General features: G+C 33.0%; 7 protein-coding genes across 10 annotated transcripts; 6 read left to right on the forward strand and 1 right to left on the reverse strand.

Annotated features, from left to right (window-relative positions):
* Positions 1 to 13,649: 13,649 nt before the first annotated feature.
* On the forward strand, positions 13,650 to 19,999 carry LOC130933221 (probable E3 ubiquitin-protein ligase RHG1A). The gene is made up of 6 exons (XM_057862770.1): positions 13,650 to 14,105; positions 14,884 to 16,711; positions 17,129 to 17,179; positions 19,110 to 19,208; positions 19,299 to 19,445; positions 19,532 to 19,999. Exons 2-6 carry the CDS (start codon positions 14,987 to 14,989, stop codon positions 19,670 to 19,672), a joined length of 2,163 nt encoding a protein of 720 aa, XP_057718753.1. The 5' UTR covers positions 13,650 to 14,105; positions 14,884 to 14,986; the 3' UTR covers positions 19,673 to 19,999.
* Positions 20,000 to 22,400: 2,401 nt separating this feature from the next.
* LOC130936223 (uncharacterized protein At5g43822) lies at positions 22,401 to 25,668 on the forward strand. Its single transcript, XM_057866260.1, has 6 exons — positions 22,401 to 22,855; positions 23,232 to 23,350; positions 23,716 to 23,895; positions 24,300 to 24,359; positions 24,684 to 24,748; positions 25,010 to 25,668. Exons 1-6 carry the CDS (start codon positions 22,724 to 22,726, stop codon positions 25,048 to 25,050), a joined length of 597 nt encoding a protein of 198 aa, XP_057722243.1. The 5' UTR covers positions 22,401 to 22,723; the 3' UTR covers positions 25,051 to 25,668.
* Positions 25,669 to 28,444: 2,776 nt separating this feature from the next.
* Positions 28,445 to 32,001, forward strand: LOC130936690 (transcription factor SPATULA-like). The gene is made up of 6 exons (XM_057866821.1): positions 28,445 to 28,866; positions 29,443 to 29,541; positions 29,626 to 29,691; positions 29,903 to 29,968; positions 30,304 to 30,591; positions 31,616 to 32,001. Exons 1-6 carry the CDS (start codon positions 28,507 to 28,509, stop codon positions 31,631 to 31,633), a joined length of 897 nt encoding a protein of 298 aa, XP_057722804.1. The 5' UTR covers positions 28,445 to 28,506; the 3' UTR covers positions 31,634 to 32,001.
* Positions 32,002 to 34,319: 2,318 nt separating this feature from the next.
* LOC130935619 (probable BOI-related E3 ubiquitin-protein ligase 3) lies at positions 34,320 to 36,602 on the forward strand. Its single transcript, XM_057865447.1, has 4 exons — positions 34,320 to 34,520; positions 34,665 to 34,765; positions 35,257 to 35,573; positions 35,975 to 36,602. Exons 1-4 carry the CDS (start codon positions 34,435 to 34,437, stop codon positions 36,500 to 36,502), a joined length of 1,032 nt encoding a protein of 343 aa, XP_057721430.1. The 5' UTR covers positions 34,320 to 34,434; the 3' UTR covers positions 36,503 to 36,602.
* A 322-nt stretch (positions 36,603 to 36,924) lies between these two features.
* On the reverse strand, positions 36,925 to 38,904 carry LOC130933346 (pentatricopeptide repeat-containing protein At1g07740, mitochondrial). Its single transcript, XM_057862935.1, has one exon. The coding sequence runs from the start codon at positions 38,768 to 38,770 to the stop codon at positions 37,409 to 37,411; it is 1,362 nt and encodes a 453-aa protein (XP_057718918.1). The 5' UTR covers positions 38,771 to 38,904; the 3' UTR covers positions 36,925 to 37,408.
* A 1,202-nt stretch (positions 38,905 to 40,106) lies between these two features.
* LOC130935282 (pentatricopeptide repeat-containing protein At1g76280) lies at positions 40,107 to 51,032 on the forward strand. 4 transcript variants are annotated; one of them, XM_057864968.1, is made up of 14 exons: positions 40,107 to 40,375; positions 41,279 to 41,491; positions 41,576 to 41,639; positions 42,166 to 42,362; positions 43,098 to 43,205; positions 44,093 to 44,275; positions 45,161 to 45,679; positions 46,046 to 46,141; positions 46,442 to 46,615; positions 46,964 to 47,191; positions 47,903 to 48,046; positions 48,131 to 48,319; positions 49,273 to 49,392; positions 50,290 to 51,032. In XM_057864968.1, exons 2-14 carry the CDS (start codon positions 41,426 to 41,428, stop codon positions 50,746 to 50,748), a joined length of 2,547 nt encoding a protein of 848 aa, XP_057720951.1. In that variant the 5' UTR covers positions 40,107 to 40,375; positions 41,279 to 41,425; the 3' UTR covers positions 50,749 to 51,032. The 4 variants fall into 4 exon arrangements, with proteins under 4 accessions (XP_057720951.1, XP_057720952.1, XP_057720954.1 ...); XM_057864969.1 differs by having other exon boundaries at positions 40,107 to 40,363; XM_057864971.1 differs by lacking the exons at positions 40,107 to 40,375; positions 41,279 to 41,491; positions 41,576 to 41,639; positions 42,166 to 42,362 and adding an exon at positions 43,341 to 43,452 and having other exon boundaries at positions 43,550 to 44,275.
* Positions 51,033 to 51,953: 921 nt separating this feature from the next.
* Positions 51,954 to 58,738, forward strand: LOC130932898 (BTB/POZ domain-containing protein At2g30600). The gene is made up of 13 exons (XM_057862351.1): positions 51,954 to 52,273; positions 52,583 to 53,210; positions 53,860 to 54,183; positions 54,855 to 55,082; positions 55,407 to 55,568; positions 55,951 to 56,163; positions 56,251 to 56,298; positions 56,401 to 56,459; positions 56,697 to 56,829; positions 56,946 to 57,026; positions 57,110 to 57,190; positions 57,420 to 57,488; positions 57,916 to 58,738. The coding sequence occupies exons 1-13, from the start codon at positions 52,113 to 52,115 to the stop codon at positions 58,132 to 58,134; spliced, it is 2,406 nt and encodes an 801-aa protein (XP_057718334.1). The 5' UTR covers positions 51,954 to 52,112; the 3' UTR covers positions 58,135 to 58,738.
* The last annotated feature ends 12,034 nt before the right edge of the window (positions 58,739 to 70,772 follow it).

Consider the following 70,772-nt stretch of genomic DNA (forward strand, 5'->3'; position numbering starts at 1 on the left):
ACTCTCAACAGACAACAATAGTAACAACTTACAGTAATATCAATAAAAAACCCTAAGCATAACAAGAACAGCAAAAATAACACTAACAATATTACTAACACCTAAAACTAAAAAAATTAATTCTACCAATAATAAAAATTACAAATTTAATAAATATAAAAAACTCACTATCATGATAACAGCAAAAAATTCTATTATAACTGTTAAAATATTAATTTAACATTTACCATTAATAATAACAACATTAAACAAAAATTAATAATAAAAAGCGGTTTAACCAACCTCTTGGTCGATAAATCCAGCCACATGCGCAACGCCATTTAACCGGTACATCCGGTCTTCTTCTTCCATTGGTTCTCCACTAAACTGGTTCAACTTCTCAAACAATCAACTTAACCAACAAAAATTTTTTTTTTCTCTCTCACCCACCAACCTTCTCCTTACTTTCAAATCTCACAAATGATCCGTCCTCACCAGCCACGGCTTTCCTATTTATACTACACACTCATAAACCGTGGCTGCCTCTAGGGTTTTATGTACAAAACCATTTCCTCATAAACCGTGGCTGCCTACCACGGTTTACACTCAACATGTTTTTCTCATAAAACCTGGCTATCAGCCACGGTTTATGTTGATTTGGAAACCGTGGTTGCCTCCCACGGTTTCTATATAAAATTAAACAAGACAAAATGGTATGCAATTTCCAAATGTTGTAATCTGGTAAAGGATTCAACCAATTGTTTTAAATTAGTAAATTGCCCTAAAAAAAATTGATGCCATTACTTACTGACTTAAAGTATAAATACGAAAGTCTAAATAAAATGACAATTTGGAATTTTGGATTAAAAGTCTTACCAATATAAGAATTTGTTCATATCATAACAGTTAAACTCTTCAACAAATTTCTGAAAAAATAAAATTAAGAAAAAAGGTGCTAGAATAAAGAATCAAATAAAATTCTTGCCACTAAAAAGAAGTGTCAGTTTTAGGAATGGATACACACTACACAGTGAAATTTTCAACCTATGCCGGTTGCTTTCTGACTTGAATTCCTTGCTTTTTTATTGTATTGTTGTGGTTTCAGTGATATTTTATAACAATATGAAAATTTGGTATATTTTTTATATCCCAAATCTAAAGGTCAAATTTTCTTAAATTTGTAATTTTTATTTTTTTAATTATATAAATATAATGGTCAGATTTGTTTATTTTTTTATTTAAAAATTTTAAATATATAAATTTGATCCTTAAATTTATGTTTTAGTAATGAAAATTTTTTTGAACATACTAATCAAAACTCTCTAATTTATTTTACAACGAAAAAAGATTATTTCTACCCATAAATTTGAGATTTCGTTTTTTTTTTTTTATCACAAATCAGATCCTAGATTTTATATCTTAAATACATGAGTTTTTTATTTGTGAATTTTAATTTTAAAAAATTTATCTCTATATATCTATAAAAAATACGCCATTTCTCTATAACTAGGTATAACACATTTTAGATTTCCAGAACTAAAAAAATTTAGCTGAATTATTTCTACACGTAAAAAGTTGTATTTAACCTTTTTTTTGGTGTCTAAAATGTATTAACGTTTATTAAAACAAAATATTTTTCTATTTCTATCTAGCGAAAAGAAAAGTGAAAAACAAAACATTGTATTCTTATTGGTTTTTTTATAATTAGTAAAGATTGTAAAATGTAAAACAATTAGATCGTTATTACATTGAAAATTTTATATGATTTAATATTCATTTTTTGTCATGGACTTATTTGAAGGATTTAAATTTGCATTAATTATTGCACAAAAAAATTATTTATTGTACTCCATCTAAAAAGTTTGAAAGTTATAAGAATTATTTGAAAGAAAAATAAGTACAATAAACCTTTAATATAAGTTTCTAAATAATTCTTTTAATTTTAATTATACATCAAAGGGTTACAGGCAAGTAAGTTTAAAAAAGAGTGTAAAACTCTTTCTGTACAAATATGTAAACCTTATTATATAAGGTGAATATTATGGTGCTTAAAAGATGTTGCCTATTTACTAAAAAAGATTAAAAAATAATATTTAATTTAAAAGATATAACAATAAATAATTTTTAAAAAATCAAAATTTATTACAAAAGATAAATTAGACAAAATTTAAGCACCAATTCATATACACCATAAAATTGGCCATTATATAAATTTGAAATCTCTGACAACTAATAGATATCATACCTAATCGCTTCAAATTTCCGAATCTATGCAAAGTCTTATCAAGTTCTAAATAGAAATATCCTTGAAGCATTACTGATTTCATAAAATATAATTACTAAAATAATAATAGGAATCATCATATCGAAAATATTGAGCTTTAATTTAATGTGATCTTATTCACTTATTTAGTTAGGATGTCACTCATTTTTCTTTGATAAGAAAACTGTTTGAAGGTATATTTAGTTTTAATTTAATTTTATAGATGTAACTCATTTTTTTTATAAGAAAATTGTTTGAAGTTATATCTAGTTTTAATTTAATTTTATAGGATAAATTCGTTAAGAGGATAAAATATGTATTCTAAGTATTTCTGATATAACATATATTTATTTAGTTCTAAGTAGATTTTGATTTATAGTTTTATCTGTAGTCAATAGATCATAGTTTTTAAATTTAACCTGTTGTATTTTTGTGGTGATACGATGGGTTGAGTTTATGAATATCTATGATATTATAAATCGAAATGATAAATATAACTCGAAATAATGATTGTAATCATAGTTCAGAATAGTGATAGTAATAGTAGTATTTCCAAATTCAACTTGTTGTATGTTAAAAAATGATACTCATGCTTGGAATTTGGTGTACGTGAATAGTAAAGTAAAAGAAATATGAGAATGATTAGAAATAATGGTTAAATAATAAGGATAAGCCCCTAAATTTAATCTGATGGCATGGAAAATAAAATATTTTTTTGAAAAAGGTTCTTAGTATGCATCGGCTTGATTTTGATTGATTTCGACTTATAGATGCAAAATTCGTTTGGAGTTATTATTTCGACGTATAAGTGTGGGTTGTTTGGATTGAATCAAACTTTAAAGATGAAAATATGATTGGATTTGTTCCGACTATAGATTTATTTTAATAAATAATTATACAAGATAGGTTGAGTGATATGTGTTGTTCTTGAAATTATAAAATTGAAAAGGCATGACTAGTAGTAATCAAAGAGGACCGTTATTGATAGGTCAAATGAATATAGTTGGTTGTTATTGAGTTGTTTGGAAAATTGGTGAACTGATATAATAGACCGGTTTAGAATTGGGCATAGCATAGACGGTGCTGATATTTGGAGTTGTACTAACTTATAAATCGGTTTGCTTGAAATTATTTTGACTCATAGGTGTCGGATTGTTTGAAATGAGTTCGACTTATAGATCAATGTTAGTTTGTTTGAATTGATAGATAACTTAGTAGCTTTGAATCGAAGTATAGGTCGGTTTTAATTATTTGATTAAGCCACTTGTTGCGGTTTGAATATTGTTGCTAATTGATCATTGGGTTAATAGTTGATTTTAGATATTTGTTTGTGGATAGTATCTTCAGACAATAGAAAACCAAATTATAATTCAGTAAGGAAAGCTGAATTTGAATAATGGATTTGGATATACTTTTAGATAAGTTTGAGCGGTTGATTCAATGTCAATGGATTTATAATTTGCTTTTGGAATTTGACCATCCAAATTGTTTTGGTATGGAAAAAATTGGTGATATATAATCAGTAACGTGCTTTACAGGGGGTATATCTCAATCGTTCGTATATGATTCTGAAGAACGGTTTATGATCGTGTGTGAGATGACTTATAGATCAATTAGGAATGATGAAAATGTTAAAAAAATTAAAAGTAAGAGAGTAAAGATATTTCATTAAAGAAGAAATAACACATGGATAGTGCTAGGGAGCCAATGGCCTAACCGTACAATGTGTACAATGGGCTAAATATTTGGTCTATGAATAAAATTAACACCACCCATACTATCCAGAATAACCATCTGAAGTGAACCCATGACCTTTCGGATCTAGAACTCTAATACCATGTCATGAACCCACTCATTTCAAAAGCGTAACCTGACAAGATAATGTAACACTAATGGTCATATCTCTAATACTTCCTAAACCTCCATTGTACATATTATACGCTTAGGCCATTGGCTCCCTATACTTTCTCATAACACATTATCGTATTATCGTCTTAAGCTATGTTGTGATACACTTGTTAGACTAGTCTTTGTATATTGATTTTGGTGTCGAGTGGTCATTAGAAAGCGTAAATTGTCGAGTTATAATCCGCATGACCTTTTTTATCATCATGATTGTATTATCCTGTATACAAGACTTCGACGCATAAATGTATAATAGAAAAAATAGTACCATATATACTTAAGAAATGTCAATCAACAATGAAATACGGATTAATAATATACAACTAAATATAGCGTATTCAAGGTTAGTATATGAAATGATAAGATACATTAAGGTAAAATGATTCAAGTATATGAATTAATGTATACTTTATAAGAGGCCATGTGGTATTGAATATTAAAATAAAAGAATTATATAAGCAGGTTAGGTTATGCTTAAAAATTGTTCGTAATATAGGACTTGTCGATTTTATATGTTGAGATTATTTGCCTCTCAATTGTCATTCAATTTAATTTTTAGGCTTTTTTTCCCTTCTTGTATTGTAAATTCAGTTTTGAATTCGTCGCTATAAAGCTAAAACTGAATTCTTTTATTAAGGAAGCAAAATAATCGAAGAAAATGAAAAACTGAGTAATGAAAGCCGTTGTTTCAAAAGAAAAATAAGAATTATAGTAATGACAATGTAAACAATAACGAGAAAAATTTGTTGTTAAGTTGGTTTAGATTCAATAATAAAATCAATTTATTTGATCAAATTAGGGTGTTCATGGGTATGGTGAAATCAGGTTTGATGTGATTTAGACCTGATTCGAAATATATACCGGGTCTATCTGTTAGACCCGAATTCGGTCATAAACCCGATAAAACCTACACACTTTCGAGCCACAATTATACCGGGTGAAAATTGGGCTGTTAACATTACTTTCTTGTAAGTTAGCATGTGAAAATATCCAAATTTTCAAGACTCCAACTATTATTTGACATGGTAAAATTCACTTAGAAAAATATAACAAGAACCAACCCTTTCCTAAAATTAAAGCATAACTACAATCAATACTAATATTGTCTAATAACACCAAATATTTAGATCAATACAAATAACACAATATTATGCATTAGTCTAAAGTTTTATGCATTTTTAACATAAAACATTAACTTATAGTCTTATAATGACTAATAGCACAAAATATTAAGGTTTACAATACTTAAATTCCACATAAGAATAACCATCATCCATTATTAATAACACAAAATATTAATTGTGTATGATAATCAGACCACCGGGCCGAATTCGGACAATCCGAACTATGGCCCGGACCCGACCCGAAACAACGACGGGTCTATTTTTGAGACCCTTATCCAGTAAAATTACACCAAATTAGTCCTTAAAAAATTCGGAACTGGACCGGGTATTCGGATCGGGTTGGGACATGAACACCCCTAAATCAAATATTTGCACAATTATACTAATTCAAAATTTCTAACTAAAACATGAAAACTGAAAATGCAGTTATATAATTAAAATTGTGTACCGTTAAATAATGTTACTAGAGCATTTAACATAATTTGTTTTTTCTATTGACGGATTTGGTGTGACTATTATCATAGTCATTATTTGGAGTGATTTTTTTTGTCTTTCTTATTATCTTGTTTATTTTGGTTCAAAAATTCGATTAATCTTTGAATTTTTATAAAAATACTCTAACGCTCATGGTAATAAAAATAAAAGATAAATATAAATTATTGTGTTGGGATTATAAGTATTTTTAAAACTACTTTATGAAATTTTTAGCTAATTAGCTGATAATTTTGTTTTAGTGATAACTTTGTTTTAGTGATCCGTTTGAATTTGTTTAGAGAGATTTGCGATTTATACACTGATATCATGCTGATTTGAGTTGGTACATGATTGCTTGATTTTATAGAATAAATTTGTTAAAAGAGCAAATTATGTACTCTAAGTACTTAATGTAGTATGTGTTTATTTAATTTTAAGTATATTCTAATTTATAATTTTATTTAAATCAGATTATAACCAACAGATCAATAATAATAATTATTATTATTATTATTATTATTATTATTATTATTATTATTATTATTATTATAAAGGTAGAACTAATATATTTTTAGGATAACCGAAAAAGAAAATTGCGAATCTAAGTCAATGCGTGGTACAACATTAAATTTGTGATTGGACCTCCAAAATTTATTTATTTGTATTTAATTTCTATCACTATTTAATTATTAATTATTACTAATTAATTACATTAGATAGTTTTAATGTTTATACTTATAATCATGTATTGGTCTTATATTTTTGTAGCTTTAGGTGCTTCAACGATTTGAGCTCATCACATAACATAAGTGTATAGTCCTACTTTGATCTCTATTTTGTTTTCTAGTTACACTTATCAATAATTTACAAATTAAAGTACATACTAATTTCTCATTACATAAAACAAAATAATATTGCACATCACATCTTTTTATTTATATAGAATACATTAATATTGTTTAGATTTAGACTATATAATTAATATTATGTATTTTGTAGGAAAATTTTATTCTAATTTAAATTCATTGGATTAAAACAAATCCAGTAATCAATATAATTATATTACGAGTACACTAAAAATTAGTTACTAAATAAAATATACATTAAAAATATATATAATAACACGTGTATTATAATAACTAAATTAATTTTTTATGTATATGCAATATTTTTATTATCCTTATCATATTTTTTTAACCAAACCTAAATTCTATTTTCCACGTTGAATAATTAGTATTTAGAGCTTAGGAATGTTGGCTTTATTTTATTGGATTTCAAAGGCTAAGATAGCACCAATAATTATTATTAGAAATAAGATATGGTTTTGCAAGCTAAGTGAATTTGGTTATTAGTGCATGATTTCCATTAAACACAATATTATTATTATTTATATATAATTAAGTACAAGTGGCATCTTTGTGCGCCTTATTCTCCCATTGATAGAGTTCAATATTTTTCCCATTTGGGCCAATTAGGGATGGCATGTTTCTTTCAAAGAAAAACTTGTTCACAATGTTGAATAAAGTTTGTGTTTCTTTCGTCTATGATGCATACTACACAATAATAATTAATGCAAACCGAACACAGTTAAAAGGGGTTTGTGGTTAGTAGATGCATGTGAAGCAATCTTTTCTCAAATGTTATTATTTTATCAATTTTTTTATGTTAATATTATAAGTTATCTATCCCATTATTATCTCTTGTATTTTGTGTTGACCATGAGAACATAATAATCACCATTTTTTTCATTTTAGTAGTTATAAATAGGAAATAATTAATTACTTCATGTAAAAAATTTACATAATCTTATATGTATGTTGATTGTAAAAATATCTAATTAATATCACCTAAAAATAATGAAATGATATAGGTTTCATCTTATCATATTAGATCTCTAATGGAGTTAATTAACTTAAATTAAATTTAACTTATATTATAGGCTATTTTTTAAGTATTTGTTTTGAGTTTGATCTGACTTAAAATCTATTAAAATGTTTAATATTTTAAAAACATTTTTTTATAAAAAATTATTTATATGTAACCTACCAAATTTAATATTTATAATTATATCTAAATTTTTTAAGTTTTTAAAAAATATAAAAATATTTATAATAAAGTATAATATTTTAGATTATAAAAAAATGATAAATTAAAAATTTTAATAATTTTTTAACGGTAAAGTATTAAATTGGTATCTTACGTTTGGGCGTACTCTTGTTTTGGTCTTTAAAGTTTAAAGTGTTCTAATTAAATCTAAACAAATTTTATTTAACTTTAATGTAGTCCCACGTGAGGTCAAAGTTAAATAATTAACGGAACATCCTACATGATAGCAGTACAATCTGGAGAACAAATACAACCTTCAAATTAAAGGTACAAAATCAAATGTGGATGTATCAAAACATTTATTTATCGTTTTTCTTACTATTGAAAAGAAAAATTTCTATAAAAATAAGAAGAATGATAAATAAATGTATTGATGTATGTTGATTTTATGCCTCTGGAGTTTGTATGTTCTCCAGATTATGGACCTTGCTTCTTCTACTACTGTCAGGACATTCTGTTAATTATTTAACTTTTCGACCTCACAGTGAGACGACATTTAAGCTAAATGAAACTTTTTTTTGACTCAAATATAATACTTTAAACTTGAAAGACCAAAACAGAATTATATCCAAACGTAAAGAACCAATTTAATACTTTAAGCGCTTTTTAATTATAAGATGTTTATATATTTATTTATATTTTAACAAGTTTAAAGATGTCCAATAATAACTTTAAGCTTTTAAAATATCTTAAATCCATACCTAGTTTATAATAGATTAAGTCACACCATACTAAATACAAACCAAATTATAAACTCTTAACAGATAATCCGGCGTATTTCACCCCTATCACTAAGGCACTAACCATGTTTAATGACATCAAATTTCATTGACATTTTGCTTTGTTTAAACATGATTCCTAAAGGCAATGGCTAATGCTTTAAACATGATTCCTAAACTTTCTTTATTTTATTATTATTTTTTAGTGTTTACAATATCCTACCCTAGATTCTTCTAGTCTTTCTATGCAATTACTCTAATTTCACATCACTTTATTTTTCTCATATATAAATACGTATTTTATCAAACATGACTACCATTTTATAAAAAATATTGTTCAATGTATCATATTTTAACCATGCTCATAATTACATAATAAAATTAACTAATTAATATTTGCAAACAAAACTAAATTGATATTAGATTTCGCACAATTCAATATTCATGAGAAACGTGAACTAAAAATTAATTAAAGATTCAAAGTATCAATGGAATAATGTCCAAAAAATGTGTGTGTGTATAAATTATTATTTGATAAGGAGAAAGTTTAATTTTGAATAAATTGTATTTATAATTTTATATATTATAGATATTTACATTTTTCATTTAAAGTGACCAGTTGATTATGATAATCACCAAATAATAAACATATATAAGGTGCATAGAGATGTCAGAATCATATAAAACTTTTAATATTCGCATAGGGAGATTCATATTCTAATTCTAATCAATTCCGAATTTTTGGTTCCATTGTTTTTCAAAGGGGGCCATCACACAAGAGAGTTGTGTTTCCAAGCAATACCAAACGGATAGATATAGGGTTTGATCGAAAGGCCAATAATAATAATAATAATAATAATAATAATAATAATAATAATAATAATTTGAAAAATTAAATAGTGGAGACAGATGGAAAGCAAAATAACCCCGTTTAGAAGGATTAGAGAAAGGAAGCACAAAGATGACCAAATTCATGAAGAATAAAATAAAATAAAAATATTATATTTATACCCCCCATTGACATGAGCAATAATAGCATACCACAAAATCGTTTATTATAAGATCGACATGGAAGAATCACATAGGCCTTTTCTTTTCTTTTTTTTTTCTCTTTTTAATTGTGGGGTAAGGAATCACACAGTTGATTGAGCTATATGCCAAATCAAGAGAATTAAATTATAAATAAAGTTTATTTACCATGGACCGAATGTTTTATGTGTCATCTAATTTTGTACTTATATCTATGACTATTTTAAAATAATTGACAATTAACTCAACATATTCTTGCTACATACATAATTAATCATTTATATAATTTATACTATACACTAATATAATTTACAATAATTTAATTTTGATACACTATTAATATAAAATAATTTTATATAAATATTTAATTATTTTAATATCACATTAGCAAAAATAATTAATTTTTACAATAATCATATAAATAATCATTTAAAAAATGGATATAATTAGATTATTGTGTAAATTATTTTATATCGTTGGTATATTAAATTGAACTCAATTTATAATGTCATTTATTGAAATGCTTGAATTTATAAGATTTTTAAATTAGTATGTAATCAAATTAAATACTTATGTTTATTTTTAAAAAATAAAAATAATTTTGCTACATTATCAACATTATTTCTGTCAACTTCTGCCAATTTTTATTTATGATTGTATTTAATGAAAATATTCTTGTAGATGTGTCTAATAAAAATATTTTTTTATAGCTGTGTCTAATAGAAGTGTTTTTATAGATGTATTTTCTAGATGTGTCTCCTTATATATATGTTTAAAATATAATAATTAATTACAGTTGACAATAAATTGACAGATAATATATTGATACTCTATACTTTTTCAAATAAAAATTACAATGCATGCATATAAACTAGACCCATAATAATAATAATAATAATAATAATAATAATAATAATAATAATAATAATAATAATAAAGTTTTAGGTTGAAGACTTCACAGCTCTTTAAAGCAAAGTAAAATTGATAGATAAATTGGTTGCATACCCAAAGACCCAAAAGCTACTAAATACTGTTACTATTACTACTCCATCGTCACAAACACCCCACGCAGACACACATTAACACTTTGGTTATTTTTCCAACTATATTTGTACCGACACAAAATTTTGGGGCCCTAGGATGTTCTCATTTTTGCTCCTTTTTGTTTTTTTTTTTTAAAATAATTAAAATTATTTTACTACTCCTAAGGCCATACAATCATATTAATTTCATTTAACAAACCCACAAAATAAGAGAAGAGATGTATCATTATCATATATGAGGGAAAGACAACTTAAAATATAAAAGAGAGGGGTCCATAAATAGTTAGTCAAAATTTCATCCAAGCAAGCACCAAGATTTTGGGTACATAAGTAATAGGAAAGAAAAATGCAACTCATCCTCCTGTGGACCCTAAATATTACTATAACCAAAGCCACGTGCACTATTATTTCTTTTTTTTTTTCAAATGAAATCTATTTATAATACATAAACTTTTTGTATTATTATCCAATTATACAATTATCTACTTTTGATTAATTTTATATAGTTTACTATTTCACATTAGTTATTTTAAAGCTATAATATAAACAAGATTACTTAGAGTGACTATTAATGTATTATTAAATAAAAAAAAAACGAACTTTTAAATCAGTTATTAATAGACACATTAAAAATGTGCAATATAAAATATGTATTTATATATAGATATATTGTGACTGATTTAATAATTGTATATATATAAAAACATTTTTATGTTCCATATAATTTTTAGCTGAGTCAAACGCAATTACTTATAAAAAAATGTTATATGTATGCAAAAATAAAGCTTGCTTGAGTGAGTTTTTTTTTTTTTAAATTTTTTTTTGAGTTATCTTTTTTTAAAAATTTTATAGAGAATTAAAAATAATTTTATGTTTGGATATCTCATGCAAAAAGATCTTTTTATCTATCAATTATGTTTGGGTATAATAATATAAAAGTACTTTTTTGTTTATTTATTACATGAAAAACATCTTTTTTTTAGGCAAAAAAGATCTTTTAAAAAAAATGTAAATTACAGGCTTACAGCTTCTCAAAAAAGATATTTTTTTAGTGTTTTTACTTTTACTATTAGAAATTTATCAAATATACTAAAAAATAAAAAAGATTTTTTTATTAATTTTTTTAATAAAATAATGACGCCCAAACAAACACTAACTTATCTATATTCAACGTAATATAAACGATTTATTTAGAAGTTAATTTTTAGAAATGATTAAATTAAAAAGAAATAGAGTATAAGTGAGAATGGGGGGAGAGAAAAAGAATAAAGAGGGGAAGAAGGGGGCATGTGAAGATGAATGTGAATGGTGTGGTAAAAGAGAGAGGGAGGGTGGGGGTGCTTGGCGTGAAGGAGATGGAACCAAATCAAAAAGAGAACAACATACAAGTGGGGGCTGTGTTGCCAATTAAACAACTCATTTATTAACACTTATGTTTTTCATATTTAGTCAATACTATATCATAACAATATTTAGAGACTTTGTGTTTAATTTTCGTGGTAAAATGTTTTACGCAATCGTATAAATATAATTGTTTTTTTAGATGATCATAGTTAATATAAAAGATAGTTATTTTTATTAATATAGTATTATATAATTGAATATAGGTATAAAACAATTTTATACCGAAAATATATTAAAATTAAATTATATATATTATGAAAAAAAAACAATTGTCACAACTTTTTATGAAAATGATATAAAATGATATTTATAAAATAATTAAATAAGATAATAATTATGATTGAATTTGTAATTTCTCTATTGTGTATAAGTTTTATTATTTTAATTTAAAAATGATTAGATTCTTATTGTTTTTTCTACTTTGTCAACTTTCTTATTAAAAAATGTCCAAAAATAAATAAAGTAGTCCGGCAATATAGTATATAGTAGAGAATAATTTTTATATATCAACAACTATGCAAAATCATTTTAGATAATTATTTAGTAATTAAGGAAATTGTCATCATATTATCATATAATAATAATGGGGGATTTACATAGCTTCAAATAACATGATATTTTTTTATTTTTAGTAGATGATAATATAGAATAAATTCATATTAATGAATACATAAAGAATTATTTTAGTAAATAAATCTGAATAATTAAATTGATTTCTTCACCTTTTTTCTTAGTTGTGTTTGTAGACAAAGGACAATGGGGGATACACATTTCTTTATCTCAGCAAAGAAAAATCAAAATCAAGGACCCATACAAAACATCACCCATTTGGTAAGCTGCCAAACAAGGCACCCTTTCAGCCTCTCTGGCCCCTATTCACATCTCATTATTACTACTCCCATTACCATTAATTTTCTTTATTCTTACTTAATACTAATATTACCAAACTAATTATAATAACAATAACAACAACCATAGTGTATCCAATTAAAAAGAAAGTAATAATTATATTGCATTAGAATTCAATTTTCATGACCAATTAATATTTTATTTTTTATTTTTATACAACTATCTAATCACAAAAACAATATTTTCTTTACAATCACAATTTAAATAGAAATATTAAATGATAAAATTAAATCTATTATCTTATTTCATCCTATCCATTACCATTACTATTAAAATTTCTTAAGTTTTTTAATAAATAACAAGATAATTTGTTTTAAAATAAATTAAATTACGCGATGACTGTTTTAAGAAATATAATTCGAATCAAATCTGTAAAATAATTAAGAGAAATATAAAAAATCAGAAAAAAATATATGATAACCATATTGTAAATCATCCTAAAAAATATAAAAAATATAATACTAAATTTCTTAATATACTAATAACACTAAATTAATAACAAAAAGATATAATAAATATTTCATGAGAGAAAGAGAAACTAAATAAGTATGATATATTCATAGTCTATTACATGATTCCATTGTATTGTTTATTAATTATTTAAATAGTAAATATCATTGAATGTCTTTGTTGGAAGGGGAAGCTGCTTCTCTCCTCCTTTTGCACACACAAACTCTTATTCACTCTCTCTCTCTCTCTCTTTCTCTTTCTCTCTCTCTTGTTGGGTTGTTTTTGTAAATTGAAGATTACTGTCTCTCTTTAATCTCCCCTCACATTTTTTCATTCATATCTAATTTTTATAAATCTTTTTTTGTTTGATATAATTTCATTCCATTCTTCCTCTCACCACCACCAAGAGCAGAGCAAAAAAACACCATCTTTTTCTCCTCTTAACCCTTTCTTCATATCTTTCTCACTCTTCATCCATCTCTCTTTCTTTCTCTCTTTCTCTCCTCTATTCTTTTTTGTTATTTTTTTGTGCTGCCCAGGTGGGTGAAAGAGGAACAACAAATCTAAAAAAGCATCTACAGAGAAAAAAAAAAGGAAAAAAATCATCATGGGGTGCTTTCTTTGTTTTTGTTATTAACCATCCTTTGATTATTTTTTTGTTTATTTTGGTGATAGATCGGCTTTGTTTCATTTTCACCTCGTAAGTTTTCTGCACTTTCTTACCCTTCATTATTGTTTTGTTTGATCAGTCGGTGGTTTTGCTTGGATTGATGAAAAAGCTGTAAAGTTTGAATTTTTATGATTTTTTTAGAATATTATTTTTTTAATATTTGTTTGTTCGGATTTGATTGGGTTGTTCAACTTTGCAGAAACGATTCAACGTTGTTTGTGTAGCTAGCTGTTATTTTCTTGCAAATCCTTTTTGTTATTGTTGTTGCTGTTGTTGTGGGTTGTTTATGGATTTTGCTGGGTGTTGTAATTGTTCATAATCCACCGTGGTTTTTAATTGGTTTTTCAAAACCCCAATTCGTTGTTGTAGCTTGATCTTGTTTAAAAATTTTACCTTTTTTGTTGTTTCTTGTTCTTCATATGTTGGGTAAAAAGGAGTTGACTTTGCCTTTATTCTATGAGCTATTCTCTTCTCGATTTGCCCTCTATTGTGTTTGGTAAAATTTCTGTGATGATAGTGTCATTCGACAATGCGCATTAGTGGTTATCTGTTGCAACATTCTTTAGTTGATAGAAGAGGATTGAGTAGTGTTTTGTTGGTGGTTGTGGTGTTTGCAAATGTTTCCATGTTATTTGCTTCACCTTAAGCTTTAGGGGTTATGAAGCTGAATTCCGAGTTGCGGTTATCGATGTTTGCAGCATCCTTTGTGTGTGTTTATAGAGGATACTTCTTTGATTGTTTTTGTTCCATAATGTAGAATTGGTGTTTTTGCAATGCTTGATTATCACTTTCATGTTTTGTTTGACAGGACTTGTGAACTTGTTGCATGCACTTGGTTCTTCTTTATTGAGGAATTCATATTCATACATTTAAACTATATTGAGTTTGGGAAACTTAAATAGATTCCCTCAATGCAAGGACAGCGAGATACGATCGGTTCCTTGCCAGAAACCTTAGAATTTGATTGTGGATCAACATCGAGTGGTGCAACCACTGCCACAGTGAATCAGCAGATTTGCTGGAATAATATGCGGAATCCTGCAGATAACCGAATACCCGAGTACATACTTCCCCCAAGTGATGTAAACCCATCTTATGTGAGCCCTTTGAATCATGGATGGCAGAATTTGAGTGGATGGAGTTTAGGTGAGCCAAGTTACAGTAATACTCAGAATGAGGTTAACATTAACAATGACCAGAGAAGGGAACTAGGGTGGCCATCTTCTATAAGTTTTGGTGCTCCTGCTGGTTCAAGGCAAGAAGAACGACGTGTTGAACCGACTAATGCTGTCTCGATGGACAATACTAGTACTACTATGTATGTGCATGGTGCCAATTCTCATATGATGCCTCCGCAGAATCTTAACTTGAATGCAGGAATGGGAGACAGTAGTAGCGCTAATAGCCATCATGTTGAACATGCTAACTTGCCAAAGTCTATTGGACCGGTAAATGAGCATGTTCCTCCCCCGCTTATTGGTTCTGGTCCTTTGATGCTTCCTTCGGCAAGTAACAGCCTTTTGTTTGAGGATACTGATGGTAGACCAGGTTGTTCTGTCGACACTCGCCGTGTATCTTGTAAAAGAAAGGCTGTTGAACGCAGTGTTGGACAATGTTCTGATGGTGGGAGTTCTAGCTACAGTCAGCCTACAGATGGCAGTGCTTGGAACACGCTGCCTACTCAGGATTATGTTGGCGGTAGCCTTGGCAGATCTGCTTCGGTGGATAGGGTGAGTGCAAGACTCGGACTAAGTATGGGGGATGGCCCCTCTGAAAGCATTCCTGATTCGAATGTTGCAGGAAACCCGGAAAGCTTCCATAGGAACTTCCGGTTAAGGGTAAATCCTTCAAGTCAACAAAGTTCCATTCCTGTTCCTCCTCCCGCTGCATTCTCAACGGGAAATGTGATTAGAACTTCTGGTATTACTCCGTCCGCCCCAGTGTTGCCAAGATTTCATCCGGCTGATAATTCTCTAGATGTGAGACCAGTACCAACTGTAGATACTATGATTCCTCAAAGTCAGCCCCTTCTAGTTCATGTTCCTGCTTTACCAAGGAATATGCAATCATTTAGGTGGGGTGGCGCTTCTAGCTCAGCAAACAACCATTCATCAAACTCGGCTATACCTGCGGATAATAGGGACAATAACATACCTCATGAGGACGCAAGCTCGAGAAGTTTGCCTAGAAACCTCTTTGAACATCCGGTGTTTGCACCCGGAACCAATTTAAGAAATTTGGCTCGAAATCCGACAAATAGGGCTCCAAGTAGTGGAAATTTAAGTATTCCGGGAAATGTTGCTGCTGCTTCTTCGTCGCGATCTGGGTCACATTCAGCTATCAATCCATCGTCTGCCTCTCCATGGGTTGCTCGTCCTAATCCTCAGCATTATCCACGAAGGTTATCTGAATATGTTCGCCGGTCTTTGTTTCCTCCTCCCGGCTCCGAGGCTGGTGGAAGTTCAAGCAGTAATTATCCTTCCGCACGTGGTCCTGACTCGAGGGCACTGCCATCTGGGGCTCACCCGGGAACACCCTCGTGGTTGGAGAGGCCAGGTGATCATGAATATGGAATTCCCTATTCGATACGGTCATTGGCTGTTGCTGGTGAAGGAAATAGTAGACTTGTGTCTGAGGTTCGTGTTTGTTTCTCCCTTATATTGCATTTCAATATTGTCTTATTTGTTACTGATGTAGTGATGTGCATTATTTATTCCAAATGTGTGGGTGAGATTACTGTCGTTTATTTAAATTTTAAATATTACCTTAAATCTGATTTTCACCACAAAATGTAGCATTTCTTGGTTTTGGTCCTTTTCCTTTCAAAACACTTCTGCATCATTTTAATCCCTTTGTTTCGGAACAAGTTTAAATAGTCCTGTTTGCATCACTTTCAGACCCTTTGTTAGTAAAAGGAGGGACTAAGAAGTTGAAACTTTTTTGATGGACTGAAATCAGAATCAGAATGTTCTAATAATACTATTGAGAGCTGCAATATTTGTAGTTCTTATGTAAACAATTTCTGTTAGTTGACATTCTTTTATTTTGTGCAGCTCCGAAATGTGTTAGGACTCATGCGTCGTGGTGGGAGCCTGCGATTTGAGGTTAGTCTTCTCACTCACTTATTAATCCGGACATGATGACTTAAAAATGGTTTGATTTTCATTTGGCTGTGATGCAAATTGTTTAATCCTGACATGGTGACTTAACAAGCTTTCAAATGATTTTGTTTTGTTTGAAATTCTGATTAAGCTTTTACACTTCTCAGTTTTTCTGTTTAAAACTTTTAAACATGATGAACTGGTTGGTAATAAATCAGAATCTGTGGCTTTGATTGAGCCAGAAAAAATGTGGAATTTGCGCACAATTTAATGTTCTTTCATTACCTAAATTTGAGGTAATAATATGTCATGTGTTTAAGATATATGAGAACATATTTCTTTGTGTTTGTGTGCAAGTTTATCAAATTTGAGAGTTCAGACAAACTTCTGAAACTTAAGTAAACTCGAATGGTAAACTCAACTTGTAAACTTCGATACGACTTAACTTGAGAGTTTAATAATGTTGTGTGTAATGTGAAACCAGCATTTAAAGATTTTCTCTATGCCACTAAAAGAATGCTGTGTGAGGGAATCTGTAGCCTGTAGAAATGTAGGCACGTTTCTTATCTTACTTTGTTATGTATATGACATTGTTTGTCGGTATTTTAAAATGTCTCAATTTCCAGAGGGAAAAGAGGTAAAATTTGATTTGTATATGTGTTTGTGAGAATGTGTGTGTTAAAAAGATTAGAGGTATATAGGATTTTGAACAAGACTTTCAATATTTAGAATATACATTTGTTCCTTTGATAAATTGTACTATGGTTACATATTTATATTTTCTTAAATCCAGTTTGATCTTTCTTGGCTTCCGTAGTTACTTTCGATTGCGATTAGGATCCCAGGACTTTAGGCATCTCATATTGCTCAGTTTGTCAGAGTTTTCTGCTATCAGGATCTTGTAGAGAAAAAATTTAAGTAGGAAATGAAAACAAATAATATAATTTTATTGTTTCCATGTATATACTTTCCCTTGCTAAACTTCTGAAAGGACAAAAAACCAACCAAGCCATTCGGGTGTAACTAATGTTTAGGTTAATGTTGAAACTTGAAGCCTTAAAGAAGGCTGTGGAGTCTGGCTGAGGAGTTAAGTGACTTGGTCTCTCAGAATGAAATTTCCATATCCATAGACTTTTGATTCCTTGCTTGTTAGTTACATGAGCATAAGGGCCCCAAATAAATTTTCTATATTATGTATATGAAGTGTAGATTATGTGAGAAAACAGAAAACCTGTAGAAGTTTCTATAAGAAGAGTAGAACATATGGATAGTAGGGCAACATGTAGAGGAACAGGGGAGACCAACGAAGACTATATAGTATTAAGAGAGAATCACCAAAAAATATGTTGATTTAGATGACTTGCTTATAGACATAGTATATGATAGGACAAATTGGAAACTGGTTGTTCCATTTGGTTTACCACGGTTTGTGCGAGAAGTGTTTTTGTTGTAGTAATATGTACTTCTATATTAAAATAGTATGTAATGAATTTGTGTGCCACATGTCTATTCTGTGATTTTTGGGGCACGATTTTGCGTTTTGGAATTAATCATAGAGTTGAAGAAAAGACACTTGGAACTGATCCGGAGTCCACCAGTTTTGAGTGTCTTCTTGAATAGCTATAGTTGCCCATAGGCGCAAGATGTAATGGGGGTTTGGGGTTTTTTAAGTTTTGGGAGCATTATTATTGCTGCTGTTGCCGAATAACCGAGTTTACTCTCTATGTACCATGTACTATCAGTAAAAGCTGTTTGCTGACGTGTAATCACACGCTGCGACATAGGCAAAAGGGGTTAACTTCCATACCACTATAAAAACAAAACCAGTTTTGGCTAGAACTTATATACATTGGCAATGCATAACTATTGAACTCAACCCTTAACAGCATAGTTTTGTTCATGTGGTAAACTTGTTTTTGCATTGTTTTCGTAGGACGTTATGATCCTCGACCAATCAGTGTTTTCTGGAATTGCTGATATTCATGATCGGCACAGAGACATGCGACTTGATGTTGATAACATGTCATATGAGGTATGAACTGAAGTTCTCATCGTGTTATGCTTCTTAGGTCGACGCTTCATTTTAGAGTGTTTCGCATGACAATACTTTTGAGTGTAACAGGAATTATTGGCTCTGGAAGAGCGCATTGGAAACGTGAGCACCGGATTGAACGAGGAAACCATATTGAAACTCTTGAAACAGAAGAAACATTCGGTCGAGACTGGATCTCAGCCAGAGTCGGAAGCAGAACCATGCTGTGTTTGTCAGGTAAACTCGATCGACCAACCTTAATACTCGCTCCACCTGGATTCACGTGTGCTCACCTTAGCGCCTAACTTTGCGATTATGTGCAGGAGGAGTACAAGGACGGAGAGGATATCGGCACGCTGGATTGTGGCCACGATTTCCATACAGAATGTGTCAAACAGTGGCTAAAGCACAAGAATCTGTGTCCGATTTGTAAGACAACAGGGTTGGCAACAAAAACAACATAAATTTCTCTCTGGCAAGTGGTTCTATCTTGTTAGGAAGATTGAAGAAAATTGGCACAATTAGGCAGAAAATTCTGGTTAATTGAAGCTGAATTCTCTTAGTTTCTTTTGGTGCATGCCAAAAATTGACCTTTCTTTTTATTAAGCCTTAGCTGAATTTTATTATTAGCATTTTTGTCTCTTTTTTTCACCCCTTAATTTATCTAAGCCGATGATCTCTTGATTAAGGGTGACAGATGAGATTATTGGTGTGGATGGAGGAGTATTTTATTGAACTATTAGTTGATAAAGCTTGTTTTACCTTTATTAATATTTTTTTTACATTTCTTATATTCTCTTGTTTGATATTGAGTTTTGTTATGTTTGATGTATGGTTTAAATTATACTAGAACGAAAAATGATAATGTAATTATATGGTAAACCTTTGATGTTGATTTGGGGAGGTTAGTAATTCATACATTTTAATTTTATAAAGAAAAATAGAGGCTTTTGGGTGTCATAAGTTAAATTTCAAGAGATAACTGTATATTTTTGCAAATGAAGAGGTAGTGTGATTTATACTTTAAATTTAAGTTATGTCCATAAGGGTGAAGAGAAAGGTGGATAAAAATTTCAATAACCTTTTGGTGAGTTCTATGGTGTAGAAAGAAAAAAATTTCTACACCTATAGATATGTGTTGGCTCATTGGAGAGTTTGACAAGTGTTTAAAGAAGGAGACAAAATTTATACTCTTTGTAGGAATGATATAAAAAAATTCTCTTTTTTATATAGAATTTAAGTGAGTAATTATTTTCATTATGACTAATTATGTTGACATAATAATAGACCTCATCATAAATTGGATTTCTGTTTTATTATTGTTCGAAAAATAACGACTCAGTTGTTTCCCATCTCTTCTTGAGAAACAAGCGGGCTATTTCTTTGCAAAATTGTGCTCAATTTCATATGTGGCAATTCCGCCAAGATCTCTTCGTTAGTTGGGGGAAGAATCCGCACGAATCGGATTTTTTGAGGAGCATATCGAGCTATTAACCATTTAATCTAAATTTATTTTTATTTACAAATATATAGTAAATTATTTTATATGGCAATATTGTTTAAAAATAAAGGGTTGTATGATATATATAAAAAAATATTTGTGTCATAAGTTTTATATTATTAAATTGTATTAAAAGTATGTTTACCGTCACAAAATTTAAAAATTGTAAATAACAATATAATAAATAATATTTTTTATTGTTAACTTTTAATTTAATTAAGCATATTTAGTGAATTTAGATGCTAGCAAAAATTAGTGTAATTTATTTTATTTTAATAATAAAAAGATCATTAAGTATGTATTGCTCATAATATAAAAAAAAATTAATTACAAATGGATATTGTTAGTATGACTAATTATGTAATATGTGAGTCATATTTCTGGAATACATTACAATTGTATTTTGGCTTACAATATAACACAATGAATATATTTTTTATTTGGAGCTTATTTATTTCATTGATTTCTATAATTTTATGAAATTTTTAATTAAATTTTTATATATTTTTTTTTAATTGAGTCTTTGCTCTAAAGTTTTTTTAATTGAGTCTCTATACGATAAAAAGGACCTAATTAAAAAAAATTAATGCAGAAACCAAATTAAAAAAATATAAAGACCTAATTAAAAATTTTGCAAAATTATAGAAACCAACAAAATAATTAAACTTTTATTTGGATTTAACAAAGTTTACTATAATAGTAATAACAATAATAAATATGGATTAAAAATAAAAATAATAAGTTAGTTTATTAAAAGATTAAAATGATTCAAAGTTCAAACAAAATAAAATATATAAACTGAAGCCTTTTATTGTAGTTGTTAAAGATCGATAAAAAAATAATTTTGTAGTGAGGTTTATCATCTTACTAAATTTAATTTTAATTAGTATAATTAGTCAATCAAAATTTTGACCTAACCACTTGCAGAAAAAATAAGGCCCTTGTACTTCTCCTGCAAAGAATACATATTTTGTCCCCCTTTAAACACTTGTCAAGCTCTCCAATGAACCAACACATATCTATAGGTATAGAAATTTTTTTCTTTCTACACCATAGAACTCACCTAATCTTTTTAGCTTTCTAGACTTGTTTGTTGCTAACTTAACACAAATTATATGCAAATTATATGCTAAGTACCCAAGAAAAGTGGACTCCTATTTCAGCAAAATGGCAAAGGGCTAAAGGGAGAACTTATTAAATTATTTTAAATAATAGATAAAAAGGATATGATGTTAATTGTTAACTAATGTTTGTTTTAATAAAGAGAACATTTTAAAATCAATACAAAATTTTATAGAGTTTTGAATTATAAAAAAAATTATTCAAGAAATTGAATCATGAATTTAAAAAAATTGTTATCGTGATAGTAATTTTTCATGGGTGAAATTCAGTCGACTTCACGTAAAGTTGATACCTGAGAATTGTTAAATGAAAATTTAGTCAAATAAGTCAAATTATCTAACGACTTTCAGATATCAATTTTACGTGAAGTCACGACTACTGCACCTGAATTTTCACCTTTTTCATGACTAAATAATTAACTGATTTTTAACCAACTATTATAGTTCGTACTAATATATATCAAATATATAGTTGTAAGGTTAAACTAGCAAAAATAATTAATTCTCACATTGATTACGTGATAATTATTAAAAGAAAATATATAATTAGAGACTCATTGCCACCTTAAATGTTGGCTAAGTCCTAAATTATACAATAACCACCTTAAAACCCTTCTTTTTAAGCATTCTATTTCTCTGAATTTGAGAGACTCATTGCCATCAATTCAAACGTGACAGCAACGGACGACGGTGCCTCCTCTCCGGTGACGGAAGCCGGCAACAAGTAACTTCCCTGTTGCTTTATCTTCTTGGTTTTTATGACTCCGACCCCAGTGAGTTGAGCGAGTGCCTTGTATGTGTTTGACAAAATGCCTGACTCGTAAAATATTCATTTGAGGCTCTTGGATGCTGTATTACTGGTTGTTTCAAATTGAACATATTGTTGAATCACAATGGAAGGTGTGGTGAAGAAGTTTCAGGGGAAGTTCCTTAAAGTTAAGGAACAACTAAATCGATGGGATGAGCTTCAGTCTTGCTTGATTTCACAATTTAGGAGTGCTTCCAGTATTATTGATAGGTTTCAGGTAATTAGTTTGATTACTAATTTTAACTTTTGGTTGCATATAATAGCTGGAACATGTAACGAATACAGAGAATGAGGAACACAAGAATATGATTGGAGTTGATGACTTATATCCAAGACAATATCTATGTCCTTGGATAAAGCTTGCCCAATTTCGTGTTCACTGAAAAACTTGGGATATTGGGGACAACGACTGAGACACAACTTCTCGATCTTGTCTCTATCTTAATATCTCTGTATTTTCTATCTTGATATGCTTACCAGTTACTGAACACTATTGTACAGTTTGTAAATAATTTTTTATTGTATATATTGCTTTGACAATGTTGCATTTCTGTATTACTTGGGTTTGAAGTAATTGGTTTGATTATGCACAGGTGCTTCAGAATCCTAGCAGTTATGGTTGTCTAAGTTGTAACTGCAATGTAAGAGATGCTCTCTTGGCAAATCAGATGAAATCTTTGGATAACATTTTGGTTTCCATGAGGAGTACTTTGTAAGTTCACATTTCTTTGTAGAATAATGTGCTACCTGTCATAACATTGGATTTCATGTACATTGTTTATTTGCATTTGTTATGACAATTTCAATGGCGTTAATTGATCTATGTAGCTAATCTCATCTAGTGGGATAAAGTTTTGTTGTTGTTCAACATTTTTATAGTTTGGTCTTCAACTTCAGAATTTATCTTTATAATGCTATCTACAGTCAAATATAAGTAGCATGGTAACTTGTGGCATAGTTTTTCTGCAGTTGTCTGTTGTCTACCCTGAATTTATCCTTCTCCAAGTGTTCTTAATGAAAATATTGAGTTATAGATAGTAATGACTTATTTGAAATTACTTTGATATGAACTTTCAGGGAAGAGTTTCGTAATATTGTTTTGTTTCTTGAGAAAACACATCATGACAGTAGACAACTGGTGAAAGGTAGTTCTACTCGCTCAAACATGAAGCATCTGCAGCAGCAAATTGGTGTTAAACCTACTCTTATGGATTGCTTAGATGGTTTGTTGTTTCTACATGACGTCTATCACTCCGAGTAAGGAATAATTCCTGGGACTTTCGCCTTATTTTGTGCTTTGAGACCATCCATGTGTTAATAACCTAATATGACTAATACATGCTTAGTTTTTAAAAGATAAATAATTATAGGATGGAAGAACTTAGAGGACTAAGAGAATTTCAATTCTAACTTGGCATCACTTGAATTATGTTTCCTTTATATTTTTGTTTACTTTCAAGAACCAAAAAACACAAATAGGTAACATAGATCTATAAAAGGTTGCAGCATCTTAAGGATGTGTTTTTATTAAAATGAGAATGATTCTTTGTAGGAAGTGTCAAGCTTATCAATAATCTGTCTTCATCCTTTGCTGGGTGAAACTAATGGCAAACTCTCAAAATGACAGTTGATTGATATTTCTTCTTTCCCTTTTGAAACAGGTATTTGTTGAAGTCTTCAATAATCTCAACACTATCAGCAAATGCTTTAAAAAAGCCCAGGTATAAATCTGCCAATGCTAGTGTCCAACTTTTTGAAGTTATAATAGTTTCTTTTCATGTGCTGATGATGCAGCAGAATAGTTAATAGAAGTAACAATTGTTTAAGCTATTGTTGTGGTTACGCAATTGAAGTCTGGTTTTGGCAAGTTGAAGTGAATCGAGTTGTGTGCACACTGTTCCTTCTCTTTTATTTACTATATTCATGATAGTTTCTTTTCAGCTTTTTAATGCTATTTGGTCCGATTCCTTTAACTTTGTTACTTATCCAACTTGTCTTATTGTGTGCTTGTGTTTTGTGTTTGTTTTGCATTAACTGCATTGCAGTTCCGGTGATCTTGTTGCCATACAACAACTCTTGGTTGATCAACCTAATCTCCTTGTTGAGGAAGGTATGAAAGAATTATCTTGAGGTAGACCTGAGGTTTTGATTAAGGCGAATACTCGCATGCAGTTATGTTAATGTAAAATTGATAGTTGAAAACCGTTAATGATTTGATATATTTGATTAAATTCTCATCTCATCTCATGATTCTCAATTATCAACTTTATATAAATATAACTGCACGTGAGTTTTCATATTTGATCAATAATAATGATCAACTCATTGGTAATAGTAATTTGGTTTTTTACTAACTTATATTTTGGTGCAGTTCAACGTGTATTTGATATCATATTTGCTGAAGAACTATGATGATGATATTGATTTTGTGCCTTGAGCTCTTGTACTTAAATGGAAGCTGTTGATTCTACAAGCATGACTAGAGCAACATATGAGTTAAAGAGAGGAAAAACAATCTAAAACCAGAAAATTGGTAAAGTAAAAAAATAGGATTCAATCATGAATTGCGTCATGTGCGACAATGCGAGTTTCGAAAACTTTTCTCATTTTACTAATTTTAGAAAAAATTGACTCTTAAGGGGGTGGCATTTGACTCGCTATTATAATTTATGGGTGGTATTGAATTCAATTTCAATTAAACTGCATCGAATTAATTGAACAACAAAAATCAAGAGTATTATATGGGCAATATGGTGAAGAGAACACGCTATCAAGCAGAAAAGCAGCCTCGGGAATTGCACATTTTTGGTCACTACAATAAATTGGCTTTGCTGGTGGTTTGGTTGGATAAGACGGTGAAGATTACTATGACGTCTTTGACTTTTTGCTTTTTGTTTTTTTCTTTTTCCATTTGTCCTCTACTATCCCGTTTTTCCGTCAATTTTCTATTTTATTCTGTACATTATTTTCTTTTTTCAAATAATTAAAAGGTTGTGTTATTTGTGAACTTTTTTTTTTATATTGTATTACTAAGTGTGAAATTTTTTATAATGGATCAAATTATGTGTTAAACACTGCTATAGTTATTTACAAAATGTCAATAATATTTTGTGATTTTACAACTAAAATAATATTTTTTTATCAAATGACGTTTTGTGTTTTAATAATTAAAATAATATTTTATATTACAAAATGTTAGTGATGTTTTATTTTTTTTATAATTAAAATTTTTTTTATTAAAAAATGTCAATGACGATTTGTGCTATTATCACAATTATTATGTAAAACACTAAAATAATCAAATATTTTTGTATTTCACATTAAAATTAATCATATATAAAAATTTTAGCCGTTATTTGTATTACTTTATATTTATTTTTATGAATTTTTTTATTATTCGATACGAAATTGAATATATCATAAAAATAAATAGATGTGCATTATTTTTAAATTTAGTTCACTCTCGGTACCTTTCACTATATTAGATATGAAAAGAATTCTCCACCCACCAAAAAAAAAAAGGTGTCCCTGGAGACTGGAGAGTACTAGTAAACTAGTAAGATACATTTTATAAATATATTTAGAAAAAGAGAAATTGTTCATATTTATGGATATCTAGGTAATGTTATGTATAAAAAGAATCATACATGTTTTTGTAACTACTCACAATCATTGAGACCTATCTTCAACTTGGCATGCAAATAAATTTTCATAATTTTTATCCAATAATGTTTATATAATAGGAACAAATCAGACGATCTCACATGGTTATAATAAAACTGAAAAAAAAAAAAAGAGGTAGAAAATACCGACGAATAAAAATGAAACACGAGAAGATATAAGAAACTCTAATAATTGAACTTAGTATAAATTAAAATGAGGATGTAGAGTGATTAGAAAGAGAAAATCCGTTCTCATAATTTGAATAAGGGATAACAATTTAAATTGGTCCTTTGTTTCTATTTGATGATAATTTTGATTTTTCAATTTTAATTTTAAAATTGATTAAGTCACGTTAGTTCTTTCATGAGTAGTCTAGTTAGCACTGTTAACCAAAAATTATTGTAGAATGTTAGTAATGTAACATGTCAAATCAATTAATTTAGTCTTTGATGAACCAAATCTAATATCCTTTGTGTGATATTCTTCTTGCAGATGTTTCTTTTTAAATTAAACTGGATCCTTATTTAAATTTATCAAAGTTGTTGTAATAATTTTTTAAATCACGCACTCCTTCTCCTTCTTATTATCCGTTTCTTTCTCTTTTTCCTCCTCATATTTCTTCTTCTTCTTCTTCTAAATTCGCACAAGTTCTTCTTCTTCCCTTCTTCTTCTCCTCCTTTTTCTCCTCCTCCTTCTTCTCCTCCTCTTAGAGATTATCAATTTAAAACACCTGCCTCTACTCAATTCAATTCAATTCATAATGAACCAAATATGTTATTAAGGTGAAACAATTGTATAGTACTAAATGAACGGAACATTATCCATTATATAAAATCAAATTCAAAATAGCACGTTACTAAGGTGAAACAATTGTATAGTACTAAATGAACGGAACATTATCCATTATATAAAATCAAATTCAAAACACCTATGTCTGCAATTTAGATATTATCAATTCAATTCAATATAGAACACCTACGTCCATTCAATTCAATTTAGCAATTGCATTTTATTCAATTCGATTGAAAAAATAATCCATTAGCAAAATGTTGGTGTTGTTGGTGATTACGATAACGAAAGAGGAGAAGAATAAGAGGAGGAAGAAAAGCAGAAGAAGAATCTGCGTGCAAGAAGGAGGAGGAGGAGGAGATGTGCGTGAATTTAAAAGAAGAAGAAGAAGAAGTGCGTGAGAGGAGAAGAAGAAAAAGCTCGTGTAATAATGCTCTTTTAATAAGAATGATTTTTGTTAGTGTTGAACCTACTTGAATAAATTTAGATGAAAAAATACTTAGATATATAATAATCTTATATTATTTTATATGAGTTTAAAAATAATATGTATTATTAATTATTAAACAAAAAGGTTATCTAAAATACTCTTTATAATTAAAAGAACATAAAAAATATTTAAAAATTCATTTATATTTTAATATTAATAAAATCAAAATATTATTATAATTTATTTAAAAATTTATACATATAATATCCTATTTAAAAGAAATTTGATACTGTCCCATTTGAATCTCGTGTTCTTATAACATATATATATTTTGAGTCTTTATACACTAAACTGGAAATAATTTCTCTCAATTATTTTGTCAAATATAATTTTTTATTATTTAATATCTTCTTTCACAAATTTTTCTTTAATCTCACTTAAAAAATATATAGTAAGAGATTATACTTTACCATAATAATTAAGAAAAAAAATAAAAGAATTCTCTCTCAAATTCTTATCCATGTTTATTTCTCTTAATTTGTAGCATCGTCATCTTTTCTTTTTCTTTTTTTTCCCTCATTCTATTATCCCAACAATCAATAATTTTTATTATTTTTGTCTAATCACACAGTCCTGGAAAAATAACCAAAACACACATACTAACAAAAATAAAACCTTAACTCTGGTTTGTAGCAATTGGGGATGTATCCTAAGCTCAGTATCCAAACATGATGTTACAAGCACAAGTAAGTGAAGGCGGGAGAATAATGAAGCTTTAATTAAATAATAATAACAGAATAAACGAACTCATAACCAAATTTAAAACCTTAATCCCTCCCTTTCTATATTCACTCACATTTTCTTTTATTTATTTAAATACAAAGCCGCAAACCAAACCTTCTCTTTCTCAAACACAACACAACATTCTCTCTCTCTCTCTCTCTCTCTCTCTGATATTCATATTGAAGAAGAAGCTTGCTTCATTCATGGGTGGCTGCAATGGTGGAAGCTTCCCTTGTGACTCATCAGAAGACTTCTCAGCTTTGTTCAACCAACTACTCTCTCCGCCACCACAGCCCAATTTGACCATAACAAACCGGGTTCTTGGCCCTTCTTCTTCTTCTGCTGTTTCTTCATCTGCTTTCCGTTTCTCTTCTTCTTCTCTTCATGATGATGATGATGATGATGATGAAGATGATCCCTTTCTTGATCACAATCCCAGTAACAATAACAACAACAACAACAACAATAATAATAATAATTGTAATGACGATTATATCCCTGCACCTCTTCATGACTCTGATGATGCTAACAACAACACTAGGCCACATCATCATCCAATTGAGGTACTTTAATTTCTTCTTAATCTCTTCAACCCATTTACATTTTAGCCTTCAACTTCTCAGTTGTTATGTCAAAATTGAAACTTTCACACCCTCCCAGTTTTGGGGTATGTTTGAACTAGATTCAATTTAGACACAAAAAAAAAAAAAAAAAACATTTTTTTGTCTGTTGGGGTCAAATTTTATCTTAAAATTTTTAAGTTATGAGCTGATTTGAACATAAACCAAGCTAAATTCAAATAGATACTTAGTATGTTTTATGGGGTGCAAAGCTAAGGAGACCTTAAAAACTTAAAAGTTTGGTAGATCTTACAATATATTATAAAAATACCATTTTTTCCCCACCCTCTTTTAGTATATTTAATGGGGTGCAATTATGCAAAGCTTAGGAAAAATTAAATCATGAACTTTGGTAGATCTTACAATTTTATTTTCTTTTTTACCGGGGTCTAATTCAAAGTTGCATCTTTTGAATAATTTTTCTGTTGCATAGCACCCTGTAGTGGTCACAGTAATCAAGTACAGATTAAAATTTCCTTTATGAAAGGAATCTTTTGTTTCTTTTACTTGTTTGTGTAGAACGGTGAGACTTCTGAATTGCCATCAAGGCATGCCCCACCACCACGTACTTCTTCAAAGAGGAGCAGAGCTGCAGAATTTCATAATTTATCTGAAAAGGTTTTTTTTTCCTTCTTTTTTTTTTTGGAAATTGTTTTTCCTTTGGATGATTTTGTTGATTGTGTGGTTTTGTTGGATTTTCAGAGAAGAAGGAGTAGGATTAATGAGAAGATGAAGGCTTTACAGAATTTAATTCCAAATTCTAACAAGGTACATGAGTATACTATAATAGTAGTTCATTTAAATGAAGTGTTTTTAAAAAAAAAATGTTAAATTTACAACTTTATCTAAATTGGTAATTATTTTTTCTTCCCAGTATCCTTTCACCCTTACAAAAATGATCTCTTTAATTTGTTGATTTTTCTTTTACCAATATTTGCCTATGATGAGTTTTTCTTTTTCTTTGGTTTGGTTTCAATAGACAGACAAAGCTTCAATGCTAGATGAGGCTATAGAATATTTAAAGCAGCTTCAGCTTCAAGTGCAGGTGAATCTTCTTTAAGTTTGGGCTTGTCATTTGTTCTCTAGTTATTTGACATTCAAAAAAGGTCTAATTTTGTTGTATAAACTTTTTCTAACAGTTGGGAACTATAAAACATGTTTTGGTACTGCAATCTATTAATAAGAACCAATAGCAAATATTATCATGGACTTAATAAATTGTTTTAGTGTGGCCAACTTTGATTTTGTGTGAGGGATTTTTAGCAGCTACATTTGTCCTTGAACTATGAATCCATGGTTAAAGGTTCTGTTAATTAAACCAAAGTCAAATTCTATGTTGTTTACTTTGAAACTGTTTCAATACTTTTCAATACTTTGCAGATGTTAATGATGAGAAATGGTTTGAGCTTACATCCAATGTCACTACCAGGAGGATTGAGACCTATGATCCTGCCACATACTGGTGTGGATTTTGATGAAAGTAACAGATTTCAGAACTCTATCAATGGTGGGGCTTCATCATCATATACAGCCGACGAAAGCTTGGTGGCGCGGCCGCCTTTTGGTTTTCACAGACCATGCAGCATCTCAAACCAATCTGCTCTTATGCCATCATTGACAAATCTAGCTACTTCAGATAACTCATCAAGCTTTCAATCCTCTATCAAGGTACATGTTTGATGCTTTAGCCCCTTTGATATGATCCTAAATGCTCTCTCAAAAGGGAGTGATTAAGATATGACTAAAGTAGCATAAAATCAAGGCTTGGTGAAACATTTCGTATCAAGCCTTGATTTTGAGTTTGTATTTTTATTTTCAGTGTTTTCTATTTTTAGAATTTTGCAAAAGAGAAAGAAAAAATAGTGAAAATTTTTCAAATAAGAGAAAAAAATAAATAGGTATCTGACTTTATAATTTAAAGACATATAAGTTCTTAATTATTTAAAAATACAAAAATGTCATTTATTTTTTAAAATGCAAGATCTTTAAGTTTTTCCTACCAAAATATATAAGGACAATTAGGCTGGGTTTGTTTCTAAGAACAGGACAGGACAAGACACTGAGAACAGGATGTGACAAGACATTGAAGAAATATAAAATTTTGTGTTCTTGTATTCTGTTTAGTGATAAATTAGAACAAATTATGAAATTCAATTTATTCTCATTTTTTTTCATTCAAAAAATTTGAGATGAAGAATATAACAATAAAAAATATAATTATGAAAAATTAACAAGAATAATAAAAGAAAAAATAAAAAATAAGTTATGTCTCTTGTTAGTGTCTCTGGACATATTGTCTATGTCCATGTCTCCTCTACCAAACACAATTTTGTGTCTCAATGTCTTGTCTCTGGAAACAAACGCAACCTTAGATCTTATAGAAAGACTTAAAGGTCTCGTGTTTTAAAAAATAATGGACATTTTTATATTTTTAATTAGTTAATGACTTATTTATCTTTGAAATAAAAGACCAAAGACCTATTTATTGTTTTCTAAGAAATCCTGTATTCTGTTTTCTCTTTGTTTGTTTTTTACAAAATTTGGAAAATAAAAAACTTTTACTAAATACTTAAAGTAGATAATTTCAATATCTTATAACCTTAATAAGCAACCAATTATTTTGCTCATTTAGTTAGGATGATGTTTGAGAGAATTTATTAGGACTTATCAATTGTTGTTTGTGATGTGAAAGGATGGACACATGCCATAACTGCTTTTGGATACAACAAGGATCAGAAAAAACTCATCATCCCCAGAAGTGTCTTAAAATCTCATATTTCGTTCAGCAAAGCCATCTCTAAATAGAATATATTTTTGTTTTTGAGACATTATAGTCTAAACTTAAAACTCAAATTTGCTAACTACATATGGAACTCCATTGGGTTGCTTCACTTGATCATGGTATAATTGGTAATAGTTTGACACAATCTTTGTGCTCTTACATTAGCATTAAAATATATAATATATATCCAAATGCAAAATGGGTCATGTAACATTCTACACCATATATCATGACTTTCTTTTTAAGTATTTGATTTTGTTTTATATGTTTGTTAGTTATTTTCGTAGGTAATTAGATAGGTATAATAATATTAATAATCACATTGGTGAATATTATTTAGTGTGTCTTTCTTCTCTTTATGGGTCGAGTTTGTAACGAACTATCTAAAAAAAATATATAATATTGGTTAGAATGTAAATATTTATGGTAGCGTTATTTAATCTTATTTAGATTATTTTACTTATATAGAAACTCATGTGCAGTCGATTTTACGTGAAATTGATATCTAAGAGCTGTTAGATGATTTGACTTATTTGACTAAATTTTCATCTAACAGATATGAGATATCAACTTTTCACGTGAAGTCCATTTGAGTTTTCACCTTATACTTAATGACCTATCTAATATACTGTAGGATAGAGGATTTTTTTTTTCTCTCAATTAATTCAATTAATATTGTAAAATGTGATCTTTTATTATAGCCTCTTTAAGTAAAATTAAAGGAAAACAAAAAATCACACTTGATAACATCAGAACAAATTAAAAGATTTATTCTTGGTTCTTTCTTTCCCCTAAAAAATGAGTGTTTTTAAATACTCAGAAGAGAAAAATGAACAAAAATAAATATAAAACAAAAATAACAACCACGAAAACAATATCTATTTTTTTTAATTGCTTAGTAGAAAAACATTTGATGAAAGTGTTTTTTTTTTTAGCAATTTCACTTATGTTCACATTGAATAAATGTTTTTGGCTATTTTATTTGTTAAAATTTAACGACAATTTTTTTTTTTGTCTATTTTCCCTTGAATTTTCTCTTTTCATTTTGGGTTAAACTACTTCCAAACAAACCCAACCCTTCAAATTAAATATATACTCAATTATATTATCTATGATCCTAGTTATGTACTCAAATGTAGTTGCAAAACGAATGCAACAAAAACATCAATTTTTGTATTAGAGTGGATAAGAGTATAAATTTTAGTATTAGAGTGTTTGGATATGTAGAAATTTAACTACTATTATTGTAATCTCAATACATCCGTCTTAAAAACAATGTCTTGAGATAAATTATACAAATTTTGTTGAATCCTAAACATTGGTGTGCTAATGATGATGACAAAATATGGAGTAAATAAATAAATTAGACCCAATTTTAATTACATTAAAGTAATTAAATATTCATTTTCTTAAACAAAGTTGAAGTTTGAGTTTCACAATAAGCCAAATTTTTTTCCCTAATGAAATGATTTGACAAAAACAAGTTAGTTGCAAATCAATAAATTATAACTAGATGTTAAGGAATTTAAACCTAAAGTTTATATTCAAATTCGAACAAAATGGCTCCAATTTGATATTTTTTAAATAAAAAAAATCATATTACTTACATGCAAAGCAAAAGCAATAAAAAAATGTTACTAGGTCATAATAATAGTAGAGAAGGCAAGGAATGAATTGGAGGATGACATGCATGAGAGACACAATACAAGTTGAAACAAAAAGTGTGTATTAATATTGTGTGCTTAATATATATAATGATCACTAATCATATTCCATCATTACTACTTTGTTTACACGTGACATATGGTCCACCTTTAACATTACATGCATGCATGGTGTGAGGTGGTGGCAAAGAGTTTGCTACTTGATAACCAAAATTGATATTTGGTGTATAAATTTTTATAATATAAAAAAGATTTTTTTCTTATTTTTATTAATTAATTTTAATACAAAAGTAAAAATTATACAAAAGAGATACATATAATATTCTCTATTCTCCATTCATCACCATTCATGGATAATGTGAAATATTAACAAATTCCATAATAAAAACTATAAGGTGAATTGTAAATAAGCTATTATTATAATAGTGATTACAATGATTGTCTAAAAAAAGGCCACGTTTTTTTTTTATATTTTTACAATTTTTTAACCTTCAATTTTTAAATTAAAAATATTTTAAAATATTAAAAAATATATTTTAGTTTCAACAAATATTGTCAAAATTGAATAGCTACTATACAATACGTTGAGTTATATTTATATATTTATATTAATATAGTTAATCGTTATTTTTTTTTTTGTCAACGATATCTCTTAATTCGACAGGTCAAAGATTAATCTGTCAAGATTTAAATTTTCACACTTATTTAGATAGATGAGTGAATTTATCACTCGACCAACCCAAATGGGTCATGTGTTAATGGTTTTCACATTTGTTTTGGGCCAGCTGGGTTCATATATGAAGATAATGGTTTTTAGGTCTCTGTCCTTTCTGTGCCGATGCCCAACCCAAAAAGGGTAAATATTTAATTATATATTTTTAAAATTTAAACACGGAATTGATGGTTTAATTTGCAATTAAGTATTTAAGTGCAACCCAAAAAATATTTTGTCAAAAAATAAAAAAGAGTGTGGAAATTACAAGAAACTTCCTTCCTTGGCCACTTCGCTATTCTCATTGGAAAGAACCTTCTTCCTTACACGCTCTTTCTTCTTCTTCTTCTTCCATGGTTTTCCCTCAGCACCAGTTCCAACGGCACTACCAAACCCACCACCACCACCAGCAACAACAACCACAAACTAAATCTTTCAGGTAATTATCATCACCCCAAATGTTTTTTACTTAGTGGCCAAAATTCTAAAAAACAATTTAACATCCCTTTTCAATTTTTCTTTCTGCCTTTCATTTCACCTAACTTTGTATTTATTATATATATCATTTTTGTTCCTACTTCAGAAACCTGCAAGCAATGGAAGCTCATATGCCACCTCAGGTTCCCTTTTACAATCCCACTGATTTGCAAGATCAGTCCCAACATCCACCATACATTCCTCCATGTATGTAAATTCTTCACCTTTTAGCTACCCTTTTGCTGAATTTGCCTTTTTTTTAGCTGCATATGTTTAATAGTACCCTTGTTAAGTGACCCAATTAGGTTTTCTTGTGGAATAGCACCCCATTTGCTCATTTTGAGCTAAATTTGTTAATTTTATGTTATATAATGATTCCATTACTGGAAAGTTTGAAAATTTCTTTTCAGCTGCATATGTTTAATAGTACCTTGGAAAATCTGAATTGTAAAGAAAATGACTCAGTTAGGTTTTCTTGTGGCATGACACCCCTCTTGGTTATTTTAAGTTAAAGCTGTTAATTTTATGTTGCATGATTATTCCATCGCTAGAAAGTTTGAAATTTTTAAGTCTGTTGTGTTTTTCCCCAACATTCTTTTGGTCATGTTAAATTTAGTTGGTGGGATTGACATAGTTCACCATAGTAAATTATGCTCTCAATTTAATGCATTATGATGCCTTTTTGTTCTTGTATGTAGTCCATGTTGTTGGGTTTGCTCCGGGTCCAGTTCCACCTGCCGATGGTAGTGACGGTGGTGTTGATTTGCAATGGAATTACGGTTTGGAACCTGAGAGGAAGAGACTAAAAGAACAGGATTTCTTGGAGAACAATTCTCAGGTATCTTCTGTAGATTTCCTGCAGCCACTATCGGTGTCCACTGGATTGGGCTTGTCACTTGACAATCCCCGCTTGGTTTCAACCGGAGACTCTGCTCTGTTGTCACTCATTGGAGATGACATTGAGCGTGAGTTACAGCAGCAGGAATTAGAGGTAGAAAGGTTTCTCAAATTGCAGGTTAGTTCAAGTTTACGGCTTAATATCTTGTTCCCCCCCACCCTTCTTTTCTATTCTTTGCTGTGCCTGAAAGAGGTGGTTCTGCATTTTTCATGCTTATTGCTTTAATTGAATAGAGTTCAGTTGCTGTATGTTTCCTTAGATGGCTATGCGAAATACCTATTGAATAAATATGTGCATCATTGCTTGAATCTTCAAAGAAATCTGAACATACTTCATTATCTTCCCGTTCTCTGCATGATGGCTGTTTTTTTCAATCAACTGTGTTTTCTTGCTTTTAGAAGTTACTGCTTCAAAGTTCAAGTCCTTTACGCCACATTGAAGCCTGATGTGCCATCCATATAAAGAAAACTTTTCTTGTATATGAAGATGGGACACTAATTAATCATCTTCTCTAATAGGGGGAACAAATGAGGCAATCAATTTTAGATAAGGTTCAGGCTTCACAGCTTCAGAGCGTTTTGTTTATCGAAGACAGGGTCCTTCAGAAACTCCGCGAGAAGGAAGCCGAGGTAGAAAGCATTAACCGGAGGAACATGGAGCTGGAAGACCAAATGGAGCAATTAACTATGGAAGCAGGTGTGTGGCAGCAAAGAGCCAAGCACAACGAGAGCATGATTGCTGCTCTCAAGTTCAACCTTCAGCAAGCGTATGTCCAGAGCCGAGATAGTAAGGAAGGATGTGGCGACAGTGAGGTGGACGACACGGCTTCTTGCTGCAACGGCCGTTCCATCGATTTCCATCTTCTCTCAAAGGAGAACAATGGTATGAGAGAGATGATGACATGTAAGGCTTGTAGAGTCAACGAAGTTAGCATGCTTTTGTTACCTTGTAAGCATCTTTGCCTTTGTAAAGACTGTGAAAGTAAGCTTAGTTTTTGTCCTTTATGTCAATCCTCTAAATTTATTGGTATGCAGGTCTATTTGTAACTTGATACATTACTTTGGCATGTAACATGATCTCTAATTTTATATTTAAGTTGTGTGGATCTGTAATTTGTCCCTGATTAAAAGCATAGAGAACAAAATGGTTTCTTAGGATTTGATGATGAGATTACAAAAGGGACTGAGTTGGGGTCGGAGGTTATTGAAAAAAGAACAGGGCTTTCATTTGGCTACTTCATTGGATGGATGTAGCAGAACAATGCCATTCACAGCCATGCTTATTCACAACTAAAAAGATAATTAAAAGAATAGTTAAATATATCGGTTTTGTTTCTCAAACCAAAGTTCTAGTTGTAGCAGTTAGAAGTTAGAACTACACATGAAGTCAGCAAGTATCATAGAATGAGCTCGAATATATGTCAAGGATAATTTGGCATCATGAAATGCTATGACATGAAAATGCAGGATCAAATTATTTTTTTCCAAGAACAATTTTCCTTACACAGGTTATCTATTTTATTATTTTTCAACAGTAATACACGATTATCAATTTCTCAGCATCTTTCGAACACAAAAAGTAACCCTTAAAATGGCTGATTATTTTTCATTCTAAACAATTTCTAGTTGAGTTGGTTCATGAGCTTTTTGCTGCAGTTGGTAGCAATTCCACAAAATTCTCAACACTTTCAAAGCCAACTAATAGGTTGTTTCAGACAGCATATCAGCAACTACAACCTCCCAAGTCTCTGCATTAATCTTAACTGGAAAATATTACTCATCTGTTAAGATAAGAAAACAACATATATCCACCCACTTCAAATTATTGGTTCACACTGTGATGAAACTTTTCATTGCTACCTTGGAACCTTTTTTGCTGGGACAATCCACCAAATCGGAACAGAAACAAAGATCACACACAAGATCTAGTCAATGTCTTCCCCACTTACTGCATTAGGTGGACAGTGATGCAAGTTCAGTGATAAGCTCAGTTACACTCTTATCCTCGCTACAAGAACTCTTTACAATAGTTTCCCAGCTCTCCATGTCAGGTTCTACCCTTCTCTTCTCCATCTCTTCTAAAACAAAGCAAGCACCATCAACATTCCCAGAGCTTAACAGCCCAACAACCAAACAACAAAAAGTTTCAGGACGTGGACAATGTCCACTGACCAGCATTGCATTCAAAATACTCAAACCCAACTCAAAATCTCCAACCCTGCACAAACTGTCCACCATCATCCTGTATGTCGCAGCATTCGGCTCGCAACCACCTATCTGCATCTCAACCAACATCTTATAAGCCTCTGCTGTCCTACCTTCCTTGCAAAGATAATTTATCAGTATATTATATGTCACAACATCCGGCTTAATCCTCCTCTTCTTCATCTCATGAAGCACAGACTTTGCCTCCTCAATCCTCCCTCTCCTCCCCAAATCATTCATCAGAACAGAGAAATTAACCAGCCTAGGCTTACACCCACGATACGCCATGTCAAACAACAGCTTCTTGGCTTCATCAAACTTCTCCAAAGAGCACAACCCTTCCATCAAAAGCGCATAAGTCACTGCATTAGCATACTTCTTTTTCTTGTTCATGTCCTCAAGCAAAGCCATGGCATTGTCCAAATCACCCTTTCTACACAAAAACCCAATCAAGCTATTGTAAGTCACAACACTTGGCTGCACCTTCCTCTGAAGCATTTCATCAAACACATCACAGGCTTTCCCAAACTCACCTTTTTCCAACCACCCCTTTATCATAACATTGAACGAAACCGTGTTTGGACGAAACCCCATGTCACGTGACCTCAAGAAAACATCATTGGCCTCGTCGAACCGGTCGCTGTCAACCAGAACATTAAGAATCGCGTTGAAAGACTGCAACGTTCGGGCACAATTAAACTTGGGCATTCGATCAAAAAGCTCAGTAGCTTTGTCCGGAAGCTTCGATTTTCCGTAGTGTTGAAAGAGCGCAACGAAGAGGCTCTCTCTGCATTGTATGTTTGTGCGTTGCATGTGATCGAGAACGGTTTCGACGTCATGGAAGCTTCTAGAACGTGCGAGCTTGTAGAGGAGTGCGGCGTAGGAAGGGTAATGGTGCTTGAAACTGCGTTCCTTGTAATCATTAAATAAAGAGAGGGCTTGTTTTGGGTCTTGAACTTGTTTGAGTTCGGCGACAAAAGGAATAACCTTTTTGCGTTTGGGTTTGTGAAGATTTGAAGAAGAGGTTTTGGATTGAAGGTTGTTTACATGGTGATGGAGAAATCGAGTTGTTGGGTTTCGATTAATCGTTTTTGCTGCTCGGAAGATCATTCATGCAATGGAAACTGCTGAGACAAGCAGCAACGAATGGAAATGGCGACTGGTCTTTGCATCTACAAAAACTTCGAAGTTGGTGAAGTTAAAAAAAAAAAAAAAAATCGTTTAATGAATCACTTGTGAATTAAGGCGATGACGGACTTGATAACAGTTAGGAATTTAATAGTTATTTTAAAAATTTAAAATTTTTTATATAAACTTTTTACATTTTGAATTTGGATCCTCTCAAATTTGAATTCCACTTTAGAGAGTAAAGTATTATCTCTCACCATTAATTTCATAAGTGGAACCAAAAATAAATATAAAAAAAACTATTCAAAAGTAGAAGATTATATTTTATTCTCTAAAACGAAATTTACAATTTTAGAAAATCCAAATCCCTATATTTTACATTTAAGTTAACTATTAATTCCATAACTGAAAAGTATAGACACTAACAAAAATATTCCTAAAAAATATTAACAATAAAATAATTTTTGAAAAATTTAAAATACAACAAAAATAATTAATAAATATTATAATTTTATAAATGACAAAAAAAAATTTATATTTAACAAAAGATTTATTTATTTTATATAGATTTTTGTAATAACATTTAAATAAATATTCAAAAGTATATACAAAAATTTAGAATAAAATTTGATTTCTATTTTTTTTATTTTTCAATAAAATTTGGTCATTTAAAATATTTTTTTAAAATAATTCATTTGATATAAAATTATTAAATTTGACGATAAAATAATCTTATTTTTTCAATAATATTTATAAAAAATTGTATCAATATACCATCTTTTAAAATTTTTTAGGATATATTAAAAAAATATTAGAAAATTAGTAAAATTTATTATTTTTAACCAGTTAGTCAATAATATTTAAAAATATATTATTAGATTATTAAATTAAAATAACTGAGTTAATGGTTAAAAATATAAATAAAAATAATAAATTTAATCCTTAAACAATTAAACTTTTCTCATATTTAATATTTATTTTTTTGGTCATATTTTTTAATTTTTAAAAATTTATTTGTCATTAGTATTTTTAGGTTATTTTACTTTGTGAATTTTTTATAATTTATTCTTTACATTTAGAGATTATTTAGATATGTTTTTACCAAAAGATTTGTTTTAAGTGATTTCTTAAAAAAATTAAAAAAATAAAAATAATTTTATATTTAAATATTTTATTTAATTTTTTATTTAATAATTATGTTTAAATACGATAATATAAAAATATTTTTAAAAAATATTTTAACTTATATTACTAAAATTTTACTAAATACATTAAAAAAAATTAAAAAAATATTTTTCTAATCACTCCATAGCAACCAAACAAGGTCTTAAAAGATTTAGACAATTTTAGTTGAATCCTGAGCGACCAACCCGCCACCGTCCACCGCTCCCTAAGCCACCAACCCATCACTGCCGCCGAAGAATCTCTCTTATCACGGCTTCTGGAAGTTCTCCTGACCGGCGTCAAACGTGAGACTAACTGGTACCGCCTCTCAGGTTTGCAGGCTCCCCTTTCTCCCACCGCCGGCGACAGCAGTGGACGCCGGTCCTCGTCGGTGACGGACGCCGTCAACAAGTGATTATCCTGGTGCTTCATCTTATTAACTTTTATTAACGTCTTTGCATGTGAATCATACAAGTCTTCCATCTTGCTGGAACTTAAGTGGGTTGAGCGAGTGCCTTGTACGTGTTTGACAAAATGCCTGACTTGTGCGAATTACCATTGTTGAGATTGTGGTGAATGATGAAGCCATGAGATGCCTTGCCATGAAAGTGGATCCTAAAAACAGTGATGGGAGGCTCTGATCACTAGTGATTGGAGGAGATGAGGGAAGGGGTAGCTGTAGAGGGGATTGAGGGCGTGAAGACCTCTTTTGGAAAAGAATTTTCAATACTTTCAGTTTTTGAAAATGAAAATAGTCATAATAAATATGTTTCCTAGAACCTACCTAGTGGGATAAGGCTTGTTGTTGTTGTTGTTGTAAACATGTTTCCTAGAACTTGAAAATTCAAACATGAAATCTATTTTCAGAGGATGATTAACAGAAAATGTTTTCTTAAATCAAACATGATAGAAATTACAAATTCAATGGTGATTAACCTTTTATTTTATCACTTTATAGTTCTCCTCACTTTAGAGGATCGTTTTCCCATTGCACTAGGTAGATTTTAACAAATATCTTAGCCTACTGCTTAACCTGTTTGTTTAAATGAAATAGAAATATTAGTGGGTCTTATCATTGTGTAAATTACATTACCTGTTTGTTGTTTGTTATCATAATCTTGATGTGTTCTATATTCTATGTAGGCCAGTACGTTGCCTTTGCTTTTATGACCTTTCAACTTCTCCTATAACTCTTCTTATATAGATAATCTTTTATATGCCAAATGTGTATGAGTTCAGAGTGTTTCAAATATTTGCTTCAAATGTCTAGTTTGTGTTTTGGCTTTTGATAGTCCCTAACTCTCTTGTCATACTGTTATTGTCCAGACTCTGGGAGCTTGATATTGCTGGACCATGAACACCCCTAGACTGACCTGTGCTATAGGGACTTGGGCCAACGTCATTTAAATATCTAACCACAAATTGGAATGCAGGATTTGCTTTGAGTAGCTTTTGAGGAGGTTGAGAGAAAGAATGTGTGGTTTCAGAGCAACGGTTGCTCTCCGCACATTTTGTAAATTAAAACACCGTTACCACCATGTATCCATCTCTCATATGCTATTTCCTGTCTAATTTCTCTTTCATTCTCTGTCTCTGCTTTCCTGACTTTTCCTGTTATTGTAGGGAGGTGAAACCCGCACTGGCCATTCAGAGTTCACCCGACATCTTACCACATCCACCACAAGAGGTAGTTACTCACTTTTGATGACTACTTGTGGACATAGTTTCCAATTATCCAAATATGTTCATATATCCGATTGTATATCTCTTATTATTTGCAATCTAAATTTATGAAGCTGCATAATATAAATGACATCGAAGTCAATTTAAGTAAAGTTGCACCCTTGTATCTCTATAAATTATGAGTTTTTATCAATCAAACCATTGAATTATATTCACCTATCATGAAGATCATTTGTACCAAATTTTGAAAAATTGAACATCAATTGGACTATATTTTGATAACTCAATTCATGTATATTTTAAACTCTTATATTATCGTCAATTTTGATCTATAAAAAGGTATATTAAATGATTTTGGATTGATATGAAATTTTCTAGACAGTATCTAAAATATATAGGCTTGTAAGCCACTGGTAGGTTTTAAAAAAAAATTTACTATGATAAAAAGGTTATTTAATAGTGTAACATTAAGTTAAACTTTTGTTTTATTATTAATTGATCAATCAATTACTTATACTCCATAAATGCAGGTTCTGGTTATATGGATCCTGTTAGAAGATCATCTAAACATTCTATGAAAATCCGAAAAATTGTTAAGGCACTTCGCTATGGTGACAGAAGAAAGGCTTCTGACTTACTTTTGGGTTTTGCTCAGAGAAGCCCTTCATTAAGAGCTGATGATTTTCTTCCTATTTTTAAGCGCTGTGCACAATCTTGTGATCCGTTGGTACGCTATATAAATAACGTGGAAGCCACATGTCTTTCTGTGTTTTCCTACATTAATTTTCTGGGTTTGACAAATAAATACTTAAATATATTGAAATTTGTTCAAAATGTATGACATTGTGATAAAAGCTGCAGTTCATTTATATCCTTAAGTAATGATTCTACAAATTGTTTCAATGTCTCAACACATGGCTTGGTGATTCTGTAAGAACCTTGCACTAGTAACATCTAGAAAGGAATAGAACAGTAGAGAGATAAAGAAAGAGTACAGAAACAGGGAGATACGGAGTGATTTCGATGTGATATCACTGTATTTCCCAGAATAGTATGATTTATGAAAGAAAGGTAGAAGAGAAGATAACAAAGCAATATTTTGAGATGCTGCACGTTAGCTGCATCTTCTCTCCTAACCATACTATCTCTGGGAGGGTACGTAACAGATTCTCATCAAACTGTATTAATTACTAACTGCGGCAATATCATAAACTTTAACGTATCTGAACAGGTCTAGGTAACAATAAGTAATATTTACACTGTTCAGTTGCAATTATCAGGTGCCAACTCTATATTCTCCTTTGTGCAATTAGGAAGAAGAAAATATCTCAGTGCTTTATTTTTGTTTCTTCTTTTTCTCTTTCCCATGAGTATATACACTACCTCTGAGATGTTACCATCGGCTTTTGTTGAATATCTTATGCGTGTGAAATTTATTCCTTCTCCTTTTCATTCATTACAGTTTGTTATGGAGACTTGGCGGTTAATGGAGGCCAAAAACATTAGCCTGAATGATAAATGTGTCTCTCTTATGACTCAGACCCTATGTAAGGGGGGTTACTTGGAAGAGGTAAAAATATTAGTTTCATAAATGCTATAATTGATTTTATATTTCCTTTTATCTTCCCTTCCTCTGTAAATATCTTGATGGAGAGGGGAGATAAGTACTAAGGTGATCTTTGATAGAGTGAGTTGATGAGTGTAGGTTAGGCTTACACCAATGTCAGCTGGCATAACTAACCCTAGCTATCACTAACCAACTCTGGTGGTAAGGTCCAGCACAGAAGGAGAATCCAGGAGCTTGTATGATCTACCAGGTGAGATTATGTGGCTACAAGCCTTATTAGAGGAGCTGCAGGTTCCTATAATCAGATCAGTGGTGTATTTTGACAATCTGAGAAGAGTTATTATCAGATCTGCACTCAAGGACCAAACATATGGAGGTGAAATTGTTCTTTGTCAGAGTAAAAGAGATGCAAGGGTAGCTGTTAACTGTTCGATCCCTTAAGAAGAGCAGCCAGCAGATCTGATCACTAAAACAGTCTCCAAAGTTAAGTTCCTCAGTTAAAGAAGCATTGCATGTAGCAGATCTGCAGGACCTTAGAGAGCCCCGTTTCAGGGGGATAATAGTGTGAGTTGATGCGTATAGGTTAGGCTTTCACAATGACAACCAGCATAACTAATCCACTGTCACTAACTCCAGTGTAGAATCCCTTAACTACCCTTGCTATTGCAGTATAGTTTCTGTAATCTAGTGTAATTAATCAATTATAATTATCATAATCATCATAACAGAATTCCAAAGCTTCTCTCTATAGATTCTAAAGCTTTTCTGAGATTCTATTTATATTTGTTTTCTGTGAAAAAAAAAATTATTATACTGTAAATTGATAAAGTAGTCACTAGTGGATCATCTTAACGTTGGAAGACTTTTATTTCTCTTCTGCCTTTGTTCAGGCCTTTAATATGGTGGATTTTCTTGGAGAAAGTCATGACTTCCATCCAGTTCCCTCTCTGTATAATTTTTTATTAACATCCTGCGTTAAAGAGAAGAATATAATTCATGCAAGAAAATGTTTGGAATTGATGGAAAAGCAGATGGCAGGGAAGAATGAAATCACATATATAGAGCTTCTCAAGGTTTGCAGATAGAAAGTTATAGCATCATTCAATTATATAGATTTTGTGGAACATAAAAAACTTTATTGTTTTGATTTTGTGGAAAGTAAAAACTTTATTGCTTTACTGTCGAACTTAATATTTGACAGATTATACAAGCATATATTTTTAATTCAGTGTAATGTTGTGAATCACTTGATTTGAACAATGATGTGTTATTAGGTTTGTTACAATGTATTATATAGTGATTGGTACATATATGATGCTAGTTTGCAACTAGAATAGTCTTTGGCTCATTTATATTCCAAATCATGGGTAGATTTTTGTGGTGAAACTTCTGTTTGAGCACTAATTTCGGGCTTCATTGTTTTATTACATATATCATAAGGATTTGCAATCATTATAATCTCCTCCCTCAGTCTTGGCATTGATATAATTTACTTATTAAATCTTTCTGTATGTAATTAATTACACTCACCTTCTCTTTGAGATGAGTTTGAATACACGTCCCTTCCCTCTCTATTCAAAACATATACTTTAGTGCAAATTACCTAGTATAGTTTTTTTTTTAAAATAGTATTGTCATTTAAACTATTGATTATATAATATTATTGAAATTGTTTTATTTTTAAAATTTGTTTAATTTGATGCCAATATTAACATCACTACATTTATTAGGAACGCTTAATTTTTATTTAAAATATCTTAGAATAGTGTAATTATATCTGATATTAAACATTTTATTCCATTTCAATAAACTAAGAGATAATGTATATTTATCAACTTTCGTTATTTACATTGATGTTCAAATTATAGAGATACAGAATATTGAAAATTATGTAATTATTACAGTTTTGCCTCTTTTTTTTTTTAATAATTACCATTTTTCTTGACCCTGTTTCTCAGCTTGCAGTTTTGCAGGAAAACTTGTCCGCGGTTCATTTAATTTGGGAGGATTATATTAAAAACTACAGCATGAGTATGTTACCTCTGATGAAATTCATTCACTCTTTTACAGCATTGAAAGATTTAAAATCTGCTTATAAAACACTACAGCATATGGTGTCGTTAGCCATCATGGGAAACATTGGTATCACTAGAAAGGCTAGTGGGAGTTTATTTTCTGCTAGATTGGATATCCCTGTACCTTCAAATAGGGATTTTAGTTCAACTTTATTGGATTTAAAGGAGAACGAGCAACTGGATTCTTGGATATGTCCTGCTTTCCCAGATGCTATTTGTGCTAGTGTAGAGCAGGAAGCTTTTCGTGTGGGAAAAAGAGAAGTTAAAACTGCGGCACTAGCTGGCCTAAATAGAGAAGAACACTCGTTGCTTAAGGAGGTTTTGATATGGTCCTTTGATCAAGTATTATATGGGTGTAGACAGCATAAAAATTATGAGCTTGTGCAGAAGATTATGTTACAGGTAGACTATTCCGGTATGCGTGTATAATCTATGTGTGATGGTAATACGGGTCAATAGATTCCATTTTCCTTCAAAACTTTGAAATCCTGAAAGTTTCTCTATAAGTTGAATTCTACTATGTCAATTTCATTTTTGTTTTCATGTCAGACCCCAGATCTCAAATATTTAAAGCACCCTTTAGTTTAATGTCAATCAGAATAGCAGATATGATATGAATATTGGTGTTACTGTCTCAATACATTTTTCCTTTCAAAACTCTTTTATAACACATTATTTGTCTATGGGAAATTTTGAGGAATTTGTATTTATCGGCAACTTCATTAGAATAATACCTCTCAACATACTGAAGGACTCTTTTGTCTTCAGATGCAAGACCTTGGTTTGGACCCAAGCAGGCATGCATATGATTGCCTTGTTAGAACAGTTGTTTCTCAAAGACATTTTAAGGATGGCATAGAAATAGTAAGTTCTGTTACAATCATTGTGTTCAAAGTCACTTATTTTTGGTAACTTTCATATTATTTTAGTTTTTTTTTCCTTATTCCATTATTCTTTGAGTGGGCTGCTACCAGAGGGAATTCATGGAAATTTCATCCACTTACTTTTGGGCTTAATTGATCATTAATTGCTTCATGGTATTGGAACTTGAAATTGATATCTAATGTGACACAATTGACCTCATGCCTGCTTAAGTGGTTATACACTTGTTTTGGTAAAATACAATTTTATTTTGACCTTATTATCACTTAATCTAATTTGCAGTTAAAGAAAATGAAACAGAATAATTTGAAGCCACTTGATTCAACTTTGGCAGCACTTTCAGTCAGTTGCAGCCGTGCACTAGAGCTTGATTTAGCTGAGGCTTTCTTGAATCAGATTGCAGGATATCCACATCTGTATCCTTATGGTGCTTTGCTTGCAGCATGTGATGAAATGGTGAGATGAAATACGAGACCAAAAACACCTGTGCTTGTCATTTTACTAGTCTCCAATATCCTTTGGATGTTTTTCTAGCATGGTTAATGGAATAGGTTCCTGCAAACAATAACTGCATTTTTGTTACTGTTACGTGACTGTTTGTTTGGCTTGAGTTTGTTGCAAGGGTATATAAATTACTTATTTCATCAATGGGCTGAATGTAGAATATCACAAGGATGAGCAACAGAGTTTATACTCGATTTATCTCCAGAAGATTCCTGTTTTCCTGCAAGTTACCATTTTTCATGTCTTGCGTTGTGGAAACTATAATGACTTACTTTTCATTAAACTAATCAAAATTTGCAGGATCAACCCGAACGTGCTTTGAGGGTGTTTGCCAAAATGAAGCAGATAAAACTTGTACCTGATATCAGGATATACGAGAATCTTTTTTCATTGTTTGGCACTGTAAATGCCCCATACGAAAATGGCAACAGAATGTCACAGGCGGATGCATTTAAAAGAATTAATGCTATTGAAAGGGATATGGCCAAGAATGGGATTCAGCACAGTCATATTTCAATGAAAAACTTGGTAAGCTCAATTCATATTACCTTTTTTGCACTCTACTGTTATGTTAGACTACTCTTGTGCCATATGTTGTTGCTGGTGATGGTGTTGGTGGTGTGGTGAATTAAATGGAGGTGGTTAAGTTCAAAGGAAAGTCATAAATAATGCTTCATCCTATATATGTTTGAGATTGAACTGCCAACAGCAGCATAAAAAATTAATATTGCTGATGTGATAATATTGTGGTGAATGGGTGAACATACAAGAAACAAGGAAATTGTAAAAATTGATACACAACAGCTATTGAGGATAAAAATGACAATCTTGCCTTAGATGTGATGGCCAGGTAAGGAAAAAACCACAAAAGGCAAAGAGGAGCTGATGTGATGGAGTGTAGCCTGATATACAGAAGTCAAGGAAGGCCAAAGAAACTCTTGGAAGAAAAGACCTTGATGTAAATGGCATCTCTTGATACATCTTGCTACTTCTCTTGATTAGGGGAAAAAAAGAAAAACTTATGTTCTTCTTTTAGTTCTTATTTCTACTTTCCTTCATATGCACATATAGATACTTGTGTGGGAGCGCACTGATGAGAAATCTAGTCTTACTATTTACTATGTTGTTGGTATAACTCTGTTACTAATGCTATCAAAGTTCACTTAGGTTGATAGGACAGGAATGGTATGCTGTTCATTTACATTGCTTATCACGTGCCTGTGTTCTTTTTCTTCTCAGTTGAAGGCCCTCGGAGAAGAAGGAATGATAAGAGAATTGTTCCAATATTTACATGTGGCAGAGAATCTTTTCATTTACAGCAACTCTTCTTTGAGAACAGAGATGTACAACACAGTGTTGCATTATCTTGTTGAAGCCAGAGAAGTAAGTGACTCAGATGTCATTACTTTACTATTTGACACTTCCCATGTAAAGTAGGTATTTTATTAATCATGTCTGGAAATGCAGAGTCATATGGCTATTGAAATTTTTAAGAAAATGAAGAAGTTTGGCTTCCACACAGATTCGGCAACATATGATATAATGATTGATTGTTGTAGCATCACAAGATGCTTCAAATCGGCGTCTTTGTTGGTTTCAATGATGATACGTAAAGGGTTTCATCTGGAGATTTGCACGTATACTTCTCTCATAAAGGTTTGCACATGTCTTGCTCTCATTAAGGGTTGTGAGATTTCGCAAATTCCCCCCCCCCCCCCCCCCCCCCCCCCAACCAACAAAATTTACTTGACTGAGATGATTCGTATAAAAACAGTAAGATGTGCTTGTTTATCATTTTATTGTACCTGTCAAGAGGCATCTATCCTTAAAGCTTATGTGTTTAGGTGAAGCTTATAAATGATTTTATTATAACATTTGATGCCAAACCCCTTTGGGCTTTCAGCTCAATCAATGTTCATGTCCATCTACCTAGTACATGGATGTTCTGATTCATATCAACTTCTTAATAGATTATGAGCTTAAGCTGTTCGGTGAAGGATTGTGATAGAATTTTGTGTCTAACAACTTTATGAACTTCCATGTCCCCTTCCGCAAGCCAAGTAAATCAACTTGCTAGCAAGTGACAAATTCATGCATTTGTCTTGCACATTTTATTGGTACATAATTTGCCTAACATTTTCATAATTCCTTCAGAATAAGGGAGTTGGATGAATAAAATATGGTGCCGTTTTGTTGAAATTTGCTGGCTATATGGTGTTTGAACATATGAAACCACCAAATATTTGCTTTGGCCTAAATTTTTTGTTTTCTTTGTGGCAAAAAAAAAAGAGGTTTTCCCATTACCCAAGGGAAGTATAAGCCATCGCCTGGATCATTTAGCTTTGGTTTGTCCTCTCTGCATTGCTCAATATATCAGTTGGCTTGCAGTGGCTCTATTCCAACAAAATGTCCAGATTCAGGGATATTCTTGCTGACTTCTGGACATTTTTGGAAGGTGAATTATATCTTATTCGTGGAGCTGTATGTAGAACATTGCCCATTTTGCATGTTTTCTTATATCTATTGATTTGCTGTGTGTCATGCCCGTAGTTTGTCTTTAGAACCTTGATATATCCAACTTGATACATTACTGATCCTGTACGTATCAGATTTTGATGGAAAATGAGAATTTTAGTGAAGCCTTGAATCTGTTGGAACGGGCCAAATTGGGTGGGATTCAACTTGATGTGCTGCTGTTTAATACCTTTCTTCGATCTGCAAGTTACAAGGTACCCTGCTCATTATCTTATATTCCCTCCAGTCTATTTTATGTGTTATTTTAGGTGGAAACGTTATTTATAATATTTGCCATTCTCAATTTCTCATATGTCAATGAAGCATTCATTGTTCACGTTTTCAGTTTTACCCTTCAAAATATTCCAAAGATAGCAAGAATTGAGAAATGTAGTGTGAGATCCCCAAACTGAAATAATTGAATGTTGATAATTAAATTTTTCATTAGTAAATCCAGATGAGAAATGCTATTTGTACACTAAAATCAGCCACCAATGTATTTGTGTATAAATACATGTGTGATTTAATTTATTTTCAATGTGTATTTGTATTCCAGCACGTGTTTTATACTGGTGGCTGACTTTGGTGGCTGATTTTAGTGTACACATAGCATAACCCATCTGGATTTTGTGCCAAAGAGTCATCGATAAAATATCCTCAGAAGTATCTCTTCATGGAGGGGGATTAAAAGTAACAAATAAAAGTAATCTGTTTCAAATCTGTCGAGTCTATTTCTCCTCAAATCTCTACATTTTCTTCCCTTTCCCTTTAAAATAGAACTCACAAGGTAACAAGGAAAAGGAGGGAAATATAGGTGTGATTAAATTAGACTAACTAGTACTCTTAAGAATCCTTCCCTTCATTTTCCTTTCTTCTCCCCAAAATGAAACTCATAGAAATCCCCATAGGTAAGTTTGAAGTGTTCTGTTGCAACTACTATATTATATGCTGTATTACAATTTCTGCACACTTTGCATGTTAGTACTTTGTATTCATGGGCAAGTTTCTTCACTTATAAAAGTCTCATTGGGGTGTACCTTTTTCCATTAAAGAAGGAAACTTTAGAGAATTAGTAATATTCTTTTTGTCTTGAAAATTTCTTTTTGTATCAGGGAAGGATTGATATAATTGAGTTTATTGTGGAGTATATGCACAGAGAGAAAATTCAGCCTGATCCAGCAACATGTCGCCATGTCTTCTGTGCATATGTAGCTGCTGGTTTTCACCATACAGCAATGGAAGCATTGCAGGTCTTAACTTTGCGTATGATGTCTAAATACGGCAGCATACTCGAAAAGGAGGAAGATTTTCTGGACGAATTCATTTTTGCAGAAGATTCGGATGCCGAGTCAAGAATAATTAAGCTATTTAAAGATCGTAAAGAGGAACTCTCAGTTGCATTGTTGAATTTAAGATGGTGTGCTGTTGCAGGATTTCCAATGCTCAAGTCAGCTGATCAAAGCCTTTGGGCCAAAAGACTTGAATCACAATTCCATACAAGGAGGCTCTTGGTGCCTGGTCGCATGAGATCTTATCAGTCCTCAAGTTATTACCACAATAGGCAGATATAATCATCAGAGCCATGGCACCTTCCTTGAATACGCTTTAGATGTTTCTGCTGTCTCAAGCTCTGTTGAGAGTAATTTTTCTGTTCTTGGTTAAGAGCAACTGTTTTCTATTTTACCAGACCTAGAAACACTTCTCTCTGGTTGCAATGATTGTCTTCAACCAAATGAAGTTAAATTCTTTTCAAAGTGAACAGCACACTTAGATTGAGCTGAAATTGTATAGAAATAAATCAAATGGAGAATTAATAAAAGACCAATAGGGTAAACTATTATTTATGGTAATAAAAGATTTGAATGCTAACAATTCTATCAATGAAAGATATAAACTAATTTAATACCCATAAAAATGAGGTTAGTTTAACAAAGTTATACTACTCAATAAACTACCCAACTAATTCAATCTTTGTTGAAGATTGTAAGTATAATTGAGAAATGTTGGGATTTTACCAGTAGTATCATCTACATGTAAAAAGTATTTGGTACTTTTACTTAATTGAAAATTACTGGTTTTTCTTTTAAAATTCTTTATTTATTTTAATATCTTGTATTTATATTAATTTTTCCTAAATAAAAACTGAGCTGAAATATTATTTTTACATTCTAGATTATTAGTAGTAATCCCTTTTGATTTCAATCAAACAAAATAATTGGTCACATTTTACTTTTCAAACAACAACATAAATAAGGGCAAAGGTGAATTAATATACAAATGATTATTTTCATATTGTAAAATGATAAAATCTAATAAGCTAGTGGCTTAAAAAAAACAAAAAAAACTTGGAAAAATCAGTGGGCATAGCGGTGGATGTGATGTGATGTGACTCTGTCTGTCTCTGATGACCCCACAAAAATCCAATGAGGCAAAGATCCGCACACGACGCCAAACACACCCTTCTCTTTCAATCCAATTTTCTTACGAGGATCTTAGTCAGCACAGATATTTCTATATCAACCCCTTCCTTCCTCCTTTTCATTTTTGGGATAAGCTTGTGGCTCAGGATCCACACCCCACCCCCACCACCCCTAATTCCCTCATATCCATGATTAATTTCACGTCATTCATCTTTATCCTTTCTTCCCACTGCCTCTAGATTTTTTCATTAATTAATTATTTTTTATTTTTATGAAACAAAACTTCTAGCACTTTCTTACCATGTATATGCTTACGCTGTTGCCTTTGATAACGATGTTCCATCAATGATTGCCTTCTAAAATCTGACCACTCTTTAAAATTCCCTCCCTGCACTGCAGTTTTTATTTTTCAACAACAACAGAAGCCACTTTCTTTCTTTCTTTCTTTTTTCCCTTCTCAAACACTCATCACTCTAGAAAGTGGAATTTACGAATTAGTTAGATCTCAACCGACGATGGTGGAGAAGAAGGACACGTTCTTAACGGTTCCGCCATTCGAGTGCGCGTGGCGAGAGGATCTCAAGTTCCGAGAAGCCGGTCGCGGTTGCGTGGCGTTCGAGGCTTACGCCTGCAACGACGTCACTTTGGTGTTTCGTCAGAATGTTGGAAGCCAAGGGTACTGATTCGAGAAAACTACCATATCTGAGATTTGACCGCTCACAATTGAAACGATAGAAACTAATTCGATGTGGTTAGTTCGAAAAAGCTAACCGTTTTCGAAATAGTTTACATCATTCAATTGTTGGCGCTCAAATATACTGTTATGTATCCTTGGCTTAGGGTACTAATTCGATACCTATTATAGATTGGTTAGTTCGAAAAATCTAACCATTTTCGAGATATTTAAATGCATTTTCTTTCGTAATACACAAGAAATTTTCCATATCGTATGGTATTGTATTTAATTTGAATTTGTGTAACATAGGTATCACTATAAAAGGGACAGTAGCCCTCACTACACCGTGATATTGGGGAGCCACCGGAACCGGCGACTTCGGATCGAGGTCAACGGGAAAAACGTTGTAGACGTGGCAGGGATTGGTTTGTGCTGTTCCTCCTCGTTCCAGAGCTACTGGATCAGCATTTACGACGGTTTGATAAGTGTTGGTAATGGAAACTACCCTCTCCAGGGTGTTGTGTTCCAGTGGAGGGACCCGAACCCGAACTGTGGGGTTCAGTACATTGGGCTGAGCAGCTGGGACAAGCATGTCAAGTATAGGAATGTAAATGTGTTGTCTTTGACGCCTCACGTGCCCCAGTGGAAGCACGTGAGTTTTGGTGTGTCTCAGGTTGAGGATGGTGAAGGGGAAGAGATCATCATGATGGATTATGAGAAATGGGGACTTAAGAATTTTCTTGAGAGTTGGGAGTTGTCTGACATGTTGTTCATAGTTGGTTCCGAGGAACGGCCTGTGCCTGCTCATAAGGCGATCTTGGCAGCTTCTGGGAACTTTTCTTTCTGCTCGCCTTCATCGTTCGTCGTTAAGCTGCCCATGGTTTCTTATGGCGTTCTTCATGCCCTGCTTCAGTACATATACACTGGCTGGACCCAGGTTCGGTGTTATTCCATCAATTTAACTCTTAAAAGTTGGTTATTGATAGAATAATCTTCCTGAATTGATATTATCCTGTAGTACTAGAAAGATTATAATGTCATATAGTTATCCAATATCCACCTTGTAGACAAATTAGTTCTTACTCTAGGTGAATTTAAGCGAAATTAATCTTTTGGGCACCATGAGGGTCATTAAACTGATCATTCAAGTATTAAGATAATCATGATTACTCTATCTGATGGTTTTTAAGTTTTAAATTTGCTGCGGTTGTTGTTAATGGCAGATATTGCAGCTTTTGTGATGCTCTTTTTCTTTTTATTAATGTGTTTCGAACTTTAATGGAGTTTGTTGCTGTGCCAATTCGGCTAGGTTAAAGCCGCATCATAAACCTTGGCATATGCTATTATTGGCGTTACATGTGAGCACTTTAGCCATGATTGTTTGGTGTGAAAGTTAATTGTACTAATAATAATCCGTGCTTGTGGAAGTTTTTTTTTCCACTGATAAATTTGTTGTTTAGATTCTACTGTTCTACTATAATTTGGCTCGGGCGATTTTTATTTGAGTTGGGGTGCTATGCTTGCTGGATTCCTACTGTTAGTATTTTATATTCACAAGGTTGCTGTGTTGTGTCTGTGTCATGTAGATTCTGCAGCATCAGCTTGGATCATTGAGGGCTTTGAGCCTACAGTTTGAAGTGATGTCACTGGTGAAGCAATGTGAGGAGAATATGGAACGACTTAAGCAAGATGATAAGCTGACTGATCCTAGCAAGATAGTGGAGTTAACATACCCGTGCATTCAGCTGCATTCTTCGACTTTGGCCTCGCTTCCTATCAGCATTGAGAGACTCAGACAATTCAAGTTAACTGGCCAGTACAGCGACGTAAATATCTACATTGAGAGTTACGGCCTTGTTGCACAAGCACATAAAGTTGTACTCAGTTTATGGAGTGTTCCGTTTGCCAAGGTGAGCCAATTTCACCATATTTTTGTTTGATTGAACTTAAGCTGCCAATGGCATGACATGGGAATTAAACTCATGAAGGTGGGTTTTGGAGATTTGATGCAGCAAGATTTATGCCCCTAACTAGTGCTAAGATTCTACTTAGATGAATGAAGTATTAAATTGCAGAGTTTGACCAAATGAAATTCAATCCAAAGTTAATTACATCCAAGAAAACCTTAAAAGGAAGTCTTGGCAAAATTTCAAAACTCTCCCAACATTTTAAGTTTTTACTTTTTATTATTTTATTATTTTTACAATGAACAGGACCTGAAATCTCTTGAATATATTTTCTTTTACATTCTCAGATTGAAGAAACAACCAACATTTTTAGGTAATCAAGAGAATTAACATGTTTAGCATTGAGATGAGAGGTATTCAACATATGCTGTTATAATACTAGGATGCCATTGGACGGATCTTTTTTACTTGTGAGACCATCCAATTAATTCCTCAATACAATTAATTGGTAGGATGCTGTACAGAAACAGGGATTTCAACTTATATCTGTATGGGATTTAAGTTTCTCCTACTGCACGCAATGTTTATTTAATGTTTGGTAGTGATATGTTTTGCGTGATAGTGTTTCACATTTTGGTATGTTCCCTATATAAAGGATTTCATCATTTTTCCAGATGTTCACAAATGGAATGAGTGAAAGCATGACCTCAGAGCTTACTCTAAAGGATGTACCGGCAGAAGCTTTCATGGCAATGCTTGACTTCTTATACGATGGTGAATTGAATGACAAAATTATTGATTCTGGCGCATTGTTGCTCCAGCTGCTTTTGTTGGCTGACCAATTTGGAGTGACTTTTCTTCATCAAGAATGCTGCAAAATGCTTTTAGATTGCCTCTCAGAGGTAGATTGGTTAACTTGAATGACAAATAAATTGGTACTTAATAGAAGTTTGAATAATTTATCATGTGGGTGCCACTTAACTGATCGGAGAAGAAAGTTGCGGTTTTGGACTTCTGAAAACAAAAAGAAGAGATCCATTTTTTACAAGAATCGATTCTAAGAGTTATTCTTGTCTACATACATATGCAGGGATGAAGTTCTTTTGGATGAACGTCAAACAAGAGAGTTTTCCTATTATACAGAAATTTAATGGAGGAGGAAGCAGACAATTTTGGCAACTAATAATGCCGTAGCTTGTGAAGCTAACTGTTGAACTTTGTTGCAGGACTCAGTATGTCCACTTCTCCAAGTGATTTCTTCAATCCCATCATGTAGACCTATTAGAGAAACATTAGAGAGGAGAATTTCAATGAACTTTGACTATTATATCAGTTCAAGTACTGATTTTGTTTCGTTAGATGAGGCAACTTTCATCAATATCATTAAGGTGTGTCTCTCTTCAAGTTTTTCTTTCTGTTGAATTTGACAGTGTATTCACAAATGGTATTGCTGAATAAAATATAACATCTAAAAGGGCCTGCTTGTCTATTAGATTGCACATAAAGTAGATAAGCTCCTTGGGAATGAGTGCCCAAAGAACAAAGGATTATGTGGATATGTTTAAAAGTTGAAGACAAGTTTTATTGGTTTCTGCATTCCCAATGTGAATGGTGCTTACTGCTTATAGTTGTTTAATCTTTGAATTCCTTGCAAACTAGTTTAGATATGATAATTTACTATTAGCAAATTCTGTCTTAGTAGGTCTTGTCTACCTCTAATATTAGCTTATGTTGGTTGATAATTGATCAATTTATATTTGGATTTTGCAGCATCCAGATCTGACAGTAACATCTGAGGAGAAAGTTCTTAACGCAATTCTAATGTTCGGCATGAGAACGAAAGAATTGCTTGGGTGGGAAATGGTGGATGAGTTGCTGGTTAATTCAAAACCTGAGATCCTTTTTGGGGAGAGGCTGCAGTCAGTTTATGACTTATTGCCATTTGTGCGGTTTCCGCTGCTACCATATTCCTTACTTGAGAAGGTTTGTATAACGTGAAGTTAGACATTAATGCACATTGTAAAGCCAAAGAGCTTGCTTATTTTGACTGTACGTTGTGATTCTGTGCAGTTGCAGAAAAGCAACATTACCTCGCATATTCCTGTTTTGCAAGATCTTGTAAGTCATCTGTCTTACTTTAGTTTATTGTTCAAGACATCTGTGTAATGTAATTTTGTAAATATTGTCCGAGTAATTTTTCTATTCTGCTATTCACTACAGGTTGACGAAGCTATCAATTTCATTCAATGTGGACAAGCGAGGCTGGAAAATGAAGAAAAGTAAATTCTTCAACTCTTAGTTTTGTTTCCTCAACTTCATTCGGGCATTAAGTCACATGTTAAGATTTTCAAAATTTAGTTTCTGGAACAGTCTATATTCTCTTTTTTTTTTTTTTTAACTGTATCATGAATTCTGATTCAATAGTTAAAAAAAACACGCACATCTTTATAATTTTCATAACTCTTCCCTCTAGTGTCATTTCTAAATGGAACGGCTCACATTGGATTTCCTTATAGGGTTAGATTCCAACATAGACATTCCAGTTACCGGGAGCTCCAGTACATTTGTGATGGGGACAACCATGGAGTTTTGTACTTTGCAGGCACATCCTATGGTGAACACCCATGGGTCAATCCTCTCTTAGCAGAGGTGGTAGATCATCTACTTTACATTTTTTCCTATTAATGTCCTTTGGTAGTTTCTAGTGCAAGCTCCAATAAGTGAACTATATATGCACCTCATTAACAAATTATATCTATTGTCAGCGAAAGACAATTACCATCACAGCGAGCAGTCCCCGCTCGAGATACACCGATCCCAAAGTTTTGGTCTCAAGAACCTACCAGGTATGCTAAAATATTTCTAGTGTAATTGTCGATGGAATTTATAGCTTCTTAGATGGTACTCAAAACTCATTTGGCTATCACAGGGAACATGCTATGCTGGGCCTCGATTGGAAAATGGCCATATCTGTTCTTGGTGGATGGTTGATCTTGGCCAAGACCATCAGGTATATGAAGTTTTAGAAAACCATCAAGATTACATATATGACTGTATAGTAATAGACTTTTACTTTGAAGATCTTTTCTTTTTCTTCTTTTTCTTTTTTTTTTGATCCTCCAACCTTAATTTAAGTTAAGTGCTTAGAAGTAGAACTGCAACTATATATGAGTAAATCATTACTTAATAGATGGAGGCAACGTTGTTCTAAAATTAAAAGGGAAAATGATTGAATGCAGCTCATGTGCAACTACTATACGCTTAGGCAGGATGGTTCCAAGGCCTTCCCAAGAAGTTGGAATTTTCAGGTACACAATCTTTGCTTTGTTTATGGTTTGTATCACAAAAGGGTAAAAAATAACAGAAAAACTTTGGTTAACCAAATCTAAACTATAATTTTTTCTTACTCTCATAGTTAAACTTCTGACTCTATTGTAATCAATTCTTGATTTCGTGTTAAAGATTTATTAACTGATAGTCATTCACTTGTTCTAAATGATAATAAACAAAAATTAAATCTTTGTAAAACTCTAAGGAAGAAACATGATAAATTCATGGTTCAACCGAAAAAATGTTGCCACATGTAGTAGGGTACATTTGGCTTTAACCCCAAAAAAGGCGTGAAATCATGAGCTGTTAAATATACTTATTTGCTAGTTAATACAAGGGAAGAATTAGATTATTAGTTATTTCTTGGGTCAAAAGGTATTTAATTATGTTGTGGAAAACTTTCAGGGCTCACTTGATGGGAAGAATTGGACAAACTTGAGAGTCCATGAAAATGATGGAACAGTGTGCAAGCCGGGTCAGTTCGCATCTTGGTCAATAACTGGACCCAACGCTTTACTTCCCTTCAGGTATTTTCGGGTTGTTTTGACTCGGCCGACCGTTGATGCCACGAATCCCTGGAACTTCTCTCTCTGTTACCTGGAATTGTATGGTTACTTCCATTAGAAAGAAACACTCTTGCTTTGCTATTCTTCAGTCATCGCCATAGCATACCATAAATATCAGACACTCACCTTTATGAGCTTGTCTCTGTCATGTACATTACGGTTATTAAGTAATTAGTTATTTGAATAAATAATCTATGGATGAGGGTCGTGTTTTGCTTTGGAGATAAAACGAAGGTATCTACAATAATGGGCATTGAGGGTAGGATAGGTAAAAATTCATATGCAGTTGTGTTCATGTGAAGTTGATAGTTGAGAATTGTTTGATGGTGATTTAGTTAAATTTGTCAAATTATCTCACGATTTTTAAATGTCAATTTCATATGAAGATGAAGACAAATACATGTGAGATTCTATCTTTGTGGGTGGTAAATTCAACAAGTGGTCTAAGTATGCTTTACGGTCTTTACTGGTTAAGTTTATTTACTTTGGACCTTGTATAATATTCTCGTGCTATGCAAATAATATACAATTTTGACAATAGATGCCTTAATAGTGCAAAGGGAGCAGATTTCTATCTTTTTCTATATTTTTAAGCAGAAGGTTCTACTCATATTGTAAGCATGAGATGATGGTGGCAATTTCTGAGTGTGGCACCTGGTTAATGACCCTTCTTTCCCCGGTATTTATAAATCAAATGAGAATTTAACATATTTAAAAGTCATGGTTTTGTTTGGTTTTTTCAATTAATTCAAAAAAATACTAAAATACTATTTTACAAAGTTATATAGTTAACAAAATTTTGATCTAATAAAATTTAACGACAATTTAACAGTCCAATAACGGTTTTTAGAAAGGGCGATTATAAATTTCTAACCGAATCGACCTGTCGAACTGATTAACCTTGATCATTGGTTTGAAAATACCTAGAACACACACTAAGTAAATTCGAACTTTTACATTCTCTACACTTGGACGAAGCAATTGACGGAGTGATGGAGGTGGACGAAGCAATTGACGGAATGATGGAGGAGTTTGAAGGTGAGTATGCGCTGCGAGTGAGTGAGTGTTCAACAAAGGAAGAAGGAGATTAGGGTTCAGGTTTTACCGTTTTTCTTTTTTATGTTAATGAACAAAACGGCGCCATTTGGTGAAAAAATTTAAAAACAGAGTAGATCTTGGTTCAATTCGGCTAGGTAGTTTTCGACCAGTTTAACGTCCAATAACGAATTTTAAAATGAATGATCATAGTTTCTAACCGAATCGATCGGTCGAACCGATTTGCAAAAGCTCGATTATTTGTTTGAAAATACCCGGATCACATAAGGACTTTTATTAATAGTAACTTATAAATAAGTTATTTTGTGTTTGAATTTTTAGTTATAAAAGTACTTATTTTAAAATTATAGTTTTTGGATAAATAACTCAAAAAATACATTTTTTTACACAAGAGAATGAATATTAAAATAACGATGATAACAAATACTTTTCAATATTAAAGGTTGATTTTACATAACCTAATCACTATGATATGGTAGGTGAAAATAAATATAAAATGTATGTTAATATATATTTTATTGTTGTTTTTTATTTTTATTTTTTTATTCCTATTAGAACTCTCATTTTTTATTGAGGTCTCTTTTATTGAGGTCAATAACTTGCTATAATTAACTATGAAAATAATAGCAAGCTATATAAAAATAAAATCACATATAAAAAAATAAAATTAAAACTGAAATTTCATACCATAGTTAAATACAAATTTAATAATAAAAATAGAGTGATAAAATAATAAAAAATACCTAAAAAGAATATATACAGTAAGTTGTCCAGATGGAACCTTGTCTGAAAATGATGGTGGATGATCAATATTTTTAGCAGATGAATCATTACGTAAAAATGGTGATAAAAATGGAAATGGAGGGAATTTTGAAATTTAAATTTTAAATTATAAACTGCTCTAAATTTTAAATCTAAGTTATTGATATAAAATATAATAAATAATTAAAAAAATTCATTTGTTTTCTTTAGTTAATTAATCTTGTATTAGCGTATATTATATGTATAATCATCTGTTTCTCTTTCCATAATCACTAGCAAGTTATTCTAAATTTACTCAAATAAATGAAGTATGAATGATGCACCAAACCAATTTAGCAGAACCATTTTGAATGACTCAACCACCTTTGATGCTAATAACAAGCGATGATAATATATATATATATATATATATATATATATACACGCTAGTGTTTTTAGTAAACTTTGGGTAAAAATAATGGTGGAGGGTTAGTATTTTTAGCAAAAACAGAAAATATTTTTTATAAAATTAAGAAGGAAAATAGATTTTTTTATTTTGAAGTTAAATTTTTTTAAGAAAGTGGTAGAATGACGAAAATAGATCTTCTCCAATTTTTATAATACTTAAAGAAAATAAAGTGTGATATCTCATCATTAACTTTACAAGTAGAACAAAAATTAAATATGAGAGAGAGTATAATAAAGGGTGAGAGAGCACAATTAACATCATTTAATTTTTTTTTTCTAGAGAAGATCCACTCCCGTAAAATGACTTATGTATAACTAGAGAAGTCATATATTTCTACTTTTTCAAAAAATCGCAAATTATTTTTGATATTGGAGTGGAAATGGTGTTTTTTATGATTATGGATAATAAGGGTGTTGTTCATACCCTGGCCCAATAATAAAGGCCCATATCCAAACGAAATGCCTAGTCCAGAGGATTAAGCCTTGCTGAGCACCGACCTTCGTACTAAGAAGTCGGTCTTGACCACGATTTGCTCTAAAGAAGTCGGGACGGAGCATAGCTGGCAGACAAACACTCATTCAAATGAGTAACTGCCCCTAAAATCTCTCTAACCACTTCATCAAGCTATATCTTAACCTCCCTAAGATAATGGGACGGTTAACACCCTAAAAATATGGCACTACTCCAACGGTGGTTATTGGCTCACACTATAAATACACTGATACCCCTCAAGTATCTCTAAGCCCAATACATTCAAAACTTGCTCACACCCTTGCTAACTTAGGCATCGGAGTGTCTTTGCAGGTACCACCCCCCATTCACTCACGTACACAAGTCGGAAGGAGGTTCCAGCGTGCAAACCTGCTCGGAGGCTACCATCCGCAGACGATTGGGTCGGCCAAATACAGCCCAGTCTATTAATCTCCGGTTACCCACTGTAACATTGGCGCCGTTGCCGGGGACCCGAGAGATCAGCCACCGATGGCGGACAGATCCCACGAAGAAGGTCATGTGGAGACAGATTCTGAGCAAGAGAATCTGGACAAAGGCAATAACGATGCGGACTTCACCCTCCACCAGGAAATTGATAATCAACACAGGGAAGGTACCTCTGGAGTAAAAAACCCGAAGGTAAACTCCTCAGAAGGGCGCGAATCAGAAAAAGAGGGACCATCCCATGTAACTGAACTCATGGGATTAGTCCACAGTCGCCTGGAACAGTTAGAACAAGAACGGGAGCGACAAAAGGAAACCGAAAAGAGCCTAAAAGAGGAAATGGAACGACGAAAAGAGTTAGAGAGAAAGCTCTTAAAGTTAGAATCCTCCCTCAAAGATCGCAACTCTCGTGACGAAAAGGAAGAGTCACCCTTGGGTGGGGAGGATCCTTTCAGTGAAGACATAATGAGGGAAAAAGTTCCGAGGAACTTCAAAAGCCCTGATATGGACCTCTATGACGGAACCACGGATCCAAAGCATCACCTGAGCAACTTCAAAAGTCGGATGTACCTAGCTGATGCTTCCGACGCTACGCGATGCAAAGCCTTCCCGACCACTCTATCGAAAGCAGCGATGAAGTGGTTCGATAGCCTCCCCCCGAGGTCGGTTACCAGCTTTAAAGACCTCTCAATGAAGTTTTTGATGAGGTTCTCTATCCAGAAAGACAAAGTGAAACATGCACCGAGCCTCCTGGGAATAAAACAGGAGGTCGGAGAATCTTTACGAGCCTATATGGAAAGGTTCAACAAAGCATGTTTAGAGATTCAAGACCTGCCCACCGAGGCAGTAATAATGGGATTAGTCAATGGGCTTAGAGAAGGTCCCTTCTCGCAATCCATATCCAAAAGACACCCCATCTCCCTGAGTGATGTACAGGAAAGAGCTGAAAAGTACATCAACATGGAGGAAAATGTCAAGGGGAGACCAAAAATTGGCGAGGAAATACTACAATGAAAGCCTAAATCTGAGAGGAAAGGGCAGAGAAGTTCACACAATAGAGCTCAGTGGTGCAAGGGCCAGAGAAGAGCTGCGACCACAACCGGGAGGAAAAACTGAGGAGATACAGGTCGGCAAAGATGAAGGGAAAAATACTCACATAGGAGCCAACCTAGGGGAGACCCTAAAACAAGAATTGACTAAGATCCTAAGAGATAACTCCGACCTCTTCGCCTGGAAGGCCTCTGACATGCCTGGGATAGACCCCGAGCTCATGTCCCACAAGCTCTCGGTTTATCCGGGATCCCGACCTGTACAACAAAGAAGACGCAAGCTCGGCCCAGAACGAGCCCTAATAGTGGAAGAACAAGTGCAGGCGCTCCTGGAAGCTGGCTTCATCAGAGAAGTCAAGTACCCAACATGGCTAGCCAATGTAGTGCTAGTCAAAAAACAGAATGGCAAATGGAGAATGTGTGTCGACTACACCGACTTAAATAAGGCATGTCCCAAGGACCCTTATCCATTGCCAAGTATTGACACCTTAGTGGACTCCAGCTCGGGGTATCAATACTTATCATTTATGGACGCCTACTCGGGATATAATCAAATCCCAATGTATGAGCCAGACCAGGAGAAAACATCATTCATCACACCCAGAGCTAATTTCTGCTACGTGGTCATGCCATTCGGATTAAAGAATGCAGGAGCCACATATCAAAGGTTGATGAATAAAGTGTTTTCCCCTCATCTGGGGAGTCTGATGGAAGTATACGTCGACGATATGCTGGTAAAGACCAAGAAGGAAGTCGACCTCTTGTCAGACCTCTCACAAGTCTTTGACACCATAAGGCTGCACGGGATGAGACTAAATCCCGCAAAGTGCGCCTTCGCGGTGGAGGCAGGGAAATTTCTAGGATTTATGCTAACACAAAGAGGGATCGAAGCCAATCCCGATAAGTGTAGAGCCATCCTAGAAATGAAAAGTCCGACTTGTTTGAGAGAGGTCCAGCAGCTGAATGGCCGACTTGCAGCCCTCTCCAGATTTTTGGCAGGATCGGCACTAAAATCCCTTCCATTATTTTCCTTATTAAGAAAGGGATGCCAGTTCGAATGGACTTCTGAATGCGATGAGGCGTTCCAGGAGTTCAAAAAGTTTTTAAGCCAACCTCCTATTCTGACCCGACCAGTATCTGGAAAAGACCTCGTCCTGTACTTATCCGTAGCAGACAAAGCTGTCTCATCAGCCCTGATAAGAGAGGATGAGGTCGGACAACATCCAGTTTACTTCATCAGTAAAGTTCTACAAGGCCCTGAGCTAAGATACCACAAACTAGAGAAGTTTGCCTACTCCTTAGTAATAGCCTCACGAAGGCTACGACCTTACTTTCAGGCTCACACAATAAGAGTCCGTACGAACCAACCCATGAAGCAAATCCTCCAAAAGACGGATGTTGCAGGGAGAATGGTTCAATGGGCAATAGAGCTCTCCGAGTTCGACTTAAGATATGAAACTCGGACGGTGATTAAAGCCCAATGCCTCGCCGACTTCGTTGCAGAATACGCAGGGGATCAGGAGGAAAAACCAACTACATGGGAACTCTATGTAGATGGATCCTCCAACAAAACAGGAAGCGGTGCAGGCATAATATTGGTAGATGAAAGAGGAACCCAGATAGAGGTTTCCCTTAAATTTGAATTCCCAGCTTCAAATAATCAGGCAGAATATGAAGCCTTGATTGCTGGATTGAAGCTGGCAGAAGAGGTCGGTGCTACAAAGGTGATGATATACAGCGACTCACAAGTGGTGACCTCCCAAATCAGCGGAGAGTATCAGGCAAAGGACCCAAACATGAAGAGGTACTTGGAGAAAACTCTGGAGCACCTTGGGCACTTTGCAGAAACCGAGGTTAAACACATAACTCGGGATCTAAACAGTAGAGCGGACACCCTATCCAAGTTAGCAAGTACCAAAGCGGGAGGGAACAACAGAAGCCTGATCCAAGAAACCCTCCAGGAACCCTCGGTAGTAAAAATAGAAGACAAACAAGAAGTACTTGAGGTAGTCGGTTTAAACCTTGGATGGATGAATCCCTTGGTCGAATACATGAAATTCGACATCCTCCCTAAAGAGGAGAAAGAGGCTAAAAAGATCCGAAGGGAAGCACAACACTACACCTTGGTGAGAAATATTCTCTACAGAAGATGGATATCAACACCGCTATTAAAGTGTGTACCGACCTCAAGAACCGCCGAGGTATTAGAGGAAGTACATAGTGGGATCTGCAGAAACCATCTCGGAGCAAGGTCACTAGCCAGAAAAGTAATCCGAGCTGGATTCTACTGGCCGACTGGTGCACGAAATTGCAATAACACTTTTGCAATCCCGCACAACTAACCAGCAAGTGCACTGGGTCGTCCAAGTAATACCTTGCGTGAGCAAGGGTCGATCCCACGGAGATTGTCGGCTTGAAGCAAGCTATGGTTATTTTGTAAATCTTAGTCAGGATATCAGAAATTATCAGGATTGATTGTAAAAAGCAAAAGAACATGTAATGGTTACTTGTACTGCAGTAATGGAGAATGGGTTGAGGTTTGGAGATGCTCCATCTTCTGAATCTCTGCTTTCCTACTGTCTTCTTCATCAAACACGCATGTCTCCTTCCATGGCAAGCTCGTGTAGGGTCTCACTGTTGTCAGCAGCTACCTCCCATCCGCGTAGTGAAAGCTAATGCAAAGCACTCTGTCACAGTGCCGCCAATCACCGGTTTGGTTCCCTCCCCTACTGGAATAGAATCACTCTTTTGCGTCTGTCACTAACGCCCAGTAGGTTACAGGTTTGAAGCACATCACAGTCATTCAATCATTGAATCCTACTCAGAATACCACAGACAAGGTTTAGACCTTCCGGATTCTCTTGAATGCTGCCATCAGGTCCTGCCTATACCACGAAGATTCCGATTAAAGAACCCAAGAGATAACTACTCAATCTAAGATAGAACAGAGGTGGTTGTCAGGCATATATTCATAGTTGAGAATGATGATGATTGTCACGGATCATCACATTCATCCGGATTAAGAACAAGTGTTATCTTAGAACGGAAGCAAGCATGATTGAATAAGAAACAGTAGTAATTGCATTAATCCATCAAGACACAGCAGAGCTCCTCACCCCCAACCATGGGGTTTAGAGGCTCATACTGTGGAAGAAACGTGTACAAAATGTTATGAGGTCATAAGGTTTTGATTACAATGTCAAAAGGTCCTATAAGTAGTAAACTAGTATCCTAAGGTTTACAGAAATGAGTAAATGACAGAAAAATCCACTTTCTGGCCCACTTGGTGTGTGCTTGGGCTGAGCAATGAAGGAAATTCGTGTAGAGACCTTTTCTGGAGTTAAACGCCAGTTCTCATGCCAGTTTGGGCGTTTAACTCCAACTTTTAATCCAGTTCCGGCGTTTAACGCTGGAATTTCTGAGGCCGGATTGCTACGCGGGTTTGGGCCATCAAATCTTGGACAAAGTATGGACTATTATATTGCTGGAAAGCCCAGGATGTCTACTTTCCAATGCCGTTGAGAGCGCGCCAATTGGGCTTCTGTAGCTCCAGAAAATCCACTTCGAGTGCAGGGAGGTCAGAATCCAACAGCATCTGCAGTCCTTTTCAGTCTCTGGATCAGATTTTTGCTCAGGACCCTCAATTTCAGTCAGAAAATACCTGAAATCACAGAAAAACACACAAACTCATAGTAAAGTCCAGAAAAGTGAATTTTAATTAAAAACTAATAAAAATATACTAAAAACTAACTAAAAGATACTAAAAACATACTAAAAACAATGCCAAAAAGCATACAAATTATCCGCTCATCACAACACCAAACTTAAATTGTTGCTTGTCCCCAAGCAACTGAGAATCAAAATAGGATAAAAAGAAGAGAATATACTATAGACTCCAAAATATCAAAGAGACATAGCTCCAATTAGATGAGCGGAACTAGTTGCTTTTTGCCTCCGAACAGTTTTGGCATCTCACTCTATCCTTTGAAGTTCAGAATGATTGGCATCTATAAGAACTCAGAACTCAGATAGTGTTATTGATTCTCCTAGTTAAGTATATTGATTCTTGAACATAGCTAATGTATGAGTCTTGGCTGTGGCCCAAAGCACTCTGTCTTCCAGTATTACCACCGGATACATACATGCCACAGACACATAATTGGGTGAACCTTCTTAGATTGTGACTCAGCTTTGCTAAAGTCCCCAATTAGAGGTGTCCAGGGTTCTTAAGCACACTCTTGTTGCCTTGGATCACAACTTTATTTCCTTCTTTTTTTTTTCTTTTCTTTTTCTTTTTTTTTTCTTCTTTCTCTTTTTTTTTTCGAAATATATTATTTTTTTCACTGCTTTTCTTGCTTCAAGAATCAATTTGATGATTTTTCAGATCCTCAATAACAGTTCTCTTTCTCCTCATTCTTTCAAGAGCCAACAATTTTAACATTCTTAAAACAACAAATTCAAAAGACATATGCACTGTTCAAGCATTCATTCAGAAAACAAAAAGTATTGCCACCACATCAAACTAATTCAACTAGTTTCAGAGATAAATTTCGGAATCCTGTACTTCTTGTTCTTTTGTGATTAAAGCATTTTTCTTTTAAGAGAGGTGATGGATTCATAGGACATTCATAGCTTTAAGGCATAAACTTTATTAATTTTATTAATTAAGAACAAGACTCAAATATAGATGTAAGATGAGACTAAAAATAAAGGAAAAAGGATAATAATAAAAACGAAAAAAAACAGAGGCTCCTAATGATAGAGGTTTTCACAGAGTTAGGACTCAACAACCTTGATTTTGAGAAGTGGATGCTCCCCCAGCTTGAGAGGAGAGCTTTTGGCGCTTCAGTTCCTTGATATCACGCCCCTGCTTCTCTTGTTCCTTCAGCAATTTGCAGATCATGCAGTTCTGATTCTGCTGTTCTTCCTTCAGTTGCTCCATAGTCTCTTGCAGCTTGTTGATGGATGCTTCTAGGCTGGCCCAGTAGCCAATTTCAGGGAATTCAGGGAGGAACTCACGCGTCCTCCTCTTGATAGAGTTGTCTTGCACTTGTCCTTCCATTGACTTCTTGGTGATTGGATGTTCAATGGGTATGAACTCATCTACTCCCATTTTTACCCCAGCCTCTTTGCAGAGCAAGGAGATTAAGCTTGGGTAGGCCAATTTGGCTTCAGTGGAATTCTTATTTGCAATTGTGTAGATCTCACAAGCAATCACATGATGCACCTCCACTGCTTTTCCAAGCATAATACAGTGAATCATCACTGCTCTCTTGATGGTGACCTCGGAACGGTTGCTAGTGGGCAATATGGAACGCCCAATAAAGTCTAGCCAACCTCTTGCAATTGGCTTGAGGTCTCCCCTCTTGAGTTGGTTTGGGACACCCTTAGAATTGGTTATCCACTTAGTTCCAGGGAGGCATATGTCCTCTAGAACTTGATCCAACCCCTTATCTACTCTCACCATCCTCCTATTGAAGGAATCAGGATCATCTTGTAGTTGAGGTAACTTGAAGATTTCTCTTATTTTGTCCAGATGGAAGTACATAACTTTCCCTCTGACCATGGTTCTGTGGGTAGGAAAAGCGGTTCCAGTCATTCTTTGCTTATCTGTGAGCCACAGATTTGAGTAGAATTCCTGAACCATGTTCCTTCCAACCTTTGTCTCAGGATTGGTCAGAACTTCCCAACCTCTGTTTCGAATTTGCTCTTGGATCTCCGGATATTCATCTTCTTTCAGATCAAATTTAACTTCCGGGATCACTGACCTCAGTCCCATTATTTTGTGATAATGGTCCTCATGTTCTTTGGTTAAGAACTTCTCTTCATTCCAAAGATTCTTTGGATTGGTCTCTTTCCTTCCTCTTGAGTTGGTTTGTTTTCCCTTGGGAGCCATGATATTGATGAATCTTGGCTTAGTGATCACGGAAAAGCACACCAAACTTAGAGGTTTTGCTTGTCCTCAAGCAAAAAGAAAAGAAATAAGAGAAGAGAGAGAGAGGGAGAGAAAATTCGAATGGTGTGAGGAAGGAGGGGTGAGGAACGTTCATTTATAGAGTGGGGGGAGGAGAATTTCGAAAACAAAAGAGAGATTTGAAAGGAAATTTGAAAAGATATGAAAGATTTTTGAGAAAAGGGTGAGTTTTTGAAGAAGATTTGGGATTATTTTGAAATAGATTTGAAAAATTGTTTTGATTTTTGAAGATTTGAAAGTGAATAATGAATGATTGAAGTGTGATTTTGTAGAAAAGTATGGGTGAGAAAAGGAAAGTTTGAAAAAATCTGAGTTGAAAACAAAAATGTGGTCCCCCCACCAAGCTGGCGTTAAACGCCCAGAATGGCACCCATTCTGGCGTTTAACGCCCATTTGTTGCCCCTTTTGGGCGTTTAACGCCCAGCCAGGTACCCTGGCTGGCGTTAAACGCCAGAAAACCTTCCTCACTGGGCGTTTTTCTGAACGCCCAGTGATGCTGCACACCTGGCGTTAAACGCCCAGAATGGTGCCCATTCTGGCGTTTAACGCCCAGAATGGTACCATTACTGGCGTTAAACGCCCAGAATGGTGCCCATTCTGGCGTTTAACGCCCAAAATGCCCCTTACTGGCGTTTTTTTCGCCAGTAAGCTCATTTTCTCTGCTTTTTGAGCTGAATCCTTCTGTAACTCTGTGAATTCCTTCATTTTTGATACTTGCCTCTGTAAGAACTAATCATACAACTTCCTAATGACTGGGTTGCCTCCCAGCAAGCGCTTCTTTACTGTCTTTAGCTGGACTTTCACTGAGAATCACTCAAGTCTCAGTTCTGAGCATTCCTGCTCACAATTTCCTTCAAGATAGTGTTTGATCCTCTGTCCATTAACAATGAACTTACTGTCAGAATCAATATCCTGAAGCTCAACATACCCATATGGTGACACTTTTGTAATCACATATGGACCCCTCCAACGGGATTTGAGTTTTCCTGGAAACAGTCTGAGCCTAGAGTTGAAGAGGAGAACTTTTTGTCCTGGCTCAAAGACTCTGGTTGACAATCTCTTGTCATGCCACTTCTTTGCCTTTTCCTTATAGATCTTAGCATTTTCAAAGGCATTGAGTCTGAACTCTTCTAGCTCATTTAGCTGGAGCAATCTTTTTTCACCAGCTAACTGTGCATCCATGTTTAGGAATCTGGGTGCCCAGTAGGCTTTATGTTCCAGTTCCACAGGCAAATGACAGGCCTTTCCATACACCAATTGGTATGGGGAGGTCCCTATAGGAGTCTTGAATGCTGTTCTGTATGCCCACAGAGCATCATCCAAGCTCTTTGCCCAATCCTTTCTTCGGGACATCACAGTCCGTTCCAGGATTCTTTTTAGCTCTCTGTTAGAGACTTCAGCTTGCCCATTTGTCTGTGGATGATACGGAGTTGCCACTTTATGGCTGATTCCATATCTAACCATAGCAGCGTATAGCTGTTTATTGCAGAAATGAGTACCCCCATCACTGATTAGTACTCTAGGGACGCCAAACCTGCTGAAAATGTTTTTCTGGAGGAATTTCAGCACGGTTTTGGTATCATTAGTGGGTGTAGCAATTGCTTCTACCCACTTAGATACATAGTCCACTGCCACCAGAATGTAAGTGTTTGAGTATGATGGTGGGAATGGCCCCATGAAGTCAATTCCCCATACATCAAACAGCTCTATCTCTAATATCCCTTGTTGAGGCATGGCATATCCATGAGGCAGGTTACCAGCTCTTTGGCAACTGTCACAGTTACGCACAAACTCTCGGGAATCTTTATAGAGAGTAGGCCAGTAGAAGCCGCACTGGAGAACTTTAGTGGCTGTTCGCTCACTTCCAAAGTGTCCTCCATACTGTGATCCATGGCAGTGCCATAGGATCCTTCGTGCTTCTTCTCTGGGTATACACCTGCGGATCACTCCGTCAGCACATCTCTTAAAGAGATATGGTTCATCCCAAAGGTAGTACTTGGCATCTGAAATTAGTTTCTTTCTCTGCACGTGACTGTACTCTTTGGGTATGAACCTCACAGCTTTATAGTTTGCAATATCTGCAAACCATGGAGCTTCCTGAATGGCAAAGAGTTGCTCATCTGGGAAAGTCTCAGAGATCTCAGTAGAAGGGAGGGACGCCCCAGCTACTGGCTCTATTCTGGACAGATGATCAGCTACTTGGTTCTCTGTCCCTTTTCTGTCTCTTATTTCTATATCAAACTCTTGCAGAAGCAACACCCATCTGATAAGCCTGGGTTTTGAATCCTGCTTTGTGAGTAAGTATTTAAGAGCAGCATGGTCAGTGTACACAATCACCTTTGATCCCACTAAGTAGGATCTAAACTTGTCAATGGCATAGACCACTGCAAGTAACTCTTTTTCTGTGGTTGTGTAATTCTTCTGTGCATCATTTAGAACACGGCTAGCATAATAAATGACATGCAGAAGTT

Source organism: Arachis stenosperma, chromosome 6 (assembly GCF_014773155.1).
Source record: "Arachis stenosperma cultivar V10309 chromosome 6, arast.V10309.gnm1.PFL2, whole genome shotgun sequence".
NCBI lineage: Eukaryota > Viridiplantae > Streptophyta > Magnoliopsida > Fabales > Fabaceae > Arachis > Arachis stenosperma.

Excerpts from the sequence above, each read along its gene's own strand:
- LOC130933346 (XM_057862935.1), bottom strand. The coding sequence starts at position 38,770 with ATGATCTTCCGAGCAGCAAAAACGATTAATCGAAACCCAACAACTCGA.
- LOC130935619 (XM_057865447.1), top strand. The coding sequence starts at position 34,435 with ATGGTTTTCCCTCAGCACCAGTTCCAACGGCACTACCAAACCCACCAC. Across the intron at positions 34,521-34,664 it reads CCACAAACTAAATCTTTCAG|AAACCTGCAAGCAATGGAAG; the intron begins GTAATTATCATC and ends TTCCTACTTCAG. Across the intron at positions 34,766-35,256 it reads TCCACCATACATTCCTCCAT|TCCATGTTGTTGGGTTTGCT; the intron begins GTATGTAAATTC and ends TCTTGTATGTAG.
- LOC130935282 (XM_057864968.1), top strand. The coding sequence starts at position 41,426 with ATGTGTGGTTTCAGAGCAACGGTTGCTCTCCGCACATTTTGTAAATTA. Across the intron at positions 46,142-46,441 it reads TTAAGGATGGCATAGAAATA|TTAAAGAAAATGAAACAGAA; the intron begins GTAAGTTCTGTT and ends TCTAATTTGCAG. Across the intron at positions 46,616-46,963 it reads TTGCAGCATGTGATGAAATG|GATCAACCCGAACGTGCTTT; the intron begins GTGAGATGAAAT and ends CAAAATTTGCAG.
- LOC130932898 (XM_057862351.1), top strand. The coding sequence starts at position 52,113 with ATGGTGGAGAAGAAGGACACGTTCTTAACGGTTCCGCCATTCGAGTGC. Across the intron at positions 57,027-57,109 it reads TGGTCTCAAGAACCTACCAG|GGAACATGCTATGCTGGGCC; the intron begins GTATGCTAAAAT and ends TGGCTATCACAG. Across the intron at positions 57,489-57,915 it reads CAAGAAGTTGGAATTTTCAG|GGCTCACTTGATGGGAAGAA; the intron begins GTACACAATCTT and ends GAAAACTTTCAG.
- LOC130936223 (XM_057866260.1), top strand. The coding sequence starts at position 22,724 with ATGGAAGGTGTGGTGAAGAAGTTTCAGGGGAAGTTCCTTAAAGTTAAG. Across the intron at positions 22,856-23,231 it reads GTATTATTGATAGGTTTCAG|GTGCTTCAGAATCCTAGCAG; the intron begins GTAATTAGTTTG and ends GATTATGCACAG. Across the intron at positions 24,749-25,009 it reads TAATCTCCTTGTTGAGGAAG|TTCAACGTGTATTTGATATC; the intron begins GTATGAAAGAAT and ends ATTTTGGTGCAG.
- LOC130936690 (XM_057866821.1), top strand. The coding sequence starts at position 28,507 with ATGGGTGGCTGCAATGGTGGAAGCTTCCCTTGTGACTCATCAGAAGAC. Across the intron at positions 28,867-29,442 it reads CACATCATCATCCAATTGAG|AACGGTGAGACTTCTGAATT; the intron begins GTACTTTAATTT and ends TTGTTTGTGTAG. Across the intron at positions 29,692-29,902 it reads TAATTCCAAATTCTAACAAG|ACAGACAAAGCTTCAATGCT; the intron begins GTACATGAGTAT and ends TGGTTTCAATAG.
- LOC130933221 (XM_057862770.1), top strand. The coding sequence starts at position 14,987 with ATGCAAGGACAGCGAGATACGATCGGTTCCTTGCCAGAAACCTTAGAA. Across the intron at positions 16,712-17,128 it reads ATAGTAGACTTGTGTCTGAG|CTCCGAAATGTGTTAGGACT; the intron begins GTTCGTGTTTGT and ends TATTTTGTGCAG. Across the intron at positions 17,180-19,109 it reads GTGGGAGCCTGCGATTTGAG|GACGTTATGATCCTCGACCA; the intron begins GTTAGTCTTCTC and ends TTGTTTTCGTAG.